At 47.9% G+C, this 70,668-nt stretch overlaps 2 protein-coding genes across 2 annotated transcripts in view; one reads left to right on the top strand and one right to left on the bottom strand.

Moving 5' to 3' along the window:
- The window catches only part of LOC138653134 (uncharacterized), a 10,541-nt gene extending 8,753 nt beyond the window's left edge, over positions 1-1,788 (bottom strand). Inside the window, 2 exon segments of the mRNA XM_069743207.1 lie at positions 1-480; positions 482-1,788. The exon segment at positions 1-480 is cut by the window's left edge and continues 12 nt beyond it. Of these exon segments, the coding sequence (XP_069599308.1) occupies positions 1-480; positions 482-1,435 (1,434 nt within the window). The 5' untranslated portion in view covers positions 1,436-1,788.
- An 11,571-nt stretch (positions 1,789-13,359) lies between these two features.
- LOC138653136 (uncharacterized) lies at positions 13,360-66,352 on the top strand. Its single transcript, XM_069743208.1, has 4 exons — positions 13,360-13,387; positions 48,077-48,150; positions 64,894-65,166; positions 65,488-66,352. The coding sequence occupies exons 1-4, from the start codon at positions 13,360-13,362 to the stop codon at positions 65,875-65,877; spliced, it is 765 nt and encodes a 254-aa protein (XP_069599309.1). The 3' UTR covers positions 65,878-66,352.
- The last annotated feature ends 4,316 nt before the right edge of the window (positions 66,353-70,668 follow it).

Below are 70,668 nucleotides of genomic sequence, written 5' to 3'. Positions count from 1 at the left end.
CTTCTCACCTGTTCTCTGGGAGAGTATAGCTCCGATGGCACAGTCAGAGGCATCCACTTCTACTATGAAGGCCAGTTCAGGGTTGGGATGCACTAGGATAGGTGCTGTGGTAAATTTACTCTTCAGGTGAGAAAATGCTTCTTGGGCTTGAGGAGTCCAGGTGAAGGTAGATCTTTTACGGGTAAGTTGCGTGATAGGTGACACTACCTCAGAAAAGTTCCTAATAAAACGCCTGTAGAAATTGGCAAACCCGATGAAGCACTGTACTTCCTTCACATTCTTCGGAACTGGCCAGTTCTTGATGGCTTGGGTTTTACTCTCATCCATACAAATTCCTCGTGATGACATTACATACCCCAAAAATTGAATCTCGGTCTGATGGAATTCGCATTTTTCAAGTTTGATATAAAGATGATTCTGTCGTAGGCGTTCTAAGACCATCTTCACGTGTCCATGATGTTCCTCTGTAGAGTTAGAAAAAAATCAAAATATCATCTAAATAAATCACTACAAAAGTATCCAAAAGATCCCTGAAAATGTCGTTCACTAAATGTTGAAAAGTTGCTGGGGCATTACATAGACCGAACGGCATGACTAAGTATTCGAAATGTCCATAACGTGATCTGAATGCGGTCTTCCATTCATCCCCAGGTCTAATACGGACCAAATTATAGGCCCCACGGAGATCCAGTTTAGAAAAAATCTTGGCATGCCGTACTCTCTCCAATAACTCAGGGATCAAAGGCAGTGGGTAACGGTTTCTGATAGTAACCTTATTAAGCTCCCGGTAATCTATGCAGGGTCTAAGAGATCCATCTTTTTTCTTCACAAAGAAGATGGGTGCACCTGCAGGAGATGAGGAGTGGCGTATGAAGCCTTTGGCTAAATTCTCATCAATATAGTCCTTCAAAGCCTTTAGCTCGGGCCCTGCCAAAGGGTAGATCTTACCAAAGGGTATACCTGCTCCTGGCAATAGTTCAATTGGACAATCATATGGACGATGAGGGGGAAGCTGATCAGCGTTCCTCTTGTCACATACGTCGGCATACTCATGGTACATAGCTGGTAGCTCTGAAAGCGTGGAGGATCCCTCAGGAACAGCACAAACTGCAACTTCTGGACCTATCTGTTTCTCCGGGAAGTGCAACTCCTTGGTCTCCCAGTTAATTGTAGGGTTCTGAGCCTGCAGCCATGGCAACCCTAAAATGATGGGAAAATGGGGAGAAGCAATAAGCATAAAAGACAATCTCTCTTGATGATCTTTACCCATGAACACCTTCAAGGGTTCCGTCTCCTGATCCACTGGTCCAGAGTTTAACAGGGAACCATCCACAGTCTCCATCTGTACAGGAGTAGCTTTCTTCACGGGACGTATCCCATGTTTCTGGGCAAAAGAGATGTCCATAAAATTGCCACTTGCCCCTGAGTCAATCATGGCAGAGCTACACACCCATACCGAGTCAACCCAGAGTTTGATGGAGAGGGAGCAATGAGAGTTATGCTTCTTACAGCTCAACTGGGATACTGTTGGGGAAACTTGAAAAATTGCTGCATTTATACAATCATCAGGCTCTGAAATAATGGAGTTTAAGTCCGAGAAGTCAGTATCTATAGCTGCAGATCTCCCTAGAACTTGAGATTCGGATTTGACAGATCCCCTTTCGCAGCACTCACAGTGTATGACTGCTGCAGCAGTCTTACGAGAACGGTTGGGGCAGCTTGTAATGAAGTGCCCTGACTTACCACAATAGAAACATAGATTTTCTTTTAGTCGATGTTCCTTGCGGGCATCACTCACCCGTCTCTGTAAGGAGTCCACCTGCATTGGTTCAGGTTCTGGTTCCCGTGTGGTCCGGCTCACAGACTCCTTAGCTGGGGAGGAAGGCAGGTAATGATTAGAACGATTAATTTCAGACCATCTCTCCTGTCTGCGTTCAGTAAGACGGGCATCAATACGGATGCAGTAGTTAATAAAATCTCCCAACGCGGTGGGAGGGTCGGCACGAGCAAGTTCGTCTTTAATCATAGGAGACAACCCTTTACGGAAAATTGATTTCTTCGCGGAACTGTCCCAAGTGGTATCAAGAGCCCATCTCCTGAAATCCAAGGCATATTCAGCTACTGAGCGCTTACCTTGGCGCAAAGCCAACATGGCTGCTTCAGCTGTTGCACCTCGGTTTGGGTCATCAAAAACCTGCCCCATAGCTGAAATGAAAGCTTCAAGATTATTTAGACATTCATCCTCAGTCTCAATCAGGGGGTTTGCCCACATCAGAGCTTTGTTGGAGAGCAGCATGATTATGGTTAGCACCTTGGATCGTTCGGAGAGAAATTGTGAAGCATGAGCAGAGAAAAACAGTTTGCATTGATTAATAAATCCCCTAAATTTTTCCCGTTCACCGCCAAAACGGAAAGGTGGCAACTTTGGAAACCCAGAACCCGGGGATGTGGATGGTGCCAGGACTCGTTCCTCCAGAGCCTCAATCCTGTTTCGCAATTCCTGCGTATTTTGTCCGAAAACTTGCAAGTTGTGATTATTAAGATCTTGCTGGCTTGAAAAGCTGGTCTTTAAAGCCTGAATATCCGCAAGAATCTTATCAGTAACTCCACATAAATCTTTTACACGAGCCTCCATCTTCCCAGATATTTTACGGCAGAAAAGCTGGAAAAGAGGAAAGAGCGCACAATAGTGTTCACCTGTGGTAACACACCTGGCTGAAAAAAGGGAATGCGCTCACCTGAACTGGTTGTGAGAAGTCACAACCACTATCATCACAGAATGTATAAATTAATATCTTCCCAGATCCTTTAAGATAGAAATGCTGGAAAAGAAACAAGGGCGCACAATAGTGTTCACCTGTGGTAACACACCTGGCTGAAAAAAGGGAATGCGCTCACCTGAAATGGTTGTGAGAAGTCACAACCACTGTCGTCACAGAATGCATATATTAATATCTTCCCAGATCCTTTAAGATAGAAATGCTGGAAAAGAAACAAGGGCGCACAATAGTGTTTACCTGTGGTAACACACCTGGCTGAAAAAAGGGAATGTGCTCACCTGAACTGGTTGTGAGAAGTCACAACCACTATCATCACAGAATGTATAAATTAATATCTTCCCAGATCCTTTAAGATAGAAATGCTGGAAAAGAAACAAGGGCGCACAATAGTGTTTACCTGTGGTAACACACCTGGCTGAGAGGAAAAAAAAAAAGAATGTGCTCACCTGAAATGGTTGTGAGAAGTCACAACCACTGTCGTCACAGAATGCATATATTAATATCTTCCCAGATCCTTTAAGATAGAAATGCTGGAAAAGAAACAAGGGCGCACAATAGTGTTTACCTGTGGTAACACACCTGGCTGAAAAAAGGGAATGTGCTCACCTGAACTGGTTGTGAGAAGTCACAACCACTGTCGTCACAGAATGTATAAATTAATATCTTCCCAGATCCTTTAAGATAGAAATGCTGGAAAAGAAACAAGGGCGCACAATAGTGTTTACCTGTGGTAACACACCTGGCTGAGAGGAAAAAAAAAAAGAATGTGCTCACCTGAAATGGTTGTGAGAAGTCACAACCACTATCATCACAGAAGGTATAACTGGATATCTGGCATTCACAGTCCACAGCAGACTCTAACGTTGGCTTCAGAATCTTGTCAAATGTATAATACAGTCTGTATAGAGTCTTGTGCGTGGGTGCCAGGAAACACAGAAGACACAGGCTTGTTTAAGTAGTACTTGTATTACTTCATACAAGTAAGGGTTAACACAGTTGCAGCAGGATACAAGTCAGGCAGGAATAAACCTTAAGTCCATCTAGTCACAGAAACAGGTTAAAGGTTCTCTCTCTACTTCCCTTGCCAATGTTGATGGTAAGCTGAGAGATTCCTGAGTCCACACATGTCCAAGGATCTGAAGTAGAAGGTGGTAGGATAATAAGTCCAAGTCTTCCAGGAGCAAGGTGTCAAGTAAACTGCAGACTTGATTCTGAAGCACTGATTAAACAGCTGATGCTGCTTAAAAGGGCAAGTGGCAGAGAACAGGGCGGAAACATTGAAACTGAGAATTCCATGCAGGTTAAGGGCAAAGTAGATACAGCAGAACAGAAAGCAAAATGGCCGACAGGAAAAACTAGGTTCTACAAAAAATAACAGCAGATATAGCAAATCGTCTAAAACCTTACAGTCGGATCCTTCAGACGGAACCTGAAAACTCATCTCTTCAGGAAAGCCTACAGCCTGCACTGACACAGCTGCTGCCTCATCACTATTGAAGCTACCGCCTCACCAACACCGGAGCTACCGCCTCACCAACACCGGAGCTACTGCCTCACCAACACCGGAGCTCCTGCAACCCTCAACCTACTGTCTCCTTCCCCATAATCCTGTAGAATGTAAGCCCGCAAGGGCAGGGTCCTCGCCCCTCTGTATCAGTCCGTCATTGTTAGTTTGTTTACTGTATGTGATATTTGTAACTTGTATGTAACCCCTTCTCATGTACAGCACCATGGAATCAATGGTGCTATATAAATAAATAATAATAATAATATATATAGATTCAAGATTCAAAGAAGCTTTATTGGCAGGACCAAATACACATCAGCTTTGCCAAAGCTAGTGTATAAAGGCAATAGGGATAGGGACTGTGGGGATGTTGGGTAGGAGCTGTAGGGAAGGTGGATGGGGGCAGATCTATTGTGGGGGCTATAGTCCATGGTATAGGGGAGGTGGATGGGGGCAGATCCAGGGTGGGGGCTATAGTCCATGGCATAGGGGAGGTGGATGGGGCAGATCCAGGGTGGGGGCTATAGTCCATGGCATAGGGGAGGTGGATGGGGCAGATCCAGGGTGGGGGCTATAGTCCATGGTATAGGGGAGGTGGATGGGGGCAGATCCAGGGTGGGGGCTATAGTCCATGGCATAGGGGAGGTGGATGGGGGCAGATCCATTGTGGGGGGTATAGTTCATGGCATAGGGGAGGTGAATGGGGGCAGATCCATTGTGGGGGCTGTAGTCCATGGCATCATAGTTCTTTCTCGCAGTCTATGACATTCGCTCACATACCGCGCTGCTATCTCCACTGCTCTCTCTTCTTCTCCCAGCAGGATATATGTTTTCTCTTCCTCCTTCATGGTGATGAAGTCTGGGAAGAGATGTGAGAGTCTCCTGAAGTGAGTGTCCCTCACTGCTGAGTATTTGGAGCAGTGTAGCAGGAAGTGGGTTTCGTCCTCTATGGCCTCCTGGTCACAGTGTTGGCACAGTCTTTCCTCCCTGGGCTTATAGCTCTGCCTGTGTCGGCCACATTCGATGGCCAGACTGTGGGCGCTGAGTCTATATCGGCTCAGGATCTGGCGGTCTCTGGGGTCCGGGAGTTTCTCCAGATATGGCGCCAGTCTGTAGTCTCTCTGTAGGCTCCGGTACATGCTCAGTTTCTGTGAGCTGATGATATCATTCTTCCAGTCACTGACATACCTCTCCTGGCCTTCGTCTGCCATCTTCCTAATTCCGGCTTTTGTCAGGTTGTTGTGATTGGTGTTCTGGTCCGGTTGGGTTTGGCTGGGCTGTTCCGAGGGTTCTGGTTTTTCTGTTTCACCTACATGTATCAGGGCTTTATGGTGATGGGAGCTTGGATTGCTCCTATGCAGATGAGCCCGGAATGACAGCGCCCTCTTTAGAACTATTAGGTGTAGAGGGAATCTGCCCAGCTCGGCCCGACAAGCACTGTTGGAGGTGCTCCGATGGACCTGGAGAAGGTGCTTGCAGAATTCCAGGTGGAATATTTCTGTTGGACTGGAATCCCATTTTGACCAGTCTGGGTAGGTGTGAGGACCCCAGACTTCGCTGCCATACAGGAGGATTGGGGCGATGATGGAGTCGAAGATTTTTAGCCAGACCCTCACTGGTGGCTTCAGATCGTAGAGTGTCCTTCGGATGGCATAGAAGGTTTTGCAGGCCTTGTCTTTCAGGGTCTCTATGGCTTGTTTGAAGCTCCCTGACCGGTGAATCTCTAGGCCCAGGTAGGTATATTTGTCTGTTCCTGTGAGGTCGCAGTTGTTGAGGATAAATGATGGGTGTTGGTCTGATCTTCTCTTTCTCCTCTGGAACACCATGGTGTTGGTTTTCTTTAGGTTGACCGGTAGAGCCCAGGTGGAGCTGAATTTCTCTAGGATTTTCAGGTTGTCCTGGAGGCCTTTCTCGGTTGGTGACAGCAGCAGCAGGTCATCTGCATACAGCAGGAATTTCACCTGAGCGTCGTGGAGGGTGAGACCTGGTGCTGAGGAGGATTTCAGGGCGGTAGCCAGCTCGTTGATGTAGATGTTGAAGAGCGTTCTTTTGCCGTTCACACTCACGCTGCAGCGGTTCTCGGTGTAGGAGCTTTTGATGACATCGTAGGTCTTTCCTCCTATTCCACTCTCCAGCAGTTTCAGGAATAAGCCCGGGTGCCACACTGAATCAAAGGCCTTTTTAAAGTCCACAAAGCAGGCATATATCTTCCCATTCTTTGTATTGTAGACGTGTCTCTGAATGAGGCTGTGCAGAGTATAGATGTGGTCAGTGGTGCGGTGGTTCGGCATGAACCCTGCTTGGCTCTTGCTGAGGACGTTGTGCTCGGTGAGGAAGGTGAGGTGTTGTGAATTCTGTGGCAGATTTTGGATTCTCGTGTTTCAAGGCGGAAACTCCAGTATCTGGTTAAGTGGAAGGGTTATGCTCAGGAAGATAATTCCTGGGTCTTTGCCTCTGATGTCCATGCTCCCGATCTTGTTCGTGCCTTTCATATGGCTCATCCTGGTCGTCCTGGGAGCTCTGGTGAGGGTTCGGTGACCCCTCCTCAAGGGGGGGTACTGTTGTGAATTCTGTGGCAGAGCTCCCTCCTGTGGTCACAAGTGGTACTTCGGCTGGTTCTCTCTGTGAGCTTCCGTTGGTGGAGGAAAGTGGTACTGCGGCTTCTGAGTTTCCTTCCTCAGGTGATGTGGTGAAGTCGTTAGGTGCTGCTCTATTTAACTCCACCTAGTGCTTTGATCCTGGCCTCCAGTCAATGTTCTAGTATTGGACCTGTTTCCTCCTGGATCGTTCCTGTGGCCTGCTGCTCTGCATAGCTAAGTTCCTCTTTGCTATTTGTTTGCTGTTTTTTTCTGTCCAGCTTGTCTATTTGTTTTTTTCTGCTTGCTGGAAGCTCTGGGACGCAGAGGGTGTACCTCCGTGCCGTTAGTTCGGTACGGAGGGTCTTTTTGCCCCCTTTGTGTGGTTTTTGTAGGGTTTTGTGTTGACCGCAAAGTTCCTTTCCTATCCTCGCTCTGTTCAGAAAGTTGGGCCTCACTTTGCTAAATCTATTTCATCTCTACGTTTGTCTTTTCATCTTAACTCACAGTCATTATATGTGGGGGCTGCCTTTTCCTTTGGGGTATTTCTCTGAGGCAAGGTAGGCTTATTTTCTATCTTCAGGCTAGCTAGTTTCTCAGGCCGTGCCGAGTTGCATAGGGAGCGTTAGGCGCAATCCACGGCTGCCTTTAGTATGGTTGGAGAGGATTAGGGATTGCGGTCAACAGAGTTCCCACGTCTCAGAGCTCGTTCTTGTTTTTTGGGTTATTGCCAGGTCACTGTATGTGCGCTGACCTCTATGTCCATTGTAGTACTGAATTACCTTTCATAACAGTACTGGAGGCCAAAAGTACTAATGATTCCCAATAGAGGGAAAAAAGAAGTTCTGAGACCATTTTTTTTTCTTTGCACTGTGTTTTGCCTTTTTTTTCCCCTAGACATTTGGGTGGTTCAGGACACAGGTGTAGCAATGGACATTAAAGGTCTGTCTTCATGTGTGGATCAGCTCACGGCAAGAGTACAAAGTATTCAAGACTTTGTGGTTCAGAATTCTATGTTAGAACCAAGAATTCCTATTCCTGATTTGTTTTTTGGAGATAGAACTAAATTTCTGAGTTTCAAAAATAATTGTAAACTATTTCTGGCTTTGAAACCTTGCTCCTCTGGTGACCCAGTTAAACAAGTTAGGATCGTTATTTCTTTTTTGCGTGGCGACCCTCAGGACTGGGCATTTTCTCTTGCGTCAGGAGATCCTGCATTAAGTAATATCGATGCATTTTTCCTGGCGCTCGGATTGCTGTACGATGAGCCTAATTCTGTGGATCAGGCAGAGAAGAATTTGCTGGCTCTGTGTCAGGGTCAGGATGAAATAGAGGTATATTGTCAGAAATTTAGAAAGTGGTCCGTACTCACTCAGTGGAATGAAGGTGCGCTCGCAGCTATTTTCAGAAAAGGTCTCTCTGAAGCCCTTAAGGATGTCATGGTGGGATTTCCTATGCCTGCTGGTCTGAATGAGTCTACGTCTTTGGCCATTCAGATCGGTCGACGCTTGCGCGAGCGTACATCTGTGCACCATTTGGCGGTATTACCTCAGCTTAAACCTGAGCCTATGCAGTGCGATAGGACTTTGACCAGAGTTGAACGGCAAGAACACAGACGTCTGAATGGGCTGTGTTTCTACTGTGGTGATTCCACTCATGCTATCTCTGATTGTCCTAAGCGCACTAAGCGGTTCGCTAGGTCTGCCACCATTGGTACGGTACAGTCAAAATTTCTTCTGTCTGTTACCTTGATCTGCTCTTTGTCATCGTATTCTGTCATGGCATTTGTGGACTCAGGCGCTGCTCTGAATTTGATGGACTTGGAGTATGCTAGGCGTTGTGGGTTTTTCTTGGAGCCCTTGCAGTGTCCTATTCCATTGAGAGGAATTGATGCTACGCCTTTGGCCAAGAATAAGCCTCAGTACTGGACCCAGCTGACCATGTGCATGGCTCCTGCACATCAGGAGGTTATTCGCTTTCTGGTGTTGCATAATCTGCATGATGTGGTCGTGTTGGGGTTGCCATGGCTACAAGTCCATAATCCAGTATTAGATTGGAAATCCATGTCTGTGTCCAGCTGGGGTTGTCAGGGGGTACATGGTGATGTCCCATTTCTGACTATTTCGTCATCCACCCCTTCTGAGGTTCCTGAGTTCTTGTCTGATTACCGGGATTTATTTGATGAGCCCAAGTCCGATACCCTACCTCCGCATAGGGATTGTGATTGTGCTATCGATTTGATTCCTGGTAGTAAATTCCCAAAAGGTCGACTGTTTAATTTATCTGTGCCTGAGCACGCCGCTATGCGGAGTTATGTGAAGGAGTCTTTGGAGAAGGGGCATATTCGCCCGTCATCGTCGCCATTAGGAGCAGGGTTCTTTTTTGTAGCCAAGAAGGATGGTTCACTGAGACCTTGTATAGATTACCGCCTTCTAAATAAGATCACGGTTAAATTTCAGTACCCCTTGCCATTGTTATCTGATTTGTTTGCTCGGATTAAGGGGGCTAGTTGGTTCACCAAGATAGATCTTCGTGGTGCGTATAATCTTGTGCGTATTAAGCGAGGCGATGAGTGGAAAACTGCATTTAATACGCCCGAGGGCCATTTTGAGTATCTAGTAATGCCATTCGGACTTGCCAATGCTCCATCAGTGTTTCAGTCCTTTATGCATGACATCTTCCGAGAGTACCTGGATAAATTCCTGATTGTGTACTTAGATGACATTTTGCTCTTCTCGGATGATTGGGAGTCTCATGTGAAGCAGGTCAGAACGGTGTTTCAGGTCATGCGTGCTAATTCTTTGTTTGTGAAGGGATCAAAGTGGCTCTTTGGTGTTCAGAAGGTTTCATTTTTGGGGTTCATCTTTTCCCCTTCTACTATCGAGATGTACCCTGTTAAGGTCCAAGCCATCCATAATTGGACTCAGCCGACATCTCTGAAAAGTCTGCAAAAGTTCCTGGGCTTTGCTAATTTTTATCGTCGCTTCATCTGCAATTTTTCTAGTATTGCTAAACCATTGACCGATTTGACCAAGAAAGGTGCTGATTTGGTCAATTGGTCTTCTGCTGCGGTGGAAGCTTTTCAAGAGTTGAAGCGTCGTTTTTCTTCTGCCCCTGTGTTGTGTCAACCAGATGTTTCGCTTCCGTTCCAGGTCGAGGTTGATGCTTCTGAGATTGGAGCAGGGGCTGTTTTGTCGCAGAGAAGTTCTGATTGCTCGGTGATGAAACCATGCGCCTTCTTTTCCAGGAAGTTTTTGCCTGCTGAGCGAAATTATGATGTGGGCAATCGAGAGTTGCTGGCCATGAAGTGGGCATTCGAGGAGTGGCGTCATTGGCTTGAAGGAGCTAATCATCTCGTGGTGGTCTTGACTGATCATAAGAACTTGACTTATCTCGAGTCCGCCAAGCAGTTGAATCCTAGACAAGCTCGTTGGTCATTGTTTTTTGCCCGTTTTGACTTTGTGATTTCATACCTTCCGGGCTCTAAAAATGTGAAGGCGGATGCTCTGTCTAGGAGTTTTGTGCCCGACTCTCCGGGTGTATCTGAGCCGGCGGGTATCCTCAAAGAGGGAGTAATTGTGTCTGCCATCTCCCCTGATTTGCGGCGGGTGCTGCAAAAATTTCAGGCTAATAAACCTGATCGTTGCCCAGCGGAGAAACTGTTTGTCCCTGATAAATGGACGAGTAGAGTTATCTCTGAGGTTCATTGTTCGGTGTTGGCTGGTCATCCTGGAATCTTTGGTACCAGAGAGTTAGTGGCTAGATCCTTTTGGTGGCCATCTCTGTCGCGGGATGTGCGTACTTTTGTGCAGTCCTGTGGGATTTGTGTTCGGGCTAAGCCCTGCTGTTCTCGTGCCAGTGGGTTGCTTTTGCCCTTGCCGGTCCCGAAGAGGCCTTGGACACATATCTCTATGGATTTTATTTCAGATCTTTCCGTCTCTCAAAAGATGTCAGTCATTTGGGTGGTCTGTGATCGCTTCTCTAAGATGGTCCATTTGGTACCCTTGTCTAAATTGCCTTCCTCCTCTGATTTGGTGCCATTGTTTTTCCAGCATGTGGTTCGTTTACATGGCATTCCAGAGAATATCGTTTCTGACAGAGGTTCCCAGTTTGTTTCGAGGTTTTGGCGAGCCTTTTGTGGTAGGATGGGCATTGACTTGTCTTTTTCCTTGGCTTTCCATCCTCAGACTAATGGCCAGACCGAACGAACCAATCAGACCTTGGAAACATATCTGAGATGCTTTGTTTCTGCTGATCAGGATGACTGGGTGTCCTTTTTGCCTTTGGCTGAGTTCGCCCTTAATAATCGGGCCAGCTCGGCTACCTTGGTTTCACCGTTTTTCTGCAACTCTGGGTTCCATCCTCGTTTCTCTTCAGGGCAGGTTGAGTCTTCGGACTGTCCTGGTGTGGATACTGTGGTGGACAGGTTGCAGCAGATTTGGACTCATGTAGTGGACAATTTGACTTTGTCCCAGGAGAAGGCTCAACGTTTCGTTAAAAGCAGACACTGTGTGGGTCCCTGACTTCGGGTTGGGGACTTGGTTTGGTTATCTTCTCGTCATATTCCTATGAAGGTTTCCTCTCCTAAGTTTAAACCTCGTTTTATTGGTCCGTATAGGATTTCTGAGGTTCTTAATCCTGTGTCTTTTCGTCTGACCCTTCCAGATTCTTTTTCCATACATAACGTATTCCATAGGTCATTGTTGCGGAGATACGTGGCACCTATGGTTCCATCTGTTGATCCTCCTGCCCCGGTTTTGGTGGAGGGGGAGTTGGAGTATATTGTGGAGAAGATTTTGGATTCTCGTGTTTCAAGGCGGAAACTCCAGTATCTGGTTAAGTGGAAGGGTTATGCTCAGGAAGATAATTCCTGGGTCTTTGCCTCTGATGTCCATGCTCCCGATCTTGTTCGTGCCTTTCATATGGCTCATCCTGGTCGTCCTGGGAGCTCTGGTGAGGGTTCGGTGACCCCTCCTCAAGGGGGGGTACTGTTGTGAATTCTGTGGCAGAGCTCCCTCCTGTGGTCACAAGTGGTACTTCGGCTGGTTCTCTCTGTGAGCTTCCGTTGGTGGAGGAAAGTGGTACTGCGGCTTCTGAGTTTCCTTCCTCAGGTGATGTGGTGAAGTCGTTAGGTGCTGCTCTATTTAACTCCACCTAGTGCTTTGATCCTGGCCTCCAGTCAATGTTCTAGTATTGGACCTGTTTCCTCCTGGATCGTTCCTGTGGCCTGCTGCTCTGCATAGCTAAGTTCCTCTTTGCTATTTGTTTGCTGTTTTTTTCTGTCCAGCTTGTCTATTTGTTTTTTTCTGCTTGCTGGAAGCTCTGGGACGCAGAGGGTGTACCTCCGTGCCGTTAGTTCGGTACGGAGGGTCTTTTTGCCCCCTTTGTGTGGTTTTTGTAGGGTTTTGTGTTGACCGCAAAGTTCCTTTCCTATCCTCGCTCTGTTCAGAAAGTTGGGCCTCACTTTGCTAAATCTATTTCATCTCTACGTTTGTCTTTTCATCTTAACTCACAGTCATTATATGTGGGGGCTGCCTTTTCCTTTGGGGTATTTCTCTGAGGCAAGGTAGGCTTATTTTCTATCTTCAGGCTAGCTAGTTTCTCAGGCCGTGCCGAGTTGCATAGGGAGCGTTAGGCGCAATCCACGGCTGCCTTTAGTATGGTTGGAGAGGATTAGGGATTGCGGTCAACAGAGTTCCCACGTCTCAGAGCTCGTTCTTGTTTTTTGGGTTATTGCCAGGTCACTGTATGTGCGCTGACCTCTATGTCCATTGTAGTACTGAATTACCAGTCTAGCAGCGGGTTAGAGGGTAAATATTAAAACTTAACTTTTACTTTAGTACTAATAAAACTCACGAACAAAACCAAAAGTGAAACAAAAGTGCCAGTGCTTTAAAAAAGCCGAGAACGACCACAAAAAACACACAACAGATTACAGATAAAAACCAAATAGAACAATGTTTGTAGATCACTCATATGTTACAGGCATTGTTACCCATATGGTGCTACAACAACAGATGAGCAAGCTCAGCAAGTAATAGAAGGCGGGCCGCACCCCAACCTCTTAGATTCAACCCACCAATAGCACCAGAATACATATATGCCTCAGAAAATTGGTGCACATAGGCATATGTTCAAAAGGTGTCTATGCGTGGATAAATATTTTAGCAGCGTTTCAGTTTATACTCATCCTGTGGGACCAATGCTCTCAGCGGTGCCCCCCTCAGAGTTTTCCGGGACTTCGATGCGGATCATGCCGTACTATCATTAATCCCGGCAGAGGTCTATGTCTCCCGACGCGTTTCTTTTTTCAAATCATCAGGGGAGTGATGACATATGTTCTCTCACATATACGAGCGTTGCTAGTCCATATGACCTTTACCTGTCTTAAATAGCGTTCGTATGCTTCCTCCATGCAGCGCGTGCGTGGCTACCGGCAACTCATTTCCGGTTTCTATCGCCCGCGCGCTGCACATCTCAGGGTGACGTAACCGCCATGTGTATCTCCGGGCCGCGTGCTTCCGGTTATCGGAAAGTCACTTCCGGTCTCTCGGGGACGCAAATAGCGCCGCACATATTGCTGTGCTTAATGGTGCCGTAAAGCCTGAGTAGGCGGACATTTAGGGGGGTGCGCCCATCATTTCCCTTAGATGATTACATGCCGTACCCTGACCCAAACACGTCACAATCGTCTCTTGATCACATGATCAGAGACGCGATTCAAATAACCCCAATGAGCTCTTTGTTAGTCAGACCAGCTCTGGGTTCAAAACATCCGCAATAGTGCATATCAGCACATTCCCTGTGGATGCTGTCCTTTTCATAAAGGTAATGTGCATATTTACACAGTCCACATTCTTATCATACCAACGGCGGAGTATTGATTTTCATAGTGTCTCATTCTTCCAGAAAACCCTTCACGTAGATGTCAGATTAGTAAATGAGATATAGTGTTGTAATGATGAGCAACCAGAGCAAATATAAAACCGGAAAGATAGAGAAAGTAATAAAAACTTTGAAAAAAATTTTTTTTATATATATTACATATGGCTGAAAAAAAGACTCAAAAACAAAAAGAAAAAAGAAAAAAGACAAAAGCGGGGTTGGGAACCGATGGACCTCCTCCCTGTTATGAAGGCAATCCAGTGACACAGTGTGCCAGAAATCAGAGCACATACAGTGATCTGACAAAACCCAAAAACAATAGAACAAGCTCTGAGACGTGGAATCTCTGTAGACCGCAATACCTGAACCTATCCTAAACACAACTAAAGGCAGCTGTGGATTGCGCCTGACACTACCTATGCAACTCGGCACAGCCTGAGGAGCTGACTAGCCTGAAGATAGAAAAACAAGCCTGACTTGCCTCAGAGAAATACCTCAAAGGAAAAGGCAGCCCCCCACATATAATGACTGTTAGCAAGATGAAAAGACAAACGTAGGGATGAAATAGATTCAGCAAAGTGAGGCCCGATATTCTAGATAGAGCGAGGATAGCAAAGAGAACTTTGCAGTCTACAAAAAACCCTAAAGCAAAAACCACGCAAAGGGGGCAAAAAGACCCACCGTGCCGAACTAACGGCACGGCGGTACACCCTTTGCGTCTCAGAGCTTCCAGCAAAACGAATTGACAAGCTGGACAGAAAAAGTAGCAACAAAAGCAAAGAAGCACTTATCTAAGCAGAGCAGCAGGCCACAGGAAAGATCCAGAAGCTCAGATCCAACACTGGAACATTGACAAGGAGCAAGGAAGACAGAATCAGGCGGAGTTAAATAACAAAGCAGCCAACGAGCTCACCAGAACACCTGAGGGAGGAAGCTCAGAAGCTGCAGTACCACTTGTGACCACAGGAGTGAATTCAGCCACAAAATTCACAACAGTACCCCCCCCTTGAGGAGGGGTCACCGAACCCTCACCAGAGCCCCCAGGCCGACCAGGATGAGCCACATGAAAGGCACGAACAAGATCTGGAGCATGGACATCAGAGGCAAAAACCCAGGAATTATCTTCCTGAGCATAACCCTTCCATTTAACCAGATACTGGAGTTTCCGTCTAGAAACACGAGAATCCAAAATCTTCTCCACAATATACTCCAATTCCCCCTCCACCAAAACCGGGGCAGGAGGATCAACAGATGGAACCATAGGTGCCACGTATCTCCGCAACAACGACCTATGGAATACATTATGTATGGAAAATGAGTCTGGGAGGGTCAGACGAAAAGACACAGGATTGAAAACCTCAGAAATCCTATACGGACCAATAAAACATAGTAACATAGTAACATAGTAACATAGTAAGGCCGAAAAAAGACATTTGTCCATCCAGTTCAGCCTATATTCCATCATAATAAATACCCAGATCTACGTCCTTCTACAGAACCTAATAATTGTATGATACAATATTGTTCTGCTCCAGGAAGACATCCAGGCAACGGGCACAGCGACGATGATGTCATAAAGGACGTAGAAATCCCGCGTCTGATTGGTCGAGGATTGATCAGTCCTCCTGACACTTCTGTATTGATCAGTCCTCCTGACACTTCTGTATTGATCAGTCCTCCTGACACTTCTGTATTGATCAGTCCTCCTGACACTTCTGTATTGATCAGTCCTCCTGATACCTCTATATTGATCAGTCCTCCTGACACTTCTATGTTGATCAGTCCTCCTGACACTTCTATATTGATCAGTCCTCCTGACACTTCTGTATTGATCAGTCCTCCTGACACTTCTGTATTGATCAGTCCTCCTGATACCTCTATATTGATCAGTCCTCCTGACACTTCTATGTTGATCAGTCCTCCTGACACTTCTATATTGATCAGTCCTCCTGACACTTCTGTATTGATCAGTCCTCCTGACACTTCTGTATTGATCAGTCCTCCTGACACTTCTATGTTGATCAGTCCTCCTGACACTTCTATATTGATCAGTCTTCCTGACACTTCTATATTGATCAGTCCTCCTGACACTTCTGTATTGATCAGTCCTCCTGACACTTCTATGTTGATCAGTCCTCCTGACACCTCTATATTGATCAGTCCTCCTGACACTTCTATATTGATCAGTCCTCCTGACACTTCTATATTGATCAGTCCTCCTGACACTTCTATATTGATCAGTCCTCCTGATACCTCTATATTGATCAGTCCTCCTGACACTTCTATATTGATCAGTCCTCCTGACACTTCTATATTGATCAGTCCTCCTGACACTTCTATATTGATCAGTCCTCCTGATACCTTTATATTGATCAGTCCTCCTGACATTCTATATTGATCAGTCCTCCTGACACTTCTATATTGATCAGTCCTCCTGACACTTCTATATTGATCAGTCCTCCTGATACCTTTATATTGATCAGTCCTCCTGACATTCTATATTGATCAGTCCTCCTGACACCTCTATATTGATAAATCCTCCTGACACTTCTATATTGATCAGTCCTCCTGACACAGCCTCGACCAATCAGCAACGGGCACAGTCTGCCGCGAATTCTGGAATCATCATTGTCCATATACTACGGGGACATGCATATTCTAGAATACCCGATGCATTAGAATCGGGCCACAATCTAGTATATATATATATATGTATAGGAGCAGCGACTCAGCATACTGGCCTCATCCATGGCATTATATACTGTATGTATATATATATATATGTATAGGAGCGGCGACTCAGCATACTGGCCTCATCCATGGCATTATATACTGTATATATATATATATATATATATATATATATATATATATATATATATGTATAGGAGCAGCGACTCAGCATACTGGCCTCATCCATGGCATTATATACTGTATGTATATACAGTTAGGGCCAGAAATATTTGGACAGTGACACAATTTTCGCGAGTTGGGCTCTGCATGCCACCACATTGGATTTGAAATGAAACCTCTACAACAGAATTCAAGTGCAGATTGTAACGTTTAATTTGAAGGGTTGAACAAAAATATCTGATAGAAAATGTAGGAATTGTACACATTTCTTTACAAACACTCCACATTTTAGGAGGTCAAAAGTAATTGGACAAATAAACATAACCCAAACAAAATATTTTTATTTTCAATATTTTGTTGCAAATCCTTTGGAGGCAATCACTGCCTTAAGTCTGGAACCCATGGACATCACCAAACGCTGGGTTTCCTCCTTCTTAATGCTTTGCCAGGCCTTTACAGCCGCAGCCTTCAGGTCTTGCTTGTTTGTGGGTCTTTCCGTCTTAAGTCTGGATTTGAGCAAGTGAAATGCATGCTCAATTGGGTTTAGATCTGGAGATTGACTTGGCCATTGCAGAATCTTCCACTTTTTGGCACTCATGAACTCCTGGGTAGCTTTGGCTGTATGCTTGGGGTCATTGTCCATCTGCACTATGAAGCGCCGTCCAATCAACTTTGCAGCATTTGGCTGAATCTGGGCTGAAAGTATATCCCGGTACACTTCAGAATTCATCCGGCTACTCTTGTCTGCTCTTATGTCATCAATAAACACAAGTGACCCAGTGCCATTGAAAGCCATGCATGCCCATGCCATCACGTTGCCTCCACCATGTTTTACAGAGGATGTGGTGTGCCTTGGATCATGTGCCGTTCCCTTTCTTCTCCAAACTTTTTTCTTCCCATCATTCTGGTACAGGTTGATCTTTGTCTCATCTGTCCATAGAATACTTTTCCAGAACTGAGCTGGCTTCTTGAGGTGTTTTTCTGCAAATTTAACTCTGGCCTGTCTATTTTTGGTATTGATGAATGGTTTGCATCTAGATGTGAACCCTTTGTATTTACTGTCATGGAGTCTTCTCTTTACTGTTGACTTAGAGACAGATACACCTACTTCACTGAGAGTGTTCTGGACTTCAGTTGATGTTGTGAACGGGTTCTTCTTCTCCAAATTAAGTATGCGGCGATCATCCACCACTGTTGTCATCCGTGGACGCCCAGGCCTTTTTGAGTTCCCAAGCTCACCAGTCAATTCCTTTTTTCTCAGTATGTACCCAACTGTTGATTTTGCTACTCCAAGCATGTCTGCTATCTCTCTGATGGATTTTTTCTTTTTTTTCAGCCTCAGGATGTTCTGCTTCACCTCAATTGAGAGTTCCTTTGACCGCATGTTGTCTGCTCACAGCAACAGCTTCCAAATGCAAAACCACACACCTGGAATCCACCCCTGACCTTTTAACTACTTCATTGATTACAGGTTAATGAGGGAGACGCCTTCAGAGTTAATTGCAGCCCTTAGAGTCCATTGTCCAATTACTTTTGGTCCCTTGAAAAAGAGGACACTATGCATTACAAAGCTATGATTCCTAAACCCTTTCTCCGATTTGGATGTGGAAACTATCATATTGCAGCTGGGAGTGTGCACTTTCAGCCCATATTATATATATAATTGTATTTCTGAACATGTTTTTGTAAACAGCTAAAATAACAAAACTTGTGTCACTGTCCAAATATTTCTGGCCCTAACTGTATATATGTATAGGAGCGGCGATTCAGCATAATGGCCTCATCCATGGCATTATATACTGTATATATATATATATGTATAGGAGCAGCGACTCAGCATACTGGCCTCATCCATGGCATTATATACTGTATATATATGTATAGGAGCAGCGACTCAGCATACTGGCCTCATCCATGGCATTATATACTGTATATATATATATATATATATATATATATATATATATATATATATACAGGTCCTTCTCAAAAAATTAGCATATAGTGTTAAATTTCATTATTTACCATAATGTAATGATTACAATTAAACTTTCATATATTATAGATTCATTATCCACCAACTGAAATTTGTCAGGTCTTTTATTGTTTTAATACTGATGATTTTGGCATACAACTCCTGATAACCCAAAAAACCTGTCTCAATAAATTAGCATATCAAGAAAAGGTTCTCTAAACGACCTATTACCCTAATCTTCTGAATCAACTAATTAACTCTAAACACATGCAAAAGATACCTGAGGCTTATATAAACTCCCTGCCGGGTTCATTACTCAAAACCCCCATCATGGGTAAGACTAGCGACCTGACAGATGTCAAGAAGGCCATCATTGACACCCTCAAGCAAGAGGGTAAGACCCAGAAAGAAATTTCTCAACAAATAGGCTGTTCCCAGAGTGCTGTATCAAGGCACCTCAATGGTAAGTCTGTTGGAAGGAAACAATGTGGCAGAAAACGCTGTACAACGAGAAGAGGAGACCGGACCCTGAGGAAGATTGTGGAGAAGGACCGATTCCAGACCTTGGGGAACCTGAGGAAGCAGTGGACTGAGTCTGGTGTGGAAACATCCAGAGCCACCGTGCACAGGCGTGTGCAGGAAATGGGCTACAGGTGCCGCATTCCCCAGGTAAAGCCACTTTTGAACCATAAACAGCGGCAGAAGCGCCTGGCCTGGGCTACAGAGAAGCAGCACTGGACTGTTGCTAAGTGGTCCCAAGTACTTTTTTCTGATGAAAGCAAATTTTGCATGTCATTCGGAAATCAAGGTGCCAGAGTCTGGAGGAAGACTGGGGAGAAGGAAATGCCAAAATGCCTGAAGTCCAGTGTCAAGTACCCACAGTCAGTGATGGTGTGGGGTGCCATGTCAGCTGCTGGTGTTGGTCCACTGTGTTTCATCAAGGGCAGGGTCAATGCAGCTAGTTATCAGGAGATTTTGGAGCACTTCATGCTTCCATCGGCTGAAATGCTTTATGGTGATGAAGATTTCATTTTTCAGCACGACCTGGCACCTGCTCACAGTGCCAAAACCACTGGTAAATGGTTTACTGACCATGGTATTACTGTGCTCAATTGGCCTGCCAACTCTCCTGACCTGAACCCCATAGAGAATCTGTGGGATATTGTGAAGAGAAAGTTGAGAGACGCAAGACCCAACACTCTGGATGAGCTTAAGGCCGCTATTGAAGCATCCTGGGCCTCCATAACATCTCAGCAGTGTCACAGGCTGATTGCCTCCATGCCACGCCGCATTGAAGCAGTCATTTCTGCCAAAGGATTCCCGACCAAGTATTGAGTGCATAACTGAACATTATTATTTGATGGTTTTTTTGTTTGTTATTGAAAAACACTTTTATTTGATTGGATGGGTGAAATATGCTAATTTATTGAGACAGGTTTTTTGGGTTATCAGGAGTTGTATGCCAAAATCATCAGTATTAAAACAATAAAAGACCTGACAAATTTCAGTTGGTGGATAATGTATCTATAATATATGAAAGTTTAATTGTAATCATTACATTATGGTAAATAATGAAATTTAACACTATATGCTAATTTTTTGAGAAGGACCTGTATATGTGTATAGGAGCAGTGACTCAGCATACTGGCCTCATCCATGGCATTATATACTGTATATATATATGTATAGGAGCAGTGACTCAGCATACTGGCCTCATCCATGGCATTATATACTGTATATATATATATATATATATATATATATATATGTATAGGAGCAGCGACTCAGCATACTGGCCTCATCCATGGCATTATCAGAGACCTGGGATTTCCTGGACAGACAGACAGACAGACGGAAAATCCCTTAGGCAATTATATATATAGACTAGATTGTGGCCCGATTCTAACGCATCGGGTATTCTAGAATATGCATGTCCCCGTAGTATATGGACAATGATAATTCCAGAATTCGCGGCAGACTGTGCCCGTCGCTGATTGGTCGAGGCAACCTTTATGACATCATCGTCGCCATGGTAACCATTATGACATCTACGTCGATACTGTGCCCGTCGCTGAATCAGAAACGTGAGATGTCTACGTCCTTTATGACATCATCGTCGCTGTGCCCGTTGCTGATTGGTCGAGGCTGTGTCAGGAGGACTGATCAATATAGAAGTGTCAGGAGGACTGATCAATATAGAGGTGTCAGGAGGACTGATCAATATAAAGGTATCAGGAGGACTGATCAATATAGAGATATCAGGAGGACTGATCAATATAGAGGTATCAGGAGGACTGATCAATATAGAAGTGTCAGGAGGACTGATCAATATAGAAGTGTCAGGAGGACTGATCAATATAGAAGTGTCAGGAGGACTGATCAATATAGAAGTGTCAGGAGGACTGATCAATATAGAGGTGTCAGGAGGACTGATCAATACAGAAGTGTCAGGAGGAATGATCAATATAGAGGTGTCAGGAGGACTGATCAATAAAGAAGTGTCAGAAGGACTGATCAATATAGAAGTGTCAGGAGGACTGATCAATATAGAAGTGTCAGGAGGACTGATCAATATAGAAGTGTCAGGAGGACTGATCAATATAGAAGTGTAAGGAGGACTGATCAATATAGAAGTGTAAGGAGGACTGATCAATATAGAAGTGTCAGGAGGACTGATCAATATAGAAGTGTCAGGAGGACTGATCAATATAGAGGTGTCAGGAGGACTGATCAATATAGAAGTGTCAGGAGGACTGATCAATATAGAAGTGTCAGGAGGACTGATCAATATAGAAGTGTCAGGAGGACTGATCAATATAGAAGTGTCAGGAGGACTGATCAATATAGAAGTGTCAGGAAGACTGATCAATATAGAAGTGTCAGGAGGACTGATCAATATAGAAGTGTCAGGAGGACTGATCAATATAGAAGTGTCAGGAGGACTGATCAATATAGAAGTGTCAGGAGGACTGATCAATATAGAGGTATCAGGAGGACTGATCAATATAGAGGTATCAGGAGGACTGATCAATATAGAAGTGTCAGGAGGAATGATCAATATAGAAGTGTCAGGAGGACTGATCAATATAGAAGTGTCAGGAGGACTGATCAATATAGAAGTGTCAGGAGGACTGATCAATATAGAAGTGTCAGGAGGACTGATCAATATAGAGGTATCAGGAGGACTGATCAATATAGAGGTATCAGGAGGACTGATCAATATAGAGGTGTCAGGAGGACTGATCAATATAGAGGTATCAGGAGGACTGATCAATATAGAAGTGTCAGGAGGACTGATCAATATAGAAGTGTCAGGAGGACTGATCAATATAGAAGTGTCAGGAGGACTGATCAATATAGAAGTGTCAGGAGGACTGATCAATATAGAAGAGTCAGGAGGACTGATCAATATAGAAGTGTCAGGAGGACTGATCAATATAGAAGTGTCAGGAGGACTGATCAATATAGAGGTGTCAGGAGGACTGATCAATATAGAAGTGTCAGGAGGACTGATCAATATAGAAGTGTCAGGAGGACTGATCAATATTGAAGTGTCAGGAGGACTGATCAATATAGAAGTGTCAGGAGGACTGATCAATATAGAGGTGTTAGGAGGACTAATCAATATAGAAGTGTCAGGAGGACTGATCAATATAGAAGTGTCAGGAGGACTGATCAATATAGAGGTGTTAGGAGGACTAATCAATATAGAAGTGTCAGGAGGACTGATCAATATAGAAGTGTCAAGAGGAATGATCAATACAGAAGTGTCAGGAGGACTGATCAATATAGAAGTGTCAGGAGGACTGATCAATATAGAATGTCAGGAAGACTGATCAATATAGAGGTGTCAGGAGGACTGATCAATATAGAAGTGTCAGGAGGACTGATCAATACAGAAGTGTCAGGACGACTGATCAATATAGAAGTGTCAGGAGGACTGATCAATATAGAAGTGTCAGGAGGACTGATCAATATAGAGATATCAGGAGGACTGATCAATATAGAAGTGTCAGGAGGAATGATCAATACAGAAGTGTCAGGAGGAATGATCAATATAGAAGTGTCAGGAGGACTGATCAATATAGAAGTGTCAGGAGGACTGATCAATATAGAGGTATCAGGAGGACTGATCAATATAGAAGTGTCAGGAGGACTGATCAATATAGAGGTATCAGGAGGACTGATCAATATAGAAGTGTCAGGAGGACTGATCAATATAGAGGTATCAGGAGGACTGATCAATATAGAAGTGTCAGGAGGACTGATCAATATAGAGGTGTCAGGAGGACTGATCAATATAGAGGTGTCAGGAGGACTGATCAATATAGAGGTGTCAGGAGGACTGATCAATATAGAGGTATCAGGAGGACTGATCAATATAGAAGTGTCAGGAGGACTGATCAATATAGAGGTGTCAGGAGGACTGATCAATATAGAGGTATCAGGAGGACTGATCAATATAGAAGTGTCAGGAGGACTGATCAATATAGAGGTATCAGGAGGACTGATCAATATAGAAGTGTCAGGAGGACTGATCAATATAGAGGTATCAGGAGGACTGATCAATATAGAAGTGTCAGGAGGACTGATCAATATAGAGGTGTCAGGAGGACTGATCAATATAGAAGTGTCAGGAGGACTGATCAATATAGAAGTGTCAGGAGGACTGATCAATATAGAAGTGTCAGGAGGACTGATCAATACAGAAGTGTCAGGAGGACTGATCAATATAGAGGTATCAGGAGGACTGATCAATATAGAAGTGTCAGGAGGACTGATCAATATAGAGGTGTCAGGAGGACTGATCAATATAGAGGTGTCAGGAGGACTGATCAATATAGAAGTGTCAGGAGGACTGATCAATATAGAAGTATCAGGAGGACTGATCAATATAGAGGTGTCAGGAGGACTGATGAATATAGAGGTCTCAGGAGGACTGATCAATATAGAAGTGTCAGGAGGACTGATCAATATAGAATGTCAGGAGGACTGATAAATATAGAAGTGTCAGGAGGACTGATCAATATAGAGATATCAGGAGGACTGATCAATATAGAAGTGTCAAGAGGAATGATCAATACAGAAGTGTCAGGAGGAATGATCAATATAGAAGTGTCAGGAGGACTGATCAATATAGAATGTCAGGAGGACTGATCAATATAGAAGTGTCAGGAGGACTGATCAATATAGAAGTGTCAGGAGGACTGATCAATATAGAGGTGTCAGGAGGACTGATCAATATAGAGGTGTCAGGAGGACTGATCAATATAGAGGTGTCAGGAGGACTGATCAATATAGAAGTGTCAAGAGGAATGATCAATACAGAAGTGTCAGGAGGAATGATCAATATAGAAGTGTCAGGAGGACTGATCAATATAGAATGTCAGGAGGACTGATCAATATAGAGGTGTCAGGAGGACTGATCAATATAGAAGTGTCAGGAGGACTGATCAATATAGAAGTGTCAGGAGGACTGATCAATATAGAAGAGTCAGGAGGATTTATCAATATAGAGGTGTCAGGAGGACTGATCAATATAGAAGTGTCAGGAGGACTGATCAATATAGAGGTGTCAGGAGGACTGATCAATATAGAAGTGTCAAGAGGAATGATCAATACAGAAGTGTCAGGAGGAATGATCAATATAGAAGTGTCAGGAGGACTGATCAATATAGAATGTCAGGAGGACTGATCAATATAGAGGTGTCAGGAGGACTGATCAATATAGAAGTGTCAGGAGGACTGATCAATATAGAAGTGTCAGGAGGACTGATCAATATAGAAGAGTCAGGAGGATTTATCAATATAGAGGTGTCAGGAGGACTGATCAATATAGAAGTGTCAGGAGGACTGATCAATATAGAAGAGTCAGGAGGATTTATCAATATAGAATGTCAGGAGGACTGATCAATATAGAAGTGTCAGGAGGACTGATCAATATAGAATGTCAGGAGGACTGATCAATATAGAAGTGTCAGGAGGACTGATCAATATAGAAGTGTCAGGAGGACTGATCAATATAGAAGTGTCAGGAGGACTGATCAATACAGAAGTGTCAGGAGGACTAACGCATCGGGTATTCTAGAATATGCATGTCCCCGTAATATATGGACAATGATGATTCCAGAATTTGCGGCAGACTTGCCCGTCGCTGATTGGTCGAGGCAACCTTTATGACATCATCGTCGCCATGGCAACCATTATGACATCATCGTCGCTGTGCCCGTTGCGGCCTCGACCAATCAGAGACGCGGGATGTCTACGTCCTTTATGACATCATCGTCGCTGTGCCCGTTGCTGATTGGTCGAGGCCTGGCGGCCTCGACCAATCAGAGACGCGGGATTTCTACGTTGATGCTGTGACGGTGTCTGATTGGTCGAGGCCTGGCGGCCTCGACCAATCAGAGAGCCGGGATTTCCAGGACAGACAGACAGACAGACAGACGGAAAAACCCTTAGACAATTATATATATAGATAGGAGCAGCGACTCAGCATACTGGCCTCATCCATGGCATTATATACTGTATATATATATATGTATAGGAGCAGCGACTCAGCATACTGGCCTCATCCATGGCATTATACCTCATCCATGGCATTATATACTGTATATATATATATATGTATAGGAGCAGCGACTCAGCTTACTGGCCTCATCCATGGCATTATATACTGTGTGTATATATATATATATATATATATATATATATATATATATGTATAGGAGCAGCGACTCAGCATACTGGCCTCATCCATGGCATTATATACTGTGTATATATATATATATATATATATATATATATATATATATATGTATAGGAGCAGCGACTCAGCATACTGGCCTCATCCATGGCATTATATACTGTATATATATATATATGTATAGGAGCAGCGACTCAGCATACTGGCCTCATCCATGGCATTATATACTGTATATATATATGTATAGGAGCAGCGACTCAGCATACTGGCCTCATCCATGGCATTATATACTGTGTATATATATATATATATATATATATAGGAGCAGCGACTCAGCATACTGGCCTCATCCATAGCATTATATACTGTGTATATATATATATGTATGTATATATATATATATATATATATGTATAGGAGCAGCGACTCAGCTTACTGGCCTCATCCATGGCATTATATACTGTGTGTATATATATATATATATATATATATATATGTATAGGAGCAGCGACTCAGCATACTGGCCTCATCCATGGCATTATATACTGTGTATATATATATATATACAGTGGGGCAAAAAAGTATTTAGTCAGTCAGCTATAGTGCAAGTTCCACCACTTAAAAAGATGAGAGGCGTCTGTAATTTACATCAAATGTAGACCTCAACTATGGGAGACAAACTGAGAAAAAAAAATCCAGAAAATCACATTGTCTGTTTTTTTAACAATTTATTTGCATATTATGGTGGAAAATAAGTATTTGGTCAGAAACAAACAATCAAGATTTCTGGCTCTCACAGACCTGTAACTTCTTTAAGAGTCTCCTCTTTCCTCCACTCATTACCTGTAGTAATGGCACCTGTTTAAACTTGTTATCAGTATAAAAAGACACCTGTGCACACCCTCAAACAGTCTGACTCCAAACTCCACTATGGTGAAGACCAAAGAGCTGTCAAAGGACACCAGAAACAAAATTGTAGCCCTGCACCAGGCTGGGAAGACTGAATCTGCAATAGCCAACCAGCTTGGAGTGAAGAAATCAACAGTGGGAGCAATAATTAGAAAATGGAAGACATACAAGACCACTGATAATATCCCTCGATCTGGGGCTCCACGCAAAATCCCACCCTGTGGGGTCAGAATGATCACAAGAACAGTGAGCAAAAATCCCAGAACCACGCGGGGGGACCTAGTGAATGAACTGCAGAGAGCTGGGACCAATGTAACAAGGCCTACCATAAGTAACACACTATGCCACTAAGGACTCAGATCCTGCAGTGCCAGACGTGTCCCACTGCTTAAGCCAGTACATGTCCGGGCCCGTCTGAAGTTTGCTAGAGAGCATTTGGATGATCCAGAGGAGTTTTGGGAGAATGTCCTATGGTCTGATGAAACCAAACTGGAACTGTTTGGTAGAAACACAACTTGTCGTGTTTGGAGGAAAAAGAATACTGAGTTGCATCCATCAAACACCATACCTACTGTAAAGCATGGTGGTGGAAACATCATGCTTTGGGGCTGTTTCTCTGCAAAGGGGCCAGGACGACTGATCCGGGTACATGAAAGAATAAATGGGGCCATGTATCGTGAGATTTTGAGTGCAAACCTCCTTCCATCAGCAAGGGCATTGAAGATGAAACGTGGCTGGGTCTTTCAACATGACAATGATCCAAAGCACACCCCCAGGGCAACGAAGGAGTGGCTTCGTAAGAAGCATTTCAAGGTCCTGGAGTGGCCTAGCCAGTCTCCAGATCTCAACCCTATAGAAAACCTTTGGAGGGAGTTGAAAGTCCGTGTTGCCAAGCGAAAAGCCAAAAACATCACTGCTCTAGAGGAGATCTGCATGGAGGAATGGGCCAACATACCAACAACAGTGTGTGGCAACCTTGTGAAGACTTACAGAAAACGTTTGACCTCTGTCATTGCCAACAAAGGATATATTACAAAGTATTGAGATGAAATTTTGTTTCTGACCAAATACTTATTTTCCACCATAATATGCAAATAAATTGTTAAAAAAACAGACAATGTGATTTTCTGGATTTTTTTTTCTCAGTTTGTCTCCCATAGTTGAGGTCTACCTATGATGTAAATTACAGACGCCTCTCATCTTTTTAAGTGGTGGAACTTGCACTATTGCTGACTGACTAAATACTTTTTTGCCCCACTGTATATATATATATATATATATATATATATATATGTATAGGAGCAGCGACTCAGCATACTGGCCTCATCCATGGCATTATATACTGTGTATATATATATATATATATATATATATATATATGTATAGGAGCAGCGACTCAGCATACTGGCCTCATCCATAGCATTATATACTGTGTATATATATATATATATATATATATATATATATATATGTATAGGAGCAGCGACTCAGCATACTGGCCTCATCCATGGCATTATATACTGTATATATATATATATATATATATATATATATATATATATATATATATATATATATATATATATATGTATAGGAGGAGCGACTCAGCATACTGGCCTCATCCATGGCATTACATACTGTATATACAGTGCCTACAAGTAGTATTCAACCCCCTGCAGATTTAGCAGGTTTAATAAGATGCAAATAAGTTAGAGCCTTCAAACAAGAGCAGGATTTATTAACAGATGCATAAATCTTACAAACCAAAAAGTTTTGTTGCTCCGTTAAATTTTTATAAATTTTAAACATAAAAGTGTGGGTCAATTATTATTCAACCCCTAGGTTTAATATTTTGTGGAATAACCTTGTTTGCAATTACAGCTAATAATCGTCTTTTATAAGACCTGATCAGGCCGGCACAGGTCTCTGGAGTTATCTTGGCCCACTCCTCCATGCAGATTTTCTCCAAGTTATCTAGGTTCTTTGGGTGTCTCATGTGGACTTTAATCTTGAGCTCCTTCCACAAGTTTTCAATTGGGTTAAGGTCAGGAGACTGACTAGGCCACTGCAACACCTTGATTTTTTGCCTCTTGAACCAGGCCTTGGTTTTCTTGGCTGTGTGCTTTGGGTCGTTGTCTTGTTGGAAGATGAAATGACGACCCATCTTAAGATCCTTGATGGAGGAGCGGAGGTTCTTGGCCAAAATCTCCAGGTAGGCCGTGCTATCCATCTTCCCATGGATGCGGACCAGATGGCCAGGCCCCTTGGCTGAGAAACAGCCCCACAGCATGATGCTGCCACCACCATGCTTGACTGTAGGGATGGTATTCTTGGGGTCGTATGCAGTGCCATCCAGTCTCCAAACGTCACGTGTGTGGTTGGCACCAAAGATCTCGATCTTGGTCTCATCAGACCAGAGAACCTTGAACCATTCAGTCTGAGTCCTCCAAGTGATCATGAGCAAACTGTAGACGAGCCTTGACATGACGCTTTGAAAGTAAAGGTAACTTACGGGCTCGTCTGGAACGGAGACCATTGCGGTGGAGTACGTTACTTATGGTATTGACTGAAACCAATGTCCCCACTGCCATGAGATCTTCCCGGAGCTCCTTCCTTGTTGTCCTTGGGTTAGCCTTGACTCTTCGGATATGCCTGGCCTCGGCACGGGAGGAAACTTTCAAAGGCTGTCCAGGCCGTGGAAGGCTAACAGTAGTTCCATAAGTCTTCCACTTCGGATGATGCTCCCAACAGTGAGACAGGTAGGCCCAACTCCTTGGAAAGGGTTTTGTACCCCTTGCCAGCCTTGTGACCCTCCACGATCTTGTCTCTGATGGCCTTGGAATGCTCCTTTGTCTTTCCCATGTTGACCATGTATGAGTGCTGTTCAGAAGTTTGGGGAGGGTCTTAAATAGTCAGAAAAGGCTGGAAAAAGAGATAATTAATCCAAACATGTGAAGCTCATTGTTCTTTGTGCCTGAACTACTTCTTAATACTTTAGGGAAACCAAACAGAATTCTGGTGGGTTGAGGGGTTGAATAATAAATGACGCTCTGAAAAGACTTTTCACAATTTACAAAAAAAAAAAAAAACATTCTTTTTTGCTGCAGTGCATTTCACACTTCCAGGCTGATCTACAGTCCAAATGTCACAATGCCAAGTGAATTCCAAATGTGTAAACCTGCTAAATCTGCAGGGGGTTGAATACTACTTTTAGGCACTGTATATATATATGTATAGGAGCAGCGACTCAGCTTACTGGCCTCATCCATGGCATTATATACTGTATATATATATGTATAGGAACAGCGACTCAGCATACTGGCCTCATCCATGGCATTATATACTGTATATATATATGTATAGGAACAGCGACTCAGCATACTGGCCTCATCCATGGCATTATATACTGTATATCTATATATATAGGAGCAGCGACTCAGCATACTGGCCTCATCCATGGCATTATATACTGTATATATATATATATAGGAGCAGCGACTCAGCATACTGGCCTCATCCATGGCATTGTATACTGTATATATATATATGTATAGGAACAGCGACTCAGCATACTGGCCTCATCCATGGCATTATATACTGTATATATATATATGTATAGGAACAGCGACTCAGCATACTGGCCTCATCCATGGCATTATATACTGTATATATATATGTATAGGAACAGCGACTCAGCATACTGGCCTCATCCATGGCATTATATACTGTATATATATATATATATAGGAGCAGCGACTCAGCATACTGGCCTCATCCATGGCATTATATACTGTATATATATATGTATAGGAACAGCGACTCAGCATACTGGCCTCATCCATGGCATTATATACTGTATATATATATATGTATAAGAGCGGCGACTCAGCATACTGGCCTCATCCATGGCATTATATACTGTATATATATATATGTATAAGAGCGGCGACTCAGCATACTGGCCTCATCCATGGCATTATATACTGTATATATATATATGTATAGGAGCGGCGACTCAGCATACTGGCCTCATCCATGGCATTATATACTGTGTATATATATATATGTATAGGAGCAGCGACTCAGCATACTGGCCTCATCCATGGCATTATATACGGTATATATATATATGTATAGGAGCAGCGACTCAGCATACTGGCCTCATCCATGGCATTGTATACTGTGTATATATATATATGTATAGGAGCGGCAGAGCCGTGTGTGTAGAGCAGAGCCGTGTGTGTGTGTAGAGCAGAGCCGTGTGTGTGTGTAGAGCAGAGCCGTGTGTGTGTAGAGCAGAGCCGTGTGTGTGTAGAGCAGAGCCGTGTGTGTGCAGAGCAGAGCCGTGTGTGTGTGTGGAGCAGAGCCGTGTGTGTGTGTGTGTAGAGCAGAGCCGTGTGTGTGTGTAGAGCAGAGCCGTGTGTGTGTAGAGCAGAGCCGTGTGTGTGTGTAGAGCAGAGCCGTGTGTGTGTGTAGAGCAGAGCCGTGTGTGTAGAGCAGAGCCGTGTGTGTGTAGAGCAGAGCCGTGTGTGTGTGTAGAGCAGAGCCGTGTGTGTGTGTAGAGCAGAGCTGTGTGTGTGTGTAGAGCAGAGCCGTGTGTGTGTAGAGCAGAGCCGTGTGTGTGTGTAGAGCAGAGCCGTGTGTGTGTAGAGCAGAGCCGTGTGTGTGTGTAGAGCAGAGCCGTGTGTGTGTGGAGCAGAGCCGTGTGTGTGTGTGGAGCAGAGCCGTGTGTGTGTGGAGCAGAGCCGTGTGTGTGTGCAGAGCAGAGCCGTGTGTGTGTGTAGAGCAGAGCCGTGTGTGTGTAGAGCAGAGCAGTGTGTGTAGAGCAGAGCCGTGTGTGTGTGTAGAGCAGAGCCGTGTGTGTGTGTAGAGCAGAGCCGTGTGTGTGTGTAGAGCAGAGCCGTGTGTGTGTGTAGAGCAGAGCCGTGTGTGTGTGTAGAGCAGAGCCGTGTGTGTGTGTAGAGCAGAGCCGTGTGTGTGTAGAGCAGAGCCGTGTGTGTGCAGAGCAGAGTCGTGTGTGTGTGTGGAGCAGAGCCGTGTGTGTGTGTAGAGCACAGCCGTGTGTGTAGAGCAGAGCCGTGTATGTGTGTAGAGCAGAGCCGTGTGTGTGTGTGGAGCAGAGCCGTGTGTGTGTGTAGATCAGAGCCGTGTGTGTGTAGAGCAGAGCCGTGTGTGTAGAGCAGAGCCGTGTGTGTGTGTAGAGCAGAGCCGTGTGTGTGTGTGGAGCAGAGCCGTGTGTGTGTAGAGCAGAGCCGTGTGTGTGTGTAGAGCAGAGCAGTGTGTGTGTGTAGAGCAGAGCCGTGTGTGTGTGTAGAGCAGAGCCGTGTGTGTGTGTGGAGCAGAGCCGTGTGTGTGTGTAGAGCAGAGCCGTGTGTGTGTGTAGAGCAGAGCCGTGTGTGTGTGTGGAGCAGAGCCGTGTGTGTGTGTAGAGCAGAGCCGTGTGTGTGTGTGGAGCAGAGCCGTGTGTGTGTGTAGAGCAGAGCCATGTGTGTATGTGTGTAGAGCAGAGCCGTGTGTGTGTGTAGAGCAGAGCCGTGTGTGTGTGTAGAGCAGAGCCGTGTGTGTGTGTGTGTGGAGCAGAGTCGTGTGTGTGTGTAGAGCAGAGCCGTGTGTGTGTGTAGAGCAGAGCCGTGTGTGTGTGTAGAGCAGAGCCGTGTGTGTGTGTAGAGCAGAGCCGTGTGTGTGTGTAGAGCAGAGCCGTGTGTGTGTAGAGCAGAGCCGTGTGTGTGTGTAGAGCAGAGCCGTGTGTGTGTGTGGAGCAGAGCCGTGTGTGTGTAGAGCAGAGCCGTGTGTGTGTGTAGAGCAGAGCCATGTGTGTGTAGAGCAGAGCCGTGTGTGTGTGTAGAGCAGAGCCGTGTGTGTGTGTGGAGCAGAGCCGTGTGTGTGTGTAGAGCAGAGCCGTGTGTGTGTGTGTGTGGAGCAGAGCCGTGTGTGTGTGTGTGTAGAGCAGAGCCGTGTGTGTGTGTAGAGCAGAGCCGTGTGTGTGTGTAGAGCAGAGCCGTGTGTGTGTAGAGCAGAGCCGTGTGTGTAGAGCAGAGCCGTGTGTGTGTAGAGCAGAGCCGTGTGTGTAGAGCAGAGCCGTGTGTGTGTGTAGAGCAGAGCCGTGTGTGTGTGTGGAGCAGAGCCGTGTGTGTGTGTAGAGCAGAGCCGTGTGTGTGTGTGGAGCAGAGCCGTGTGTGTGTGTAGAGCAGAGCCATGTGTGTATGTGTGTAGAGCAGAGCCGTGTGTGTAGAGCAGAGCCGTGTGTGTGTAGAGCAGAGCCGTGTGTGTGTGTAGAGCAGAGCCGTGTGTGTAGAGCAGAGCCGTGTGTGTGTGTAGAGCAGAGCCGTATGTGTGTGTAGAGCAGAGCCGTGTGTGTGTGTAGAGCAGAGCCGTGTGTGTGTGTAGAGCAGAGCCGTGTGTGTAGAGCAGAGCCGTGTGTGTGTGTAGAGCAGAGCCGTGTGTGTGTAGAGCAGAGCCGTGTGTGTGGAGCAGAGCCGTGTGTGTGTGTAGAGCAGAGCCGTGTGTGTGTGTAGAGCAGAGCCGTGTGTGTGTGTGTGTAGAGCAGAGCCATGTGTGTGTGTGTGTGTGTGTAGAGCAAAGCCGTGTGTGTGTAGAGCAGAGCCGTGTGTGTGTGTAGAGCAGAGCCGTGTGTATGTAGAGCAGAGCCGTGTGTGTGTGTAGAGCAGAGCCGTGTGTGTGTGTAGAGCAGAGCCGTGTGTGTGTAGAGCAGAGCCGTGTGTGTGGAGCAGAGCCGTGTATGTGTGTAGAGCAGAGCCGTGTGTGTGTGTAGAGCAGAGCCGTGTGTGTGTGTAGAGCAGAGCCACGTGTGTGTAGAGCAGAGCCGTGTGTGTGTGTAGAGCAGAGCCGTGTGTGTGTAGAGCAGAGCCGTGTGTGTGCAGAGCAGAGCCGTGTGTGTGTGTAGAGCAGAGCCGTGTGTGTGTGTAGAGCAGAGCCGTGTGTGTGTGTGTGTAGAGCAGAGCCGTGTGTGTGTGTAGAGCAGAGCCGTGTGTGTGTAGAGCAGAGCCGTGTGTGTGTGTAGAGCAGAGCCATGTGTGTGTGTGTGTGTGTGTAGAGCAGAGCCGTGTGTGTGTAGTGCAGAGCCGTGTGTGTGTAGAGCAGAGCCGTGTGTGTGTGTAGAGCAGAGCCGTGTGTGTGTGTAGAGCAGAGCCGTGTGTGTGTAGAGCAGAGCCGTGTGTGTGTAGAGCAGAGCCGTGTGTGTGTGTGTAGAGCAGAGCCGTGTGTGTGTGTAGAGCAGAGCCGTGTGTGTGTAGAGCAGAGCCGTGTGTGTGTGTAGAGCAGAGCCGTGTGTGTGTAGAGCAGAGCCGTGTGTGTGTGTAGAGCAGAGCCGTGTGTCTGTGTAGAGCAGAGCCACGTGTGTGTGTAGAGCAGAGCCGTGTGTGTGTGTAGAGCAGAGCCGTGTGTGTGTGTAGAGCAGAGCCGTGTGTGTGTAGAGCAGAGCCGTGTGTGTGTGTAGAGCAGAGCCGTGTGTGTGTAGAGCAGAGCCATGTGTGTGTGTAGAGCAGAGCCGTGTGTGTGTGTAGAGCAGAGCCGTGTGTGTGCAGAGCAGAGCCGTGTGTGTGTGTAGAGCAGAGCCGAGTGTGTGTGTAGAGCAGAGCCGTGTGTGTGTGTAGAGAAGAGCCGTGTGTGTGTAGAGCAGAGCCGTGTGTGTGTGTGGAGCAGAGCCGTGTGTGTGTAGAGCAGAGCCGTGTGTGTGTGTAGAGAAGAGCCGTGTGTGTGTAGAGCAGAGCCGTGTGTGTGTGTGGAGCAGAGCCGTGTGTGTGTAGAGCAGAGCCGTGTGTGTGTGTAGAGCAGAGCCGTGTGTGTGTGGAGCAGAGCCGTGTGTGCAGAGCAGAGCCGTGTGTGTGTAGAGCAGAGCCGTGTGTGTGTAGAGCAGAGCCGTGTGTGTAGAGCAGAGCCGTGTGTGTGTGTAGAACAGAGCCGTGTGTGTGTGTAGAGCAGAGCCGTGTGTGTGTGTAGAGCAGAGCCGTGTGTGTGAAGAGCAGAGCCGTGTGTGTGTGTAGAGCAGAGCCGTGTGTGTGTGTAGAGCAGAGCCGTGTGTGTGTGTAGAGCAGAGCCGTGTGTGTGTAGAGCAGAGCCGTGTGTGTGTAGAGCAGAGCCGTGTGTGTGTAGGGCAGAGCCGTGTGTGTAAAGCAGAGCCGTGTGTGTGTGTAGAGCAGAGCCGTGTGTGTGTGTAGAGCAGAGCCGTGTGTGTGTGTGTAGAGCAGAGCCGTGTGTGTGTGTAGAGCAGAGCCGTGTGTGTGTAGAGCAGAGCCGTGTGTGTGTAGAGCAGAGCCGTGTGTGTGCAGAGCAGAGCCATGTGTGTGTGTGTAGAGCAGAGCCGTGTGTGTGTGTAGAGCAGAGCCGTGTGTGTGTAGAGCAGAGCCGTGTGTGTAGAGCAGAGCCGTGTGTGTAGAGCAGAGCCGTGTGTGTGTGTAGAGCAGAGCCGTGTGTGTGTGTGGAGCAGAGCCGTGTGTGTGTAGAGCAGAGCCGTGTGTGTGTGTAGAGCAGAGCCGTGTGTGTAGAGCAGAGCCGTGTGTGTGTAGCAGAGCCGTGTGTGTGTGTAGAGCAGAGCCGTGTGTGTGTGTGGAGCAGAGCCGTGTGTGTGTGTAGAGCAGAGCCATGTGTGTATGTGTGTAGAGCAGAGCCGTGTGTGTGTGTAGAGCAGAGCCGTGTGTGTGTAGAGCAGAGCCGTGTGTGTGTGTAGAGCAGAGCCGTGTGTGTAGAGCAGAGCCGTGTGTGTGTGTAGAGCAGAGCCGTATGTGTGTGTAGAGCAGAGCCGTGTGTGTGTAGAGCAGAGCCGTGTGTGTAGAGCAGAGCCGTGTGTGTGTGTAGAGCAGAGCCGTGTGTGTGTGTAGAGCAGAGCCGTGTGTGTGTAGAGCAGAGCCGTGTGTGTAGAGCAGAGCCGTGTGTGTGTGTAGAGCAGAGCCGTGTGTGTGTGTAGAGCAGAGCCGTGTGTGTGTAGAGCAGAGCCGTGTGTGTGGAGCAGAGCCGTGTGTGTGTGTAGAGCAGAGCCGTGTGTGTGTGTAGAGCAGAGCCGTGTGTGTGTGTGTGTAGAGCAGAGCCATGTGTGTGTGTGTGTGTGTGTAGAGCAGAGCCGTGTGTGTGTAGAGCAGAGCCGTGTGTGTGTAGAGCAGAGCCGTGTGTGTGTGTAGAGCAGAGCCGTGTGTGTGTGTAAAGCAGAGCCACGTGTGTGTAGAGCAGAGCCGTGTGTGTGTGTAGAGCAGAGCCGTGTGTGTGTGTGTAGAGCAGAGCCGTGTGTGTGTGTGTAGAGCAGAGCCGTGTGTGTGCAGAGCAGAGCCGTGTGTGTGTGTAGAGCAGAGCCGTGTGTGTGTGTGGAGCAGAGCCGTGTGTGTGTGTAGAGCAGAGCCGTGTGTGTGTGTAGAGCAGAGCCGTGTGTGTAGAGCAGAGCCGTGTGTGTGTAGAGCAGAGCCGTGTGTGTGTGTAGAGCAGAGCCGTGTGTGTGTAGAGCAGAGCCGTGTGTGTGTGTAGAGCAGAGCCGTGTGTGTGTAGAGCAGAGCCGTGTGTGTGTGTGTAGAGCAGAGCCGTGTGTGTGTGTGTAGAGCAGAGCCGTGTGTGTGTGTAGAGCAGAGCCGTGTGTGTGCAGAGCAGAGCCGTGTGTGTGTGTAGAGCAGAGCCGTGTGTGTGTGTGGAGCAGAGCCGTGTGTGTGTGTAGAGCAGAGCCGTGTGTGTGTGTAGAGCAGAGCCGTGTGTGTGTGTAGAGCAGAGCCGTGTGTGTGTGTAGAGCAGAGCCGTGTGTGTGTGTGGAGCAGAGCCGTGTGTGTGTGTAGAGCAGAGCCGTGTGTGTGTGTGGAGCAGAGCCGTGTGTGTGTGTAGAGCAGAGCCGTGTGTGTGTGTGTGTAGAGCAGAGCCGTGTGTGTGTGTAGAGCAGAGCCGTGTGTGTGTGTAGAGCAGAGCCGTGTGTGTGTGTAGAGCAGAGCCGTGTGTGTGTAGAGCAGAGCCGTGTGTGTGTGTAGAGCAGAGCCATGTGTGTGTGTGTGTAGAGCAGAGCCGTGTGTGTGTAGTGCAGAGCCGTGTGTGTGTAGAGCAGAGCCGTGTGTGTGTGTAGAGCAGAGCCGTGTGTGTGTGTAGAGCAGAGCCGTGTGTGTGTAGAGCAGAGCCGTGTGTGTGTAGAGCAGAGCCGTGTGTGTGTGTGTAGAGCAGAGCCGTGTGTGTGTGTAGAGCAGAGCCGTGTGTGTGTAGAGCAGAGCCGTGTGTGTGTAGAGCAGAGCCGTGTGTGTGTAGAGCAGAGCCGTGTGTGTGTGTAGAGCAGAGCCGTGTGTCTGTGTAGAGCAGAGCCACGTGTGTGTGTAGAGCAGAGCCGTGTGTGTGTGTAGAGCAGAGCCGTGTGTGTGTGTAGAGCAGAGCCGTGTGTGTGTGTGTAGAGCAGAGCCGTGTGTGTGTAGAGCAGAGCCGTGTGTGTGTGTGGAGCAGAGCCGTGTGTGTGTAGAGCAGAGCCGTGTGTGTGTGTGGAGCAGAGCCGTGTGTGTGTAGAGCAGAGCCGTGTGTGTGTGGAGCAGAGCCGTGTGTGTAGAGCAGAGCCGTGTGTGTGTGTGGAGCAGAGCCGTGTGTGTGTAGAGCAGAGCCGTGTGTGTGTAGAGCAGAGCCGTGTGTGTGTGTAGAGCAGAGCCATGTGTGTGTGTGTGTAGAGCAGAACCATGTGTGTAGAGCAGAGCCGTGTGTGTGTGTAGAGCAGAGCCGTGTGTGTGTGTAGAGCAGAGCCGTGTGTGTGTGTAGAGCAGAGCCGTGTGTGTGTGTAGAGCAGAGCCATGTGTGTATGTGTGTAGAGCAGAGCCGTGTGTGTGTAGAGCAGAGCCGTATGTGTGTAGAGCAGAGCCATGTGTGTGTGTGTGTAGAGCAGAGCCGTGTGTGTAGAGCAGAACCATGTGTGTAGAGCAGAGCCGTGTGTGTGTGTAGAGCAGAGCCGTGTGTGTGTAGAGCAGAGCCGTGTGTGTGTGTAGAGCAGAGCCGTGTGTGTGTGTAGAGCAGAGCCGTGTGTGTGTAGAGCAGAGCCATGTGTGTGTGTGTGTAGAGCAGAGCCGTGTGTGTAGAGCAGAGCCGTGTGTGTGTGTGGAGCAGAGCCGTGTGTGTGTGTGGAGCAGAGCCGTGTGTGTGTGTGGAGCAGAGCCGTGTGTGTGTGTAGAGCAGAGCCGTGTGTGTGTGTGGAGCAGAGCCGTGTGTGTGTGTGGAGCAGAGCCGTGTGTGTGTGTGGAGCAGAGCCGTGTGTGTGTGTAGAGCAGAGCCGTGTGTGTAGAGCAGAGCCGTGTGTGTATGTGTGTAGAGCAGAGCCGTGTGTGTGTGTAGAGCAGAGCCGTGTGTGTGTAGAGCAGAGCCGTGTGTGTGTAGAGCAGAGCCATGTGTGTGTGTGTGTAGAGCAGAACCATGTGTGTAGAGCAGAGCCGTGTGTGTGTAGAGTAGAGCCGTGTGTGTGTGTAGAGCAGAGCCGTGTGTGTGTAGAGCAGAGCCGTGTGTGTGTGTAGAGCAGAGCCGTGTGTGTGTGGAGCAGAGCCGTGTGTGTGTGTAGAGCAGAGCCGTGTGTGTGTAGAGCAGAGCCGTGTGTGTGTAGAGCAGAGCCGTGTGTGTGTGTGGAGCAGAGCCGTGTGTGTGTGTAGAGCAGAGCCATGTGTGTATGTGTGTAGAGCAGAGCCGTGTGTGTGTGTAGAGCAGAGCCGTGTGTGTGTAGAGCAGAGCCATGTGTGTGTGTGTGTAGAGCAGAACCATGTGTGTAGAGCAGAGCCGTGTGTGTGTAGAGCAGAGCCGTGTGTGTGTAGAGCAGAGCCGTGTGTGTGTGTAGAGCAGAGCCGTGTGTGTGTAGAGCAGAGCCGTGTGTGTGTGTAGAGCAGAGCCGTGTGTGTGTGTAGCGCAGAGCCGTGTGTGTGTGTGGAGCAGAGCCGTGTGTGTGTGTGGAGCAGAGCCGTGTGTGTGTGTGGAGCAGAGCCGTGTGTGTGTGTGGAGCAGAGCCATGTGTGTATGTGTGTAGAGCAGAGCCGTGTGTGTGTGTAGAGCAGAGCCGTGTGTGTGTAGAGCAGAGCCATGTGTGTGTGTGTGTAGAGCAGAACCATGTGTGTGTGTAGAGCAGAACCGAGTGTGTATAGAGCAGAGCTGTGTGTGTGTGTAGAGCAGAGCCGTGTGTGTGTGTGTGTAGAGCAGAGCTGTGTGTAGAGCAGAGACGTGTGTGTGTAGAGCAGAGCCGTGTGTGTGTAGAGCAGAGCCGTGTGTGTGTGTGTAGAGCAGAGCCGTGTGTGTGTGTAGAGCAGAACCGAGTGTGTATAGAGCAGAGCTGTGTGTGTGTGTAGAGCAGAGCCGTGTGTGTGTAGAGCAGAGACGTGTGTGTGTAGAGCAGAGCCGTGTGTGTGTGTAGAGCAGAGCTGTGTGTGTGTGGAGCAGAGCCGTGTGTGTGTGTAGAGCAGAGCCGTGTGTGTGTAGAGCAGAGCCGTGTGTGTGTGTAGAGCAGAGCCGTGTGTGTGTGTAGAGCAGAGCCGTGTGTGTGTGTGGAGCAGAGCAGTGTGTGTGTGTGGAGCAGAGCCGTGTGTGTGTGTAGAGCAGAGCCGTGTGTGTGTGTAGAGCAGAGCCGTGTGTGTAGAGCAGAGCCGTGTGTGTGTGTAGAGCAGAGCCGTGTGTGTGTGTGGAGCAGAGCCGTGTGTGTGTGTAGAGCAGAGCCGTGTGTGTGTGTGGAGCAGAGCCGTGTGTGTAGAGCAGAGCCGTGTGTGTGTAGAGCAGAGCCGTGTGTGTGTGTGTAGAGCAGAGCCGTGTGTGTGTAGAGCAGAGCCGTGTGTGTGTGTAGAGCAGAGCCGTGTGTGTGTGTAGAGCAGAGCCGTGTGTGTGTGTAGAGCAGAGCCGTGTGTGTGTAGAGCAGAGCCGTGTGTGTGTGTAGAGCAGAGCCATGTGTGTGTGTGTAGAGCAGAGCCGTGTGTGTGCAGAGCAGAGCCGTGTGTGTGTGTAGAGCAGAGCCGTGTGTGTGTGTAGAGCAGAGCCGTGTGTGTGTGTGTAGAGCAGAGCCGTGTGTGTGTAGAGCAGAGCCGTGTGTGTGTAGGGCAGAGCCGTGTGTGTAGAGCAGAGCCGTGTGTGTGTGTAGAGCAGAGCCGTGTGTGTGTGTAGAGCAGAGCCGTGTGTGTGTGTGTAGAACAGAGCCGTGTGTGTGTGTAGAGCAGAGCCGTGTGTGTGTAGAGCAGAGCCGTGTGTGTGTGTGTAGAGCAGAGCCGTGTGTGTGCAGAGCAGAGCCGTGTGTGTGTGTAGAGCAGAGCCGTGTGTGTGTAGAGCAGAGCCGTGTGTGTAGAGCAGAGCCGTGTGTGTGTAGAGCAGAGCCGTGTGTGTAGAGCAGAGCCGTGTGTGTGTGTAGAGCAGAGCCGTGTGTGTGTGGAGCAGAGCCGTGTGTGTGTAGAGCAGAGCCGTGTGTGTGTGTAGAGCAGAGCCGTGTGTGTAGAGCAGAGCCGTGTGTGTGTGTAGAGCAGAGCCGTGTGTGTGTGTGGAGCAGAGCCGTGTGTGTGTGTAGAGCAGAGCCGTGTGTGTGTGTGGAGCAGAGCCGTGTGTGTGTGTAGAGCAGAGCCATGTGTGTATGTGTGTAGAGCAGAGCCGTGTGTGTGTGTAGAGCAGAGCCGTGTGTGTGTAGAGCAGAGCCGTGTGTGTGTGTAGAGCAGAGCCGTGTGTGTAGAGCAGAGCCGTGTGTGTGTGTAGAGCAGAGCCGTATGTGTGTGTAGAGCAGAGCCGTGTGTGTGTGTAGAGCAGAGCCGTGTGTGTGTGTAGAGCAGAGCCGTGTGTGTAGAGCAGAGCCGTGTGTGTGTGTAGAGCAGAGCCGTGTGTGTAGAGCAGAGCCGTGTGTGTGTGTAGAGCAGAGCCGTGTGTGTGTAGAGCAGAGCCGTGTGTGTGGAGCAGAGCCGTGTGTGTGTGTAGAGCAGAGCCGTGTGTGTGTGTAGAGCAGAGCCGTGTGTGTGTGTGTGTAGAGCAGAGCCATGTGTGTGTGTGTGTGTGTGTAGAGCAGAGCCGTGTGTGTGTGTGTGTAGAGCAGAGCCGTGTGTGTGTAGAGCAGAGCCGTGTGTGTGTGTAGAGCAGAGCTGTGTGTGTGTGTAGAGCAGAGCCACGTGTGTGTAGAGCAGAGCCGTGTGTGTGTGTAGAGCAGAGCCGTGTGTGTGTGTGTAGAGCAGAGCCGTGTGTGTGTAGAGCAGAGCCGTGTGTGTGCAGAGCAGAGCCGTGTGTGTGTGTAGAGCAGAGTCGTGTGTGTGCAGAGCAGAGCCGTGTGTGTGTGTAGAGCAGAGCCGTGTGTGTGTGTAGAGCAGAGCCGTGTGTGTAGAGCAGAGCCGTGTGTGTGTAGAGCAGAGCCGTGTGTGTGTGTAGAGCAGAGCCGTGTATGTGTAGAGCAGAGTCGTGTGTGTGTGTAGAGCAGAGCCGTGTGTGTGTGTGGAGCAGAGCCGTGTGTGTGTGTAGAGCAGAGCCGTGTGTGTGTGTAGAGCAGAGCCGTGTGTGTGTGTAGAGCAGAGCCGTGTGTGTGTGTGGAGCAGAGCCGTGTGTGTGTGTGGAGCAGAGCCGTGTGTGTGTGTAGAGCAGAGCCGTGTGTGTGTGTGGAGCAGAGCCGTGTGTGTGTGTAGAGCAGAGCCGTGTGTGTGTGTGTGTAGAGCAGAGCCGTGTGTGTGTGTAGAGCAGAGCCGTGTGTGTGTGTGTGTAGAGCAGAGCCGTGTGTGTGTGTAGAGCAGAGCCGTGTGTGTGTAGAGCAGAGCCGTGTGTGTGTGTAGAGCAGAGCCACGTGTGTGTGTAGAGCAGGGCCGTGTGTGTGTGTAGAGCAGAGCCGTGTGTGTGTGTAGAGCAGAGCCGTGTGTGTGTGTAGAGCAGAGCCGTGTGTGTGTGTGGAGCAGAGCCGTGTGTGTGTAGAGCAGAGCCGTGTGTGTGTGTAGAGCAGAGCCGTGTGTGTGTAGAGCAGAGCCGTGTGTGTGTGGAGCAGAGCCGTGTGTGTAGAGCAGAGCCGTGTGTGTGTAGAGCAGAGCCGTGTGTGTGTAGAGCAGAGCCGTGTGTGTGTGTAGAGCAGAGCTGTGTGTGTGTGGAGCAGAGCCGTGTGTGTGTGTAGAGCAGAGCCGTGTGTGTGTAGAGCAGAGCCGTGTGTGTGTGTAGAGCAGAGCCGTGTGTGTGTGTAGAGCAGAGCCGTGTGTGTGTGTGGAGCAGAGCAGTGTGTGTGTGTGGAGCAGAGCCGTGTGTGTGTGTAGAGCAGAGCCGTGTGTGTGTGTAGAGCAGAGCCGTGTGTGTAGAGCAGAGCCGTGTGTGTGTGTAGAGCAGAGCCGTGTGTGTGTGTGGAGCAGAGCCGTGTGTGTGTGTAGAGCAGAGCCGTGTGTGTGTGTGGAGCAGAGCCGTGTGTGTAGAGCAGAGCCGTGTGTGTGTAGAGCAGAGCCGTGTGTGTGTGTGTAGAGCAGAGCCGTGTGTGTGTAGAGCAGAGCCGTGTGTGTGTGTAGAGCAGAGCCGTGTGTGTGTGTAGAGCAGAGCCGTGTGTGTGTGTAGAGCAGAGCCGTGTGTGTGTAGAGCAGAGCCGTGTGTGTGTGTAGAGCAGAGCCATGTGTGTGTGTGTAGAGCAGAGCCGTGTGTGTGCAGAGCAGAGCCGTGTGTGTGTGTAGAGCAGAGCCGTGTGTGTGTGTAGAGCAGAGCCGTGTGTGTGTGTGTAGAGCAGAGCCGTGTGTGTGTAGAGCAGAGCCGTGTGTGTGTAGGGCAGAGCCGTGTGTGTAGAGCAGAGCCGTGTGTGTGTGTAGAGCAGAGCCGTGTGTGTGTGTAGAGCAGAGCCGTGTGTGTGTGTGTAGAGCAGAGCCGTGTGTGTGTGTAGAGCAGAGCCGTGTGTGTGTAGAGCAGAGCCGTGTGTGTGTGTGTAGAGCAGAGCCGTGTGTGTGCAGAGCAGAGCCGTGTGTGTGTGTAGAGCAGAGCCGTGTGTGTGTAGAGCAGAGCCGTGTGTGTAGAGCAGAGCCGTGTGTGTGTAGAGCAGAGCCGTGTGTGTAGAGCAGAGCCGTGTGTGTGTGTAGAGCAGAGCCGTGTGTGTGTGGAGCAGAGCCGTGTGTGTGTAGAGCAGAGCCGTGTGTGTGTGTAGAGCAGAGCCGTGTGTGTAGAGCAGAGCCGTGTGTGTGTGTAGAGCAGAGCCGTGTGTGTGTGTGGAGCAGAGCCGTGTGTGTGTGTAGAGCAGAGCCGTGTGTGTGTGTGGAGCAGAGCCGTGTGTGTGTGTAGAGCAGAGCCATGTGTGTATGTGTGTAGAGCAGAGCCGTGTGTGTGTGTAGAGCAGAGCCGTGTGTGTGTAGAGCAGAGCCGTGTGTGTGTGTAGAGCAGAGCCGTGTGTGTAGAGCAGAGCCGTGTGTGTGTGTAGAGCAGAGCCGTATGTGTGTGTAGAGCAGAGCCGTGTGTGTGTGTAGAGCAGAGCCGTGTGTGTGTGTAGAGCAGAGCCGTGTGTGTGTGTAGAGCAGAGCCGTGTGTGTGTGTAGAGCAGAGCCGTGTGTGTAGAGCAGAGCCGTGTGTGTGTGTAGAGCAGAGCCGTGTGTGTGTAGAGCAGAGCCGTGTGTGTGGAGCAGAGCCGTGTGTGTGTGTAGAGCAGAGCCGTGTGTGTGTGTAGAGCAGAGCCGTGTGTGTGTGTGTGTAGAGCAGAGCCATGTGTGTGTGTGTGTGTGTGTAGAGCAGAGCCGTGTGTGTGTGTGTGTAGAGCAGAGCCGTGTGTGTGTAGAGCAGAGCCGTGTGTGTGTGTAGAGCAGAGCTGTGTGTGTGTGTAGAGCAGAGCCACGTGTGTGTAGAGCAGAGCCGTGTGTGTGTGTAGAGCAGAGCCGTGTGTGTGTGTGTAGAGCAGAGCCGTGTGTGTGTAGAGCAGAGCCGTGTGTGTGCAGAGCAGAGCCGTGTGTGTGTGTAGAGCAGAGTCGTGTGTGTGCAGAGCAGAGCCGTGTGTGTGTGTAGAGCAGAGCCGTGTGTGTGTGTAGAGCAGAGCCGTGTGTGTAGAGCAGAGCCGTGTGTGTGTAGAGCAGAGCCGTGTGTGTGTGTAGAGCAGAGCCGTGTATGTGTAGAGCAGAGTCGTGTGTGTGTGTAGAGCAGAGCCGTGTGTGTGTGTGGAGCAGAGCCGTGTGTGTGTGTAGAGCAGAGCCGTGTGTGTGTGTAGAGCAGAGCCGTGTGTGTGTGTAGAGCAGAGCCGTGTGTGTGTGTGGAGCAGAGCCGTGTGTGTGTGTGGAGCAGAGCCGTGTGTGTGTGTAGAGCAGAGCCGTGTGTGTGTGTGGAGCAGAGCCGTGTGTGTGTGTAGAGCAGAGCCGTGTGTGTGTGTGTGTAGAGCAGAGCCGTGTGTGTGTGTAGAGCAGAGCCGTGTGTGTGTGTGTGTAGAGCAGAGCCGTGTGTGTGTGTAGAGCAGAGCCGTGTGTGTGTAGAGCAGAGCCGTGTGTGTGTGTAGAGCAGAGCCACGTGTGTGTGTAGAGCAGGGCCGTGTGTGTGTGTAGAGCAGAGCCGTGTGTGTGTGTAGAGCAGAGCCGTGTGTGTGTGTAGAGCAGAGCCGTGTGTGTGTAGAGCAGAGCCGTGTGTGTGTGTGGAGCAGAGCCGTGTGTGTGTAGAGCAGAGCCGTGTGTGTGTGTAGAGCAGAGCCGTGTGTGTGTAGAGCAGAGCCGTGTGTGTGTGGAGCAGAGCCGTGTGTGTAGAGCAGAGCCGTGTGTGTGTAGAGCAGAGCCGTGTGTGTGTAGAGCAGAGCCGTGTGTGCAGAGCAGAGCCGTGTGTGTGTGTAGAACAGAGCCGTGTGTGTGTGTAGAGCAGAGCCGTGTGTGTGTGTAGAGCAGAGCCGTGTGTGTGTGTGTAGAGCAGAGCCGTGTGTGTAGAGAAGAGCCGTGTGTGTGTGTAGAGCAGAGCCGTGTGTGTGTGTAGAGCAGAACCATGTGTGTAGAGCAGAGCCGTGTGTGTGTGTAGAGCAGAGCCGTGTGTGTGTGTAGAGCAGAGCCGTGTGTGTGTAGAGCAGAGCCATGTGTGTGTGTAGAGCAGAGCCGTGTGTGTGTAGAGCAGAGCCGTGTGTGTGTGTGTAGAGCAGAGCCATGTGTGTGTGTGTGTAGAGCAGAGCCGTGTGTGTGTGTAGAGCAGAGCCGTGTGTGTGTAGAGCAGAGCCGTGTGTGTGTGTAGAGCAGAGCCATGTGTGTGTGTAGAGCAGAGCCATGTGTGTGTGTGTGTAGAGCAGAACCATGTGTGTAGAGCAGAGCCGTGTGTGTGTGTAGAGCAGAGCCGTGTGTGTGTGTGTAGAGCAGAGCCGTGTGTGTGTGTAGAGCAGAGCCGTATGTGTGTAGAGCAGAGCCATGTGTGTGTGTGTGTAGAGCAGAGCCATGTGTGTGTGTGTGTAGAGCAGAACCATGTGTGTAGAGCAGAGCCGTGTGTGTGTGTAGAGCAGAGCCGTGTGTGTGTAGAGCAGAGCCGTGTGTGTGTGTAGAGCAGAGCCGTGTGTGTGTGTAGAGCAGAGCCGTGTGTGTGTGTAGAGCAGAGCCATGTGTGTATGTGTGTAGAGCAGAGCCGTGTGTGTGTGTAGAGCAGAGCCGTGTGTGTGTGTAGAGCAGAGCCATGTGTGTGTGTGTGTAGAGCAGAGCCGTGTGTGTAGAGCAGAGCCGTGTGTGTGTGTGGAGCAGAGCCGTGTGTGTGTGTGGAGCAGAGCCGTGTGTGTGTGTGGAGCAGAGCCGTGTGTGTGTGTGGAGCAGAGCCGTGTGTGTGGAGCAGAGCCGTGTGTGTGTGTGGAGCAGAGCCGTGTGTGTGTGTAGAGCAGAGCCGTGTGTGTAGAGCAGAGCCGTGTGTGTGTGTAGAGCAGAGCCATGTGTGTATGTGTGTAGAGCAGAGCCGTGTGTGTGTGTAGAGCAGAGCCGTGTGTGTGTAGAGCAGAGCCGTGTGTGTGTAGAGCAGAGCCATGTGTGTGTGTGTGTAGAGCAGAACCATGTGTGTAGAGCAGAGCCGTGTGTGTGTGTAGAGCAGAGCCGTGTGTGTGTGTAGAGCAGAGCCGTGTGTGTGTAGAGCAGAGACGTGTGTGTGTAGAGCAGAGCCGTGTGTGTGTGTAGAGCAGAGCCGTGTGTGTGTGGAGCAGAGCCGTGTGTGTGTGTAGAGCAGAGCCGTGTGTGTGTAGAGCAGAGCCGTGTGTGTGTGTAGAGCAGAGCCGTGTGTGTGTGTAGAGCAGAGCCGTGTGTGTGTGTGGAGCAGAGCCGTGTGTGTGTGTGGAGCAGAGCCGTGTGTGTGTGTGGAGCAGAGCCGTGTGTGTGTGTAGAGCAGAGCCATGTGTGTATGTGTGTAGAGCAGAGCCGTGTGTGTGTGTAGAGCAGAGCCGTGTGTGTGTAGAGCAGAGCCATGTGTGTGTGTGTGTAGAGCAGAACCATGTGTGTAGAGCAGAGCCGTGTGTGTGTGTAGAGCAGAGCCGTGTGTGTGTGTAGAGCAGAGCCGTGTGTGTGTAGAGCAGAGACGTGTGTGTGTAGAGCAGAGCCGTGTGTGTGTGTAGAGCAGAGCTGTGTGTGTGTGGAGCAGAGCCGTGTGTGTGTGTAGAGCAGAGCCGTGTGTGTGTAGAGCAGAGCCGTGTGTGTGTGTAGAGCAGAGCCGTGTGTGTGTGTAGAGCAGAGCCGTGTGTGTGTGTGGAGCAGAGCCGTGTGTGTGTGTGGAGCAGAGCCGTGTGTGTGTGTAGAGCAGAGCCGTGTGTGTGTGTAGAGCAGAGCCGTGTGTGTGTGTAGAGCAGAGCCGTGTGTGTGTGTGTAGAGCAGAGCCGTGTGTGTGTGTAGAGCAGAGCCGTGTGTGTGTAGAGCAGAGCCGTGTGTGTGTGTAGAGCAGAGCCATGTGTGTGTGTGTAGAGCAGAGCCGTGTGTGTGTAGAGCAGAGCCGTGTGTGTGTGTGTAGAGCAGAGCCGTGTGTGTGTAGAGCAGAGCCGTGTGTGTGTAGGGCAGAGCCGTGTGTGTAGAGCAGAGCCGTGTGTGTGTGTAGAGCAGAGCCGTGTGTGTGTGTGTAGAGCAGAGCCGTGTGTGTGTGTAGAGCAGAGCCGTGTGTGTGCAGAGCAGAGCCGTGTGTGTGTGTGGAGCAGAGCCGTGTGTGTGTGTGGAGCAGAGCCGTGTGTGTGTGTGGAGCAGAGCCGTGTGTGTGTGTGGAGCAGAGCCGTGTGTGTGTGTAGAGCAGAGCCGTGTGTGTGTGGAGCAGAGCCGTGTGTGTGTGTAGAGCAGAGCCGTGTGTGTGTAGAGCAGAGCCGTGTGTGTGTGTAGAGCAGAGCCATGTGTGTGTGTGTAGAGCAGAGCCGTGTGTGTGTAGAGCAGAGCCGTGTGTGTGTGTGTAGAGCAGAGCCGTGTGTGTGTAGAGCAGAGCCGTGTGTGTGTGTGTGTAGAGCAGAGCCGTGTGTGTGTGTAGAGCAGAGCCGTGTGTGTGTAGGGCAGAGCCGTGTGTGTAGAGCAGAGCCGTGTGTGTGTGTAGAGCAGAGCCGTGTGTGTGTGTAGAGCAGAGCCGTGTGTGTGTGTGTAGAGCAGAGCCGTGTGTGTGTGTAGAGCAGAGCCGTGTGTGTGCAGAGCAGAGCCGTGTGTGTGTGTAGAGCAGAGCCGTGTGTGTGTGTGGAGCAGAGCCGTGTGTGTGTGTGGAGCAGAGCCGTGTGTGTGTGTGGAGCAGAGCCGTGTGTGTGTGTGGAGCAGAGCCGTGTGTGTAGAGCAGAGCCGTGTGTGTGTGTGGAGCAGAGCCGTGTGTGTGTGTGGAGCAGAGCCGTGTGTGTGTGTAGAGCAGAGCCGTGTGTGTGCAGAGCAGAGCCGTGTGTGTGTGTAGAGCAGAGCCGTGTGTGTGTGTGGAGCAGAGCCGTGTGTGTGTGTGGAGCAGAGCCGTGTGTGTGTGTGGAGCAGAGCCGTGTGTGTGTGTGGAGCAGAGCCGTGTGTGTAGAGCAGAGCCGTGTGTGTGTGTGGAGCAGAGCCGTGTGTGTGTAGAGCAGAGCCGTGTGTGTGTGTAGAGCAGAGCCATGTGTGTGTGTGTAGAGCAGAGCCGTGTGTGTGTAGAGCAGAGCCGTGTGTGTGTGTGTAGAGCAGAGCCGTGTGTGTGTAGAGCAGAGCCGTGTGTGTGCAGAGCAGAGCCGTGTGTGTGTGTAGAGCAGAGCCGTGTGTGTGTGTGGAGCAGAGCCGTGTGTGTGTGTGGAGCAGAGCCGTGTGTGTGTGTGGAGCAGAGCCGTGTGTGTGTGTGGAGCAGAGCCGTGTGTGTGTGTGGAGCAGAGCCGTGTGTGTAGAGCAGAGCCGTGTGTGTGTGTGGAGCAGAGCCGTGTGTGTGTAGAGCAGAGCCGTGTGTGTGTGTAGAGCAGAGCCATGTGTGTGTGTGTAGAGCAGAGCCGTGTGTGTGTAGAGCAGAGCCGTGTGTGTGTGTGTAGAGCAGAGCCGTGTGTGTGTAGAGCAGAGCCGTGTGTGTAGAGCAGAGCCGTGTGTGAAGAGCAGGAGAGCCCCTGGCTCAGTCCCGCACTGACTGCTCTGAGTGATGACGTCACCGCAGGTCCTTCTCCTCCCGCACTGACTGCTCTCAGTGATGACGTCACTGCAGGTCCTTCTCCTCCCGCACTGACTGCTCTCAGTGATGACGTCACCGCAGGTCCTTCTCCTCCCGCACTGACTGCTCTCAGTGATGACGTCACCGCAGGTCCTTCTCCTCCCGCACTGACTGCTCTGAGTGATGACGTCACCGCAGGTCCTTCTCCTCCCGCACTGACTGCTCTCAGTGATGACGTCACTGCAGGTCCTTCTCCTGCACTGAGTGCTCTCAGTGATGACGTCACCGCAGGTCCTTCTCCTCCCGCACTGACTGCTCTCAGTGATGACGTCACTGCAGGTCCTTCTCCTCCCGCACTGACTGCTCTCAGTGATGACGTCACCGCAGGTCCTTCTCCTCCCGCACTGACTGCTCTCAGTGATGACGTCACTGCAGGTCCTTCTCCTCCCGCACTGAGTGCTCTCAGTGATGACGTCACCGCAGGTCCTTCTCCTCCCGCACTGACTGCTCTCAGTGATGACGTCACCGCAGGTCCTTCTCCTCCTCCTCAGCACACGGTGAGTGTCTCCCTGTCTCCGTCCCTGTGCACATTACACCCCGGGTAATTCTGCGCTTTTGTTTGGACACTTGGAGCCTTTTCTCATTTTCCCTTGTAGGCCGCAGGCTGCACACTGTCCTTGTTTTCACCTTGTGTTTCTGATGCTTTTATTCCCTGTTTTGCCCCTCAGTGTAACGCACTTTAGTTTACAAATTTCTTCTTATGTTTCTTTAGAAGTTTCTGCCTGAAATATAGAGAATAGAATAATAAGAGAATAAATTCCATTAAATTGTGCAATCATTTCCCTCCTCTATGTGGAGCCTCTCCATCTTCAGGAGATATTGTTATGGCTCATTCTGTGGCCGCCGCGGACAGTGGGAAAGCTGGGTTACAGTTTACTGATTATACAGTCTGAGATGGTAGCAGAGCATTGGAAAGTTGGGTTATAGCTCAGTAGTAATCCATCCTGAGACTGGAAAAGCTGTGCTATGAATGATATGTTGAAGGCTGCAGCTCACAATGGGTGAGAGGGGCTACAGCACAGTGTGATTCCATAGTCTGCTGCTGCCACTGGGAAAGCTGGGTTACAGCTTAGTGATGATACATCCGGTGAATCCAGCTGCCACTGGGAAAGCTTTCTTACAGCTTAGTGATGATACATCCAGCGAATCCTGCTGCCACTGGGAAAGCTGGGTTACAGCTTAGTGATGATACATCTGGCGAATCCTGCTGCCACTGGGAAAGCTGGGTTACAGCATAGTGTGATTCCATAGTCTGCTGCTGCCACTGGGAAAGCTGGGTTACAGCTTAGTGATGATACATCCGGTGAATCCAGCTGCCACTGGGAAAGCTTTCTTACAGCTTAGTGATGATACATCCAGCGAATCCTGCTGCCACTGGGAAAGCTGGGTTACAGCTTAGTGATGATACATCTGGCGAATCCTGCTGCCACTGTGAAAGCTTTGTTACAGCTTAGTGATGATACATCCGGTGAATCCTGCTGCCACTGGGAAAGCTTTCTTACAGCTTAGTGATGATACATCCAGCGAATCCTGCTGCCACTGGGAAAGCTGGGTTACAGCTTAGTGATGATACATCCGGTGAATCCTGCTGCCACTGTGAAAGCTTTCTTACAGCTTAGTGATGATACATCCGGTGAATCCTGCTGCCACTGGGAAAGCTTTCTTACAGCTTAGTGATGATACATCCAGCGAATCCTGCTGCCACTGGGAAAGCTGGGTTACAGCTTAGTGATGATACATCCGGTGAATCCTGCTGCCACTGTGAAAGCTTTCTTACAGCTTAGTGATGATACATCCGGTGAATCCTGCTGCCACTGGGAAAGCTGGGTTACAGCTTAGTGATGATACATCTGGCGAATCCTGCTGCCACTGGGAAAGCTGGGTTACAGCTTAGTGATGATACATCCGGTGAATCCTGCTGCCACTGGGAAAGCTTTCTTACGGCTTAGTGATGATACATCCAGCGAATCCTGCTGCCACTGGGAAAGCTGGGTTACAGCTTAGTGATGATACATCTGGCGAATCCTGCTGCCACTGTGAAAGCTTTGTTACAGCTTAGTGATGATACATCCAGCGAATCCTGCTGCCACTGGGAAAGCTGGGTTACAGCTTAGTGATGATACATCCGGTGAATCCTGCTACCACTGGGAAAGCTTTCTTACAGCTTAGTGATGATACATCCAGCGAATCCTGCTGCCACTGGGAAAGCTGGGTTACAGCTTAGTGATGATACATCCGGTGAATCCTGCTGCCACTGGGAAAGCTTTCTTACAGCTTAGTGATGATACATCCAGCGAATCCTGCTGCCACTGGGAAAGCTGGGTTACAGCTTAGTGATGATACATCTGGCGAAATCTGCTGCCACTGGGAAAGCTGGGTTACAGCTTAGTGATGATACATCCGGTGAATCCTGCTGCCACTGGGAAAGCTTTCTTACGGCTTAGTGATGATACATCCAGCGAATCCTGCTGCCACTGGGAAAGCTGGGTTACAGCTTAGTGATGATACATCTGGCGAATCCTGCTGCCACTGTGAAAGCTTTGTTACAGCTTAGTGATGATACATCCGGTGAATCCTGCTGCCACTGGGAAAGCTTTCTTACAGCTTAGTGATGATACATCCAGCAAATCCTGCTGCCACTGGGAAAGCTGGGTTACAGCTTAGTGATGATACATCCAGCGAATCCTGCTGCCACTGGGAAAGCTGGGTTACAGCTTAGTGATGATACATCTGGTGAATCCTGCTGCCACTGGGAAAGCTTTCTTACAGCTTAGTGATGATACATCCAGCGAATCCTGCTGCCACTGGGAAAGCTGGGTTACAGCTTAGTGATGATACATCTGGCGAATTCTGCTGCCACTGGGAAAGCTGGGTTACAGCTTAGTGATGATACATCCGGTGAATCCTGCTGCCACTGGGAAAGCTTTCTTACGGCTTAGTGATGATACATCCAGCGAATCCTGCTGCCACTGGGAAAGCTGGGTTACAGCTTAGTGATGATACATCTGGCGAATCCTGCTGCCACTGTGAAAGCTTTGTTACAGCTTAGTGATGATACATCCGGTGAATCCTGCTGCCACTGGGAAAGCTTTCTTACAGCTTAGTGATGATACATCCAGCGAATCCTGCTGCCACTGGGAAAGCTGGGTTACAGCTTAGTGATGATACATCTGGCGAATCCTGCTGCCACTGGGAAAGCTGGGTTACAGCTTAGTGATGATACATCCGGTGAATCCTGCTGCCACTGGGAAAGCTTTCTTACGGCTTAGTGATGATACATCCAGCGAATCCTGCTGCCACTGGGAAAGCTGGGTTACAGCTTAGTGATGATACATCTGGCGAATCCTGCTGCCACTGGGAAAGCTGGGTTACAGCTTAGTGATGATACATCCGGTGAATCCTGCTGCCACTGGGAAAGCTTTCTTACGGCTTAGTGATGATACATCCAGCGAATCCTGCTGCCACTGGGAAAGCTGGGTTACAGCTTAGTGATGATACATCTGGCGAATCCTGCTGCCACTGTGAAAGCTTTGTTACAGCTTAGTGATGATACATCCGGCGAATCCTGCTGCCACTGGGAAAGCTGAGTTACAGCTTAGTGATGATACATCCGGCGAATCCTGCTGCCACTGGGAAAGCTGGGTTACAGCTTAGTGATGATACATCCGGTGAATCCTGCTGCCACTGGGAAAGCTTTCTTACGGCTTAGTGATGATACATCCAGCGAATCCTGCTGCCACTGGGAAAGCTGGGTTACAGCTTAGTGATGATACATCTGGCGAATCCTGCTGCCACTGTGAAAGCTTTATTACAGCTTAGTGATGATACATCCGGTGAATCCTGCTGCCACTGGGAAAGCTTTCTTACAGCTTAGTGATGATACATCCAGCGAATCCTGCTGCCACTGGGAAAGCTGGGTTACAGCTTAGTGATGATACATCTGGCGAATCCTGCTGCCACTGTGAAAGCTTTGTTACAGCTTAGTGATGATACATCCGGTGAATCCTGCTGCCACTGGGAAAGCTGAGTTACAGCTTAGTGATGATACATCCGGCGAATCCTGCTGCCACTGGGAAAGCTGGGTTACAGCTTAGTGATGATACATCCGGCGAATCCTGCTGCCACTGGGAAAGTGGTAGTTGGAGGCAGGTATATCTTGCCCAGGTGTTTGTCCTATGTGAATTAGGCCACTCCGTATCTTCAGGGTGCTAATGGGTTAATGATTGCAGGAATAAAAGATGACCAGCTGGGGGTTTCCAGCGTCTGCCTGGGGCACACAGATTGCCTGTCTGTGTGAGACAAACGTGAGTGAGAGCTCTGCTCAAGAATTGTGTGATGTTAGCTGGGTGGGAGAAGCCCCCCCAGTTGTTAAGTTAGCAACGTGTTTGTTTAGTTAGTGCCGGACAGGCTAGGATTCATTTTTATGTTTTGTTTTTCTGTGTTGCTTTCACTTTAATAAATCTGACCTGAGGTCAGCCTACTTGGAAACCTGCTGTACGCCTCAGAAATTCAATGCACAAACCACGTGACCTTTGACCCCAGCAAAGGCGATCCCGGAGTGTTGTGTCACATTGTGGTGGAGAATGCGGGCATACCGTGGCACAGGCAACAGCATGGAAGACGTGGTGAAAGCCTTAGTACAGTCCACTACGAAGCTAATCGCTTGATGGCCGCACAGCTGAAGGAGTTAGTGGACATGACGGTTGCAGACCGCCAACTTCTCCAACAGGTGGCGCAGCGCCTGGTGAGCATGCCTGACGCTGACCCGGAAGCAGAGTCCAGGAGGATCCATGTGAGTCGATACTGGCAAAAGCTGACTGCAGAAGATGACGTCGAGGCATACCTGACAACGTTTGAGCGGACGGCATTGAGAGAGAAGTGGCCGAAGGCACGATGGGCCGATTTGATTGCCCCGGAGGTCGCTCAGGACTTTGAGAAACTGAAAGCTGAGATCCTGGCCCGGCTGGGTGTGACGACGGCTGTCCGGGCACAGAGGGTACATCAGTGGACATACCAGCAAGATAAACCGGCGCGGTCTCAGATGTTTGACCTGATCTACTTAACAAAGAAATGGCTGCAACCCAAGGTACTGACAATACCCGAAATAATCCAGCGGGTTGTCCTGGACAAGTACCTGAGAGTACTACCCCCAGCGCTGAAAAGGTGGGTAAGCCAAGGAAATCCCACGACAGCGGATCAACTTGTGGAGTTGGTCGAGCGTTATTCCGTGGCAGAAGGACTTCCCGACGACACCGCCAGCCCCCGGTCTGTGCCTCCTGCTCGTGGAACCGGTAAGACTGTTCCAGGGACCACGGGTGAAGGAAAATCGCTTAAAACTGTGGGGGAGGAGTCCGGGACTGCTCGCACTCCGAGACCAAGAGTATTGGACGGTGGTCTCAGTAGGGGACCTGTTAGGTGTTTCCGCTGCCATGAGAAGGGTCATGTTTCTGCGAACTGTCCTGTTACCGCTGAACCCATGCAGTGCGACGTTATAGACTCTAGAAAACGCATGTCTTTGGTTACACAGCTAGTGAGTGTGAATGCGGGTCAAAATGATACAGCGAAACACCTGTGTGAATTATCTGTTGATGGGAAAAATGTTGTGGCATTACTAGACTCTGGAAGTGTGGTGACTCTGGTGAAAGCTAGTCTGGTGGCACTTCCGTCTGGTCCGTCTGACAAGTTTTCTGTGACGTGTGTGCATGGTGACACCCGCTCGTACCGGTCATATGGATTTCTACTCCCTATGGGTCAGTGCAGCACAAAGTGGGACTCGTTCCAGCATTGTTACAGGATGTAATCCTGGGCAGGGATTTTCCCTATTTCTGGCAGTTGTGAGAGAATCAGTTGCTCCTTCACGGTAGCTGTACCCGTGAATCTTCTCCCATGCCGTCTGGAGGTCCCGAGCCCCTAGAGGAGACCCCACAGGAAGATGTTGCTGGGGAGGTTAGTGAATCTAACCTTCAGTACCCCTTCTCCGTCATGGTGGGGGAAACTGAGGAACCTCAGCGAGAGGCGGAGGCAGACAGCCATCCGGCACCCTGCCTGCCAGATTTGGGAGTCCAGGTGGATGACTTCCACAGCGAGCAAATTAAAGATCCTACCCTGACTCCGGCTAGGAAAAATGTAAAAATGATAGATGGGGTACCCGTAGAACCTGACACTAGGCTAGCGTACCCGTATATGGTTCTGGAAAATGATTTGCTCTACCAGGTAGAAAAAAAAGGGGAAGACACAGTGCAACGGTTAGTGGTACCCAAACCTTATCGGCGGAAGGTACTGGATTTGGCCCACGGACATATAATGGGGGGACATCTGGGGGTACAGAAAACCACAGAAAGGATATTGCATTGTTTTGTGTGGCCTGGAATACATTATGATGTGCGTAACTATTGTGAGTCCTGTCCAGAGTGCCAAATCGCGGCCCCTAAATCTCAGTTCCGTAGCCCTTTGGTACCCCTTCCTATCATCGGGGTCCCTTTTGAGAGAATTGGGATGGATTTGGTTGGGCCCCTTCCCCGATCCGCACGTGGGCACCAACATATCCTCGTCATCGTGGACTATGCCACTCGTTACCCGGAAGCCGTCCCTTTGCGTAACACAGTTACCAAGACGATCGCCAAGGAATTGGTACAAGTGTTTAGTCGGGTGGGAATTCCAAAACAGATACTCACCGACCAGGGGACTCCCTTTATGTCAAGGGTAATGAAGGAGCTCTGCAGGCTCTTACAAATAGACCCGTTGCGTACGTCTGTCTATCACCCTCAAACAGATGGCCTGGTTGAGCGCTTCAACAGAACCTTAAAACAGATGCTCCGGAAGGCGATAGACAAAGATGGGAAGAACTGGGATTACTTGTTACCCTATTTGCTGTTTGCCATTAGGGAAGTTCCCCAGTCTTCCACAGGGTTTTCGCCTTTCGAACTGTTGTACGCCCGTCGTCCCCGGGGACTGCTGGACGTCGCAAAAGAAACCTGGGAAGGTCAAGTCACTCCCTTTAAAATGGTGATCGACCATGTAACACAAATGCAGGATCGTATTGCCGCTGTCATGCCCATTGTTAGGGACCATATGTTACAGGCCCAGGGAGCCCAGAGGCAAAGTTATGATAGAGGCGCTAAGGTCCGTACATTTGCACCCGGCGATAGGGTGTTGGTCCTAATCCCTACGGTGGATAGTAAATTCCTGGCGAAATGGCAGGGCCCATTTGAGGTCCGAGAAAGAGTTGGTGAAGTGAACTATAAAGTGTACCAGCCGGGTAAGAGAAAACCAGAACAGATTTATCATGTGAATCTGATAAAATCCTGGAAAGACCGCTCTGCCCTAACGGCGGATCTGCCCCGTCCGGTTTGTTCACCTACTGTACCGGAGGTGCAGGTTGCCGAGACTCTCTCAGAACGACAAAAATCTGAGGTTAAGCAATTTTTGTTACAGAACCGACAGTTTTTCTCCGAAAAACCTGGCCGGACTAAGTTGGTGAAACATGAGATTGTCACAGAGCCTGGCGTCACTGTTCATGTGAAGCCCTACCGGATTCCGGAAGCCCGCCGTGAAGCCGTCTCCCGGGAAGTGATGGCAATGTTGGACTTAGGAGTCATTGAAGAGTCGCACAGCGCCTGGTCCAGTCCAATTGTGCTGATACATAAACCGGATGGCTCCATCCGGTTTTGTAATGACTTTAGGAAACTGAATGCAGTTTCTAAATTTGATGCGTACCCTATGCCCCGGGTCGATGAGTTGATCGACCGGCTTGGTAAAGCCCGATACATTACGACCCTGGATTTAACAAAGGGGTACTGGCAGATTCCTCTGGCCGAGGCGGCCAGAGAGAAGACGGCATTTGCTACACCGGAAGGTCTGTTCCAGTATGTCTATATGCCGTTTGGACTTCACGGAGCTCCCGCAACGTTCCAGAGATTGATGGATCGAGTCTTGAGGCCTCACAGACAGTACGCTTCTGCCTACCTGGATGACATCGTAATTTACAGCATGGACTGGGAAACTCATCTCCAGAAGGTACAAGCGGTGATTGATGACCTGCGAGATGCAGGTTTAACGGCAAACCCCAAGAAATGCCACATCGGGCTTGAAGAAGCCCGATACTTGGGCTACGTGATTGGCCGACGAGTGGTTAAACCCCAGATCGACAAAATACAGGCAATTCAGGGCTGGCCACAACCAGTGAACAAAAAACAAGTACAGGCTTTCCTGGGGATTGCCGGCTATTATCGCCGGTTCATACCCAATTTTGCAGCCATGGCTACTCCCTTGACGGATCTTACCAAGGGGAAGGGTTCCGTCATGGTAAAATGGACCTCAGCTGCTGAAGAGGCCTTCCACAGCCTGAAACGGGCTTTGTGCTCTCAGCCCGTACTAGTGACTCCTGATTTCAGCAGCGAGTTTGTGGTGCAAACTGATGCCTCTGATACTGGTGTCGGAGCTGTACTTTCCCAGGTGAGGGACGGAGTCGAACACCCGGTCCTCTATCTCAGTCGGAAACTGAATGTACATGAGCAGAGGTATGCGGTGGTTGAAAAAGAGTGCCTAGCCATTAAATGGGCTCTTGACTCCCTCAAGTATTACCTGGCCGGTAGGAAGTTTAGGCTGGTCACAGACCATGCCCATCTCAAGTGGATGCACCTCCACAAAGACCGTAATAGTCGGGTAACCCGGTGGTTCCTTGCCCTGCAGGCTTACTCTTTTACGGTGGAGCACCGACCTGGGGTGCAGATGGGGAACGCCGATGCCCTATCCCGAGTGCACTGTTTCAAGAGTGTTCTTGCTCGACCGGAGTGGTCTGAGCAAGGGGGGGGGGGGGGTGGGTATGTAAGACTCATGCTGGTGTGGTAGTTGGAGGCAGGTATATCTCGCCTAGGTGTTTGTCCTATGTGAATTAGGCCACTCAGTATCTTCAGGGTGCTAATGGGTTAATGATTGCAGGAATAAAAGATGACCAGCTGGGGGTTTCCAGCGTCTGCCTGGGGCACACAGATTGCCTGTCTGTGTGAGACAAACGTGAGTGAGAGCTCTGCTCAAGAATTGTGTGATGTTAGGTGGGTGGGAGAAGCCCCCCCAGTTGTTAAGTTAGCAAAGTGTTTGTTTAGTTAGTGCAGGACAGGCTAGGATTTATTTTTATGTTTTGTTTTTCTGTGTTGCTTTCACTTTAATAAATCTGACCTGAGGTCAGCCTACTTGGAAACCTGCTGTACGCCTCAGAAATTCAATGCACAAAACACGTGACCTTTGACCCCAGCAAAGGCGATCACGGAGTGTTTTGTCACAGTATATAATATTATTATTATGATTTATTTATATAGCACCGTTAATTCCATGGTGCTGTACATGAGAAAAGGGGTTACATACAGGATTATAGATAATATTTACAGTAAACAAATTTACAGTGACAGACTGGTGCAGAGGGGAGAGGACCCTTTCCTTGCGGACTTACATTCTACAGGGTAATGGGGAAGAGACAGAAGGTCGGGGGTGCGGCCTCTCTGGTGGTGGTGAGGCGAAAGCTCGGGTGGTGGTGAGGCGGCAGCTCTGGTGATGGTGAGGCGGCAACTCGGGTGGTTGGTGAGGTGGCAGCTCTGGTGGTGGTGAGGCGGCAACTCGGGTGGTTGGTGAGGCGGCAGCTCTGGTGGTGGTGAGGCGGCAACTCGGGTGGTTGGTGAGGCGGCAGCTCTGGTGGTGGTGAGGCGGCAGCTCAGGTGGTGGTGAGTTGGCAGCTCTGGTGGTGGTGAGGCGGCAGCTCAGGTGGTGGTGAGTTGGCAGCTCTGGTGATGGTGAGGCGACAGCTCTGGTGGTTGGTGAGGTGGCAGCTCTGGTGGTTGGTGAGGCGGCAGCTCGGGCAATTGGTGAGGCGGCAGCTCAGGCAATTGGTGAGGCGGCAGCTCAGGTGTTGGTGAGGCGGCAGCTCAGGTGGTTGGTGAGGCGGCAGAATGGTTATTGCAGGCTGTAGGCTTTCCTGAAGAGATGGGTTTTCAGGTTCCGTCTGAAGGATCCGAGGGTGGTGGATAATCGGACATTTTGAGGCGTGGAATTCCAGAGGATGGGGGCTATTCGGGAGAAATAAGTGTGGAGGAGAGTAGGAGGTCTTGGGAGGATCGGAGATTACGTGAGGGAAGTTCAGAGATATAGGGGGGACAGGTTGTGGATGGTTTTGTAGATCAGTGTTAGTAGTTTGAACTGGATTCGTTGGAGAATTGGGAGCCAGTGGAGGGATTTGCAGAGGGGAGAAGCAGGGGAGTAGCGAGGAGAGAGGTGGATTAGCCGGGCAGCAGAGTTGAGGACAGACTGGAGCGGTGCAAGAGAGTTAGTGGGGAGGCCACAGAGGAGGGTGTTGCTGTAATCGAGGCGGGAAATGATGAGGGCATGCATAAGAGTTTTAGTAGATTGTGAGCTGAGGAAGGGACGGATTCTGGCAATATTTTTGAGTTGGAGGCGACAGGAGGTGGCAAGAGTTTAGACGTGCGGTTTTAAGGACAGTGCAGAGTCGAGAGTTACCCCGAGGCAGCGCATTTCAGGTGCGGGAGAGAGCGTGATGCCGTTTACCATAATAGATAGGTCAGGTAGGGGGGATACGTGAGATGGGGGAAAGATGATGTTTTGTCTACATTGAGTTTTAGGAAGCGAGAGGTGAAGGAGGATATGGCTGATAGACACTTCGGGATTCTGGACAGCAGAGGGGTGACATCTGGGCCAGAGAGGTAGATCTGAGTGTCGTCCGCATAAGGTGATACTGGAAGCCATGGGACTTTATGAGTTGTCCTAGGCCAAGGGTATAGATGGAAAAGAGTAGGGGCCCTAGGACAGAGCCTTGAGGGACTCCAACAGAGAGAGGGCAGGATGAGGAGGTAGTGTGGGAGTGGGAAACACTAAATGTGCGGTCGGAAAGGTATGAGGCAATCCAGGACAGGGCAAGGCCTTTGATGCCGAGGGAAGAAAGAATCTGTAGCAGTAGGCAGTGGTTGGAGATTGAAGGTTGTCTACAGAATGCGGTAGATAAGCCACTGATGCCGGTGGCCTTAGCTCATACGATTTTAGGGCTGACAGATTCCCTTTAAAGTCAGGGAAAAAGTAGCAGCGTACCAGTTAAAACAGAGGGAGAGAAGTACATGGGATTCTGGTATGCAGTGGCTATTCCAGATTAGGAGACAGTTCAGACGTACCTGTGGATGAAAGCAGATGGATCAGTGCATGACCGCATGAAGGAGAATATACCATAGGTTACCATTGTGGTGTATTTCTGATGATAGATTTAAAAAGATGTCACTTTAAATGATGTCACATCTGACCAGCTCCATTCAACTTATATATATATAATGTCCCCCAACCTGGTATATGTGTCCCCCAACCTGGTATAGGAATCCCCATCCTGGTATATATAATCCCCCATCCTGGTATATGTGTCCCCCATCCTGGTATATGTGTCCCCCATCCTGGTATATGTGTCCCCCATCCTGGTATAAATGTCCCCCATCCTGGTATATGTGTCTCCCATCCTGGCATATGTGTCCCCCATGCTGGTATATTTGTCCCCCATCCTGGTATATGTGTCCCCCATCCTGGTATATATGTCCCCCATCCTGGTGTATGTGTCCCTCATCCTGGTATATGTGTCCCCCATCCTGGTTTATATAATCCCCCATCCTGGTATATATAATCCCCCATCCTGGTATATGTGTCCACCATCCTGGTATATATGTCCCCCATCCTGGTATATATGTCTCCCTTCCTGGTATAAATGTCCCCCATCCTGGTATATGTGTCTCCCATCCTGGTATATATGTCCCCATCTTGGTATATATGTCTCCCATCCTGGTATATATGTCTCCCATCCTGGTATATGTGTCCCCCATCCTGGTATATATGTATCCTATCCTGTTATATAGGTCCCCCATCCGGGTATATATGTCCCCATCCTGGTATATATAATCCCACATCCGGGTATATATGCCTCCCATCCTGGTATATATGTCCCCTATCTTTGCATGTCCCTCTTCCTGTACACCTTTGTGGTATATATGTTCCCTGCTCAACAAAAAAACCCTTTCTTCTCACCATCCTCTGCTCCCTCGACATGCGACATCCTCTTCGTCATCGTCTTCTGGGCCTGTGGGAAGGGGAGTAGCCGACCCCAGTACCTACTTCAGCTGGATGTGCGTCCTCTGACTCTCATCCAGCTGAAGTAGGTGCTGGGGTCGCTGGTCCCCCTCCAGCATGGAGGCAAAAGAAAGATTTCTATTTTCTGTTAATGAGGACATTTTCATACAATCATATACAGTTAAGTCCATATATATATTTGGACAGAGACAACATTTTTCTAATTTTGGTTATAGACATTACCACAATGAATTTTAAACAAAACAATTCAGATGCAGTTGTAGTTCAGATTTTCAGCTTTCATTTGAGGGTATCCACATTAAAATTGGATGAAGGGTTTAGGAGTTTCAGCTCCTTAACATGTGCCACCCTGTTTTTAAAGGGACCAAAAGTAATTGGACAGATTCAATAATTTTAAATAACATGTTCATTTTTAGTACTTGGTTAAAAACCCCTTGTTGGCAATGACTGCCTGAAGTCTTGAACTCATGGACATCACCACACGCTGTGTTTCCTCCTTTTTGATGCTCTTCCAGGCCTTCACTGCGGTGGTTTTCAGTTGCTGTTTGTTTGTGGGCCTTTCTGACTGAAGTTTAGTCTTTAACAAGTGAAATGCTGCTCAATTGGGTTGAGACCAGGTGACTGACTTGGCCATTCCAGAATATTCCACTTCTTTGCTTTAATAAACTCCTGGTTGCTTTGGCTTTGTTTTGGGTCATTGTCCATCTGTAGTATGTAGTTTGGCTGCATGTGGCTGGATCTGAGCACACAGTATGGCGGCTCTGAAGACCTCAGAATTCATTCGTCTGCCCTGTGTCACATCATCAATAAACACTAGTGACCCAGTGCCACTGGCAGCCATGCATGCCCGCGCCATCACACTGCCTCCGCCGGGTTTATGCATGCCCGCGCCATCACACTGCCTCCGCCGGGTTTACTGATGATGTGGTATGCTTTGGATCATGAGCTGGACCACGCCTTCGCCATAGTTTTCTCTTTCCATCATTCTGGTAGAGGTTGATCTTGGTTTCATCTGTCCATAGAATGTTCTTCCAGAACTGTGCGGCTTTTTTAGATGTTTTTTAGCCTTTTTATTCTTGATTCTTATGAGTGGCTTGCACCGTGCAGTGAACCCTCTGTAGTTACTTTCATGCAGTCTTCTCTTTATGGTAGATTTGGATATTGATACGCCTTCCTCCTGGAGAGTGTTGTTCCCTTGGTCGGCTGTTGTGAAGGGGTTTCTCTTCACCATGGAGATTATTCTGCCATCATCCACCACTGTTGTCTTCCGTGGGCGCCCAGGTCTTTTTCCATTGATGAGTTCACCAGTGCTTTCTTTCTTTCTCAGGATGGACCAAACTGTAGATTTTGCCACTCCTAATATTGCAACAATTTCTCGGATGGGTGTTTTCTGTTTTCGCAGCTTAAGGATGGCTTGTTTCACCTGCATGGAGAGCTCCTTTGACCGCATGTTTACTTCACAGCAAAACCTTCCAAATGCAAGCACCACACCTCAAATCAACTCCAGGCCTTTTATCTGCTTAATTGAGAATGACATAACGAAGGGATTGTCTACACCTGTCCATGAGATAGCCCTGGAGTCAATTGTCCAATTACCTTTGGTCCCTTTAAAAACAGGGTGGCACATGTTAAGGAGCTGAAACTCCTAAACCCTTCATCCAATTTTAATGTGGATACCCTCAAAAGAAAGCTGAAAGTCTGAACTTCAACTGCATCTGAATTGTTTTGTTTAAAATTCATTGTGGTAATGTCTATAATCAAAATTAGAAAAAAGTCGTCTCTGTCCAAATATATATGGACTTAACTGTATAAAAAGAACTATATGAAGCTCCTTTTGCTGCCCAGCCAGGAACCTTACTGTTTCCACACGAATGTGACTGATCACACGGCCATCACGTCATCCACGGTCCTTGCGGCATTTACCACCCTCTGCACACGTCCTTTTTTACACTGAGTTTTTCTTCATATATTGTCCATGTCCCGCTATCTTGTAATAAGTAGTAATAATATAGCGGTATATGTGGCGTGCCCTGTCCCTGCTTTTGTGAGTTTTCTCTTTTCTCTACCTCCTTATAGCTTATTTTATACTAATGTATATATGTTATAACATTATTTTCTGTGTTATCATGCTAATTGCACATTGTTATTGTCAATGCATTGCTACACAAACATTTGTGAACCCTTCAGAATTTTCAATTTTTCTGCATAAATTTGACCTAAAACTACACAAGATTTTCACACCATTCCTAAAAGTAATAAAACAAATGAGTAAAAAATATTAGAATTTTTCATTTTATTTTTTTATGAAAGTGATCCAATATTACATGACTGTGAGTGAAAAAAGTATGTGAACCTTTAGAGTCTGGTGCTGTCAATCTATGAGATGACAATCGGGTGAGAGTGGGCAGCCTGTTTTATTCAAAGAATAGGGATCTATCAAAGTCTGATGTCCTCAAACCATATTTGTGGAAGTGTATTATGGGAAGAACAAAGGAGATTTCTGATGAACTCCAAAGAAGATATGTTCATAAAGCTAGAAATGTTTACAAAATCACCTCCAAAGGGTTTGGACTCCACCAATCCAGTCAGAATGGTTGCGTACAAATCGAGTAATGAAAAGGAAGAAAAGAGACATACACAACACCAGGGATCACCAAAAAATAATAAATCCTAGATAAATAATATAATACATTTTATTAAGGTCAAACAAGACACTGCAAACAATTAAAAACATTTAAAAACTAAAACGGTACATATCCCAAATAGGGAATACCCCCCAAGACCCAGAAAATGACTTCATACCAGACAATACATACAGATATAGCATGTAGATTCACACTACAATATGTGATATCAATGAATAAACAATATACAGCTGTTCAGGGCTCAAAAACAATAAGATGTGCTCTATAGGCGTATAGAGATTATATCCATAATGGATAAAAAGTAGAGCTCCCAAAAAAAGGCCCACACACACAATGTATCAATAAAATACGGGTAGGGCAGTGTCCTAAGTTAGATGGATCTAATACTTTAGATGTGTACACATCCCGTATGCCTAATGAGCCAAAGGACAACCTCCAGCTACCTGTGGGTAGTATAACAGAAGTACAACATAGGGTGCAGGGCGACGCCTAAACCACAAAACCGGCAGGTAAAGAACACATGCACAGATAGAATAAAGAGATCAGGTAAAAACCTGCCTGTAAGCAGTAGCTAAATCTGACCGATAAGGGGAAGGCATAAAGGTGGTAATATACAGATAAAAAACAAGCGAGAGTTCAGAACGCCATATAGAACCTGCCCATGAAAGGAACAGCACTAGTCCGGTAGGAAGTCAGTCATGGGGGGCAAAAAGAAGCCCAACGCGTGTCGCCACGGAGTGGCTTCGTCAGGGGCAGAGGTAACAATGTCCGTATGTTGACGCTTATATATACAACTATCTAAATAAGTTACCATAACAGCTGAGCGGATCCTCCTCAGGGAACAACAGCAGGCTCCATAATAGACGCAATAGCGCCATGTTGGAGACCAGAAGTGTAACCATGGTACCGGATGTGACGCCGGCGGGTATACCAAGATGGAAAGTATCGGCTAGTGCGCATGCGCTAAGAGCGGTCACCTACTGCAAATTACCAAGAGAGCTGGTCAGAAGTTGTACAAACATGGAGGCGCCACAGCACAATGCGCAAGCGCATTTAGTGCGTACAGAGCGTCCAGCATATCGTAAAAATTTTTTAGAGTTCAAGAAAATACTTATTTTCCACCATAATATGCAAAAAAAATGATAAAAAAACAGACAATGTGATTTTCTGGATTTTTTTTTCTCAGTTTGTCTCACATAGTTGAGGTCTACCTATGATGTAAATTACAGACGCCTCTCATCTTTTTAAGTGGTGGAACTTGCACTATTGCTGACTGACTAAATACTTTTTTGCCCCACTGTACGTATAGAATGTCCGGATCGTACAAAGATCGACAAAGATGTATGTACCGCATACATTGACAGAGGTCCCCAGTATTGTTATATTCATATATATCCCCAATTTCATAACAAAAATGCTTAAATGGAGGGGTAGTAATAAACATTTACGCATGCGCCAGAGCGAAATAGTAGTAGGTGCGATGCCTCACACCAAAATAATAAAATATATAGAGTGTGCTACACACAAGGCATAACAAACTCAGTACCAATGGATGTGGCGTACCATATAGTATCTGTGATAGTCTGCATAACTATGACTAAAGACGCCAAATAAGATGGTACGCGTGTCCTATGTCGTAGTATCTAGAGCAGTTACTGAAAATAATATTTTCCATTGATATAACATATATCCAAAATAAATACTATATGAAGCGTAATAATAAGAACACCCATATAGGTACATTGTATAATTGGATCCCAAAAGAAATTTAGAATGCCATAGAGTGGTAATAGTGCAAATATAGCTCCAACGGGCATCTATGCACCCAAAGAGATAATGTTGTCTAACAGACATGGCAAATGTAGTCCAAAAAGGTGGAGGCAGTGAATATACGATATAGAACTCTGACGATAATGATAGTACTGGGTCACGTGCCACAACACAATTTATAGCAAGCATTCCCACGCTTGGAATCTTTTGAAAACCACAGCAGTCCAAAGGACCAAATGCGGTTAATGACGCATGAAAATATTTATACAGCATATATACGCGCCATCCCAAGTGGTACTGCACACAAAGCAATACGATATGGATTGTCTCACAAGATTGTAGCCAAAGGTTATACAACTTTCTTTATTATTGTTTATCGTCCAGGGAAAGACATTCTTCGATAGGAAGTTCTTTCGTCAGTTATTTGGTACGGCGATGGGGGCACGTTGTGCACCATCATATGCCAAACTATTTCTTGGATGGTGGGAGGAGTTGATTGTCTATAAACCTCAGGCGTTTACATCCAATGTTTTGGTGTGGCAACGCTACATTGATGACATTCTGCTGCTATGGACTGGCCCTTTGGAGGATTGTAATAGGTTCATTATGGACCTAAACGAGAACTCTTGTAACATCAAACTCACATCTGTTGTCTCTGATCATAGCATTGATTTTCTTGATCTTAAACTTTCCATCCAGAACTCAGGTATCGTGAGCTCTCTATTCAGAAAAACCACCGCCACCAATAGTCTCCTCCACTATACAAGTTTCCATCCGCACTATCTGAAGAAGGGGATCCCAAAGGGACAGTTCCTTCGGTTAAGAAGAAACTGCAGTACTGATACAGACGTCTTGCAACAGTCCAAAGATCTCTTGTGCCGATTCAAGAAGAGGGGGTATCCTGGAAGGGCTATCTCGGGTGCTTTTCAACATGCCTTACAGCAAGATAGGAGTAACCTGCTCACAAAAAAGGTACGTGATGTTTCTCGTCCCCTTTCTGTAATTACCACCTTTAATAATCGGTGGGCGGATATCCGTAAAATACTCAACAACAATTGGGATATCCTTATGAGTGAAAAAAGAATCGTGCCTTTTGTGTCCAGATCACCTTGTTTGCTGGCCAGAAGAGCCAAAAATTTGAGGGACTCTCTGTGTCACAGCCACTACCAACGGCCCACTACAAGACTAAACAGGGGCACTAGGATTTATGGCTCCTATCCATGTGGCAACTGTACCATCTGCCAATATATGATAGCACAGGATGGCTTTTCAGTCTCTACCCTCTCTTTTCAGATTCGACCCAGAGAATTTTTCACCTGTAGATCCAGAAACATCATTTATGCGATATTCTGCGATTGTCCGAAAATTTACGTCGGACAAACGACACAAGAACTCAGAAGACAGACACAGCAACATCTATCCAATATCTCCACGGCCCGTAGAGATCGAGAGAGGAAGAAGGTGTTAACATCAGTGGCAATGCATTTCTTGGATGTCCATCAGGGCAACACGTCCGGGTTCAAAGTTATGGGACTTGAAAGTGTTCGGACTAATATTAGAGGAGGTGATATCACAAACAACTTACTCCGCTGTGAAACTAAGTGGATCTTTAACTTAAAGAGTCTGGCACCTCAAGGGCTCAATGAGGAAATGCTTTTCACCGGTTTCTATAAAAAACTGTGACTTGGGAAATCTGTCGTCAAAGTTGTCAGCCTGCTCCTGGTGGCTTCCAAGAGGTTCTGTCCATATTATCCTCCTTTGTAATGAGTATATGACTCTATTATTAAGGATCTATACCATATGGGTTGTTCTTTCTGGGGGCAGTGTATCTGGTCTATATATATGGGGTGCGCCCTTGATCAAGTCATTTTTTTGCTTTCTGTGACTTCTCTCTTTTATCTTTTCCCCTCCTCCTCTTTTAGGAGTCTAGATTCTCGATATCTTGTAGCTGGTCACGTGTATAAGACTTTGAGATATTGTTGTGCTTTCTACACCTTTATTCGCCTATTGCTGTAGTCTATTGCCTTACAGCATTGATCATGTGACCCTTAAGGCTCGATGGCCTCTTTCTTTAGGTACCTATCGTTCTTCAACTGATATGAGAATGTCTTTCCCTGGACGATAAACAATAATAAAGAAAGTTGTATAACCTTTGGCTACAATCTTGTGAGACAATCCATATCGTATTGCTTTGTGTGCAGTACCACTTGGGATGGTGCGTATATATGCTGTATAAATATTTTCATGCGTCATTAACCGCATTTGGTCCTTTGGACTGCTGTGGTTTTCAAAAGATTCCAAGCGTGGGAATGCTTGCTATAAATTGTGTTGTGGCACGTGACCCAGTACTATAAAAATATAAAAATACAGTAGATTTTTCTGTATTTTCATGACTCTGAAAACTGTAAATTCACACTGAAGGCATCAAAGCTATGAATTAACACATGTGGAATTATATACTTAACAAAAAAGTGTGAAACAACTGAAATGATGTCTTAATTCTAGGTTCTTCAAAGTAGCCACCTTTTGCTTTGATGACTGCTTTGCACACACTTGGCATTCTCTTGATGAGCTTCAAGAGGTAGTCACCGGGAATGGTCTTCCAACAATCTTGAAGGAGTTCCCAGAGAAGCTTAGCACTTGTTGGCCCTTTTGCCTTCACTCTGCGGTCCAGCTCACTCCAAACCACTGTAGAGGCCAGGTCATCTGGCGTAGCACCCTATCACTCTCCTTCTTGGTCAAATAGCCCTTACACATCCTGGAGGTGTGTTTGGGGTCATTGTCCTGTTGAAAAATAAATGATGGTCCATCTAAACGCAAACCGGATGGAATAGCATGCTGCTGCAAGATGCTGTGGTAGCCATGCTGGTTCAGTATGCCTTCAATTTTAAATAAATCCCCAACAGTGTCACCAGCAAAGCACCCCCCACACCATCACACGTCCTCCTTCACGGTGGGAACCAGGCATGTAGAGTCCATCCGTTCACCTCTTCTGCGTCGCACAAAGACACGGTGGTTGGAACCAAAGATCTCAAATTTGGACTCATCAGACCAAAGCACATATTTCCACTGGTCTAATGTCCATTCCTTGTGTTCTTTAGCCCAAACAAGTCTCTTCTGCTTGTTGCCTGTCCTTAGCAGTGGTTTCCTAGCAGCTATTTTACCATGAAGGCCTGCTGCACAAAGTCTCCTCTTAACAGTTGTTGTAGAGATGTGTCTGCTGCTAGAACTCTGTGGTGTTGACCTGGTCTCTAATCTGAGCTGCTTTTAATCTGCGATTTCTGAGGCTGGTGACTCAGATAAACTTATTCTCAGAAGCAGAGGTGACTCTTGGTCTTCCTTTCCTGGGGCGGTCCTCATGTGAGACAGTTTCTTTGTAGTGCATGATGGTTTTTGCAACTGCACTTGGGGACACTTTCAAAGTTTTCCCAATTTTTCGGACTGACTGACCTTCATTTCTTAAAGTAATGATGGCCACTTGTTTTTCTTTACTTAGCTGCTTTTTTCTTGCCATAATACAAATTCTAACAGTCTATTCAGTAGGACTATCAGCTGTGTATCCACCAGACTTCTGCTCAACCCAATTGATGGTCCCAACCCCATTTATAAGGCAAGAAATCCCACTTATTAAACCTGACAGGGCACACCTGTGAAGTGAAAATCATTCCCGGTGACTACCTCTAGAAGCTCATCAAGACAATGTCAAGAATGTGCAAAGCAGTCATCAAAGCAAAAGGTGGCTACTTTGAAGAACCTAGAATATAAGATATATTTTGAGTTATTTCACACTTTTTTGTTAAGTATATAATTCCACATGTATTAATTCATAGTTTTGATGCCTTCAGTGTGAATTTACAATTTTCAGAGTCATGAAAATACAGAAAAGTATTTAAATGAGAAGGTGTGTCCAAACTTTTGGTCTGTACTCTATATATGTTTCATTTTTTTATGTTATATATTTTTTTCATTTTCTTTCTTTTTCAATAATTTGTGCCTTCACATGCTTTTCACCCTTCTTTATTAATTTAATTCATTTAATTTTTTAGCCATTTTGTGCTTCTGTGTATCGCAATCATTGCCGATGCATATTAGCCTCATAGTTGATATTTTCTGTGCTATCTTTCTATGTTTAGTCCATATATTATTCAATCTATTTATATCAATGAATAATTGCAATATAGTCGCTCAGGCTCACCTTTTTTATGTTGATAACAGATATACTGCGCGTACGCTAACAAATTCATTATGTGTTTGTATTTTACTGTCTGTCTGATCCTGGTGTTGCTAGGTGACGGCGCCCGCGCTTTTGCGGCTTTGTTTTGGGCCTGTGCTGCTAGACACAATTCATAGCGCGACCCGCGCACGCGTCACGTGGCAATCTCTGCATGCGCGATTGTACTTTCAACTGACTTTATTGACTATTGACGACAGACGGACACTGACAAGATGGCTGCTACCATGTGCTTTCTGTCTGCTCCCTTGCCAGCCGGCTTTCTCTCCAGGTGATTAACTTACTAATTGATATGTTTGTATATATATACACAGTATACAGTGGGGCAAAAAAGTATTTAGTCAGTCAGCAATAGTGCAAGTTCCACCACTTAAAAAGATGAGAGGCGTCTGTAATTTACATCATAGGTAGACCTCAACTATGGGAGACAAACTGAGAAAACAAATTCCAGAAAATCAGATTGTCTGTTTTTTTATCATTTTATTTGCATATTATGGTGGAAAATAAGTATTTGGTCAGAAACAAAATTTCATCTCAATACTTTGTAATATATCCTTTGTTGGCAGTGACAGAGGTCAAACGTTTTCTGTAAGTCTTCACAAGGTTGCCACACACTGTTGTTGGTATGTTGGCCCATTCCTCCATGCAGATCTCCTCTAGAGCAGTGATGTTTTTGGCTTTTCGCTTGGCAACACGGACTTTCAACTCCCTCCAAAGGTTTTCTATTGGGTTGAGATCTGGAGACTGGCTAGGCCACTCCAGGACCTTGAAATGCTTCTTACGAAGCCACTCCTTCGTTGCCCTGGCGGTGTGCTTTGGATCATTGTCAGCTGGTACTCCATTACTGCTGCCTGCTGCTCACACAACCGCTCCAACATATGTAACGTTGAATTCTACCTGGTGGGTAGGTCACATATGATGCGATGTTCCGGAAGGCGGAATCGGTGCTGCAGAGCTGCAATGCGCGATCTTGCCATGCTGGAACGCCGCAAGTGAGCACACTCAAGGCGGACCTTGTGCAGCAGTGCATCAAGATCCGGATAGTCCCTCAAAGAACTCTGCACGACCAAGTTGAGCACATGTGCCAGACATGGGATGTGAGTGAGATTGCCTAGGCCCAGAGCTGCCACCAGATTTCGGCCATTGTCACACTCTACCATGCCTGGCTGGAGATTCGCTGGCACAAACCACACGTCGCTCTCCTAATTGATGGCATTCCAGAGCTCCTGTGCTGTGTGGCTTCGATTCCCCAAAGAAATTAATTTCAATACGGCCTGTTGACGTTTGGCCATGACTGTGTTCATATCGGTCGTAACAGGTAAGCCTTCACGGTTCCATGTGGAGGTAGACTGTGATGGCTCCTGCAGCAATGATTCAGAGGAACTGGAGTATGAGGAGTCAATGTGTACAGACTGGATTCCTGCAATCCTTGGAGTTGGCAGAACATGTACAGCGCCACTCTCAAGATCTGTACCCGGCTCCACAACAATTACCCAATGGGCAGTGAGGGAAAGGTATCCTCCCAGTCCATGGTTACTGGTCCACACATCGGTGGTCAGGTGGACCTGGCTACTGACGCGTTTAGTAGCGCATGTTTAATTTTTCCCTCCACATGCTTTTGCAGGGCAGGGACGGCTTGCCTGCTGAAATAAAAGCGGCTGGGCACGTTGTACTGTGGGACTGCCAATGCCATGAAGTTACGGAAGGTGTCAGTCTCCACCAGCCTGAATGAGAGCATTTCAAGGGACAGTAGTTTTGCAATGCCTGCATTCAGAGCCTGTGCTCGGGGGTGATTTGCTGAGTATGGGCGCCTTTTCTCCCATGTCTGTGCTACCGATGGCTGTAGAGGCCTCCTGGTGTAGTCTCACCGGATGCTTCCTGTCGCCCCTGTGCAGTATTGGGGGCCCCTTTTCTTTTCTGCCCTGTGACCCCTGTATGTGGAAGGGAGACCTGTGTATCTAATAGTTTAACAAACCTTTCTCTCGTTTAGTACTGGGCCCTGTCCTGGGTTCAACCACCGGAGGGAGCCCAAGAGCAGAATTCACAACAGGGGGCTGCCTATCCTTTGGGGATCTGCTCTGAGGCAAGATAGTATTCCTATTTCCACCTTTAGGGGTATTTAGTTCTCCGGCTGTGTCGAGGTGTCTAGGTTTTGTTAGGCACACCCCACGGCTACTTCTAGTTGCGGTGATAAGATCAGGGTTTGCGGTCAGTATAGTTACCACCTACTCCAGTGAAAGTTT

Source organism: Ranitomeya imitator, unplaced genomic scaffold, assembly GCF_032444005.1.
Source record: "Ranitomeya imitator isolate aRanImi1 unplaced genomic scaffold, aRanImi1.pri SCAFFOLD_444, whole genome shotgun sequence".
In the NCBI taxonomy this organism is placed as follows: domain Eukaryota; kingdom Metazoa; phylum Chordata; class Amphibia; order Anura; family Dendrobatidae; genus Ranitomeya; species Ranitomeya imitator.
Note: the sequence above shows the minus strand (reverse complement) of the source record. Positions and strands in the feature narration are given on the sequence as shown.

What these genes read in the sequence shown, in the direction of transcription:
- LOC138653136 (XM_069743208.1), top strand. Translation starts at nt 13,360, where the DNA reads ATGTGTATCTCCGGGCCGCGTGCTTCCG. An exon ending in CTCCTCCTCCTCAGCACACG is followed by an intron (nt 48,151 to 64,893) that starts GTGAGTGTCTCC and finishes CTTTCCATCCAG; the next exon opens with AACTCAGGTATCGTGAGCTC. An exon ending in GTAACCTGCTCACAAAAAAG is followed by an intron (nt 65,167 to 65,487) that starts GTACGTGATGTT and finishes CTCTCTTTTCAG; the next exon opens with ATTCGACCCAGAGAATTTTT.